Here is a 72,089-nt window from a genome sequence, read left to right on the forward strand (position 1 = left end):
CCATTTGAGGTCCAATGTGATGCTTGTGGTGATTGCCTTGGAGCTGTTTTGCTCCAAGAAGGGCATGCCATAGGCTATGAGAGTCGAAGGTTCGACCCTGTTGAGCAAGCTCTAGGCATATATGAAAAGGAACTCCTTGCAGTTCTACATGCCTTAGACTCATGGAAGCGCTATTTATTGGGGACCCCTTTCATATTTCAAAGGCATCACCAAAGTCTTAAGTACTTCATGACGCAGACCAAGCTCTCCGACAAACAAATGAGGTGGGCAAATTTCCTTTCACAATTTCATTTTCATATTGCTCACATTGCTGGCAAGCATAATCAAGTAGCTGATGCACTCTCAAGACGGCCGAGAGTGAATGCGGTTTCCATAGCAACTCACAATGATCTATCTTCAATGATAGATGAGTACGCTATTGATCCCGATTTTAGAGATGTGATTTCAGCCCTTGCATTAGGGAAGAAAGGAGAACCATTTACCTTACAAGATGGTTATCTTCTCTATGGCAATAGACTATGCGTTACTTACTCACTACATGAGAAAGTAACGTATGAATCTCATGCTCCACCTTATGCGGGGCATAGAGGGAGTCAGTCTACCTTATAGGGAATTGAAACATATTTCTATTGGCCTACCATGAAAGTGAACATACAAGAGTATGTTTCTAAATGTGTGGTATGCCAAAAGACAAAATTTGATAGAGGGAAGCAACTTGGATTGCTTCAACCTTTGCCAATCCCTAATTCACCATGGGAGAGCATATCCATGGACTTTATCTTTGGGTTGCCTAAGTCTATCCATGGGAATACGTGAATATGGACGATAGTAGACAGGTTCAGTAAACAAGCTCATTTTATACCTGTCAAAAAGACTATCAAAGCCCATCAAATGGCAACCCTCTTCATTTCACAAATCTTCAAGTACCATGGCTTGCCAATGCCCATAGTGTCGGATAGAGATCCTAGAATGACCACTAATTTCTCGAAGGGTCTCTTTGAGAATTTAGGGACAAGGCTAAACTTCTGTTTGGCCTATCATCCACAAACGGATGGCCAAAGTGAAATAGCTAACCTAACCATTCTCGATCTACTAAAAGCCTACGTAACGGAAGTAGATCAAAGATCTCGATGGGAGAAGTACTTACCCTTAGTGGAGTATGCTTACAATAACACTGTACATACTTCCACGGGAAAAGCACCTTTCGAGGTAATTGAGGGAAGATCAAAAAGTCCCTTGCTACTTAAAGTACATGGGAAGATCTTCGGTGCAGATGAGTATAGCCGAGACCTACAAGAATCTTTTCAAAAGATTAAGGATGCTATCTCTATCTCACAGCAAAGGCAAAAGGCTATTGCTGACAAGCACAGAAGAGCCCAAGCCTTTAAAGAAAACGATTGGGTCTTGTTAAAGTTTCCCAAGACTCGATTAAGGCACACGACGGGCAAGAATCCTACGGGCCACCAAAAGTACTATGCTAAACTAGCAAAAAGGTACTATGGTCCCTTCCACGTTCTTAGGCCAATCAACAAGATGGCCTATCAACTCAAGTTGCCCAATCATTGGCTCATACACAATGCTTTCCATGTGAGCCTATTAAAGCCTTACAAACGATAGCCACCTCAAGAACCAACTATTGAAGACCCACCGAAGATCGAGGTCCAAGAGGAGGTGCTGCAGCCCAAGTCCATTCTCCAACATGAAGACAAGGTACTAAGAGGCGGTAAGACTATCCGACGATATCTTATTAAGTTTAAGAATTATCCTTTTGAAGATGCTAGATGGATGGAAGGCATAGAATTAAAGGATAACCTAAACCTTGTCAGTGCTTACAATGCTTCTCAAGAGTAAGCAAATGTACAAAATGTACAAAATGAACAAAGTTTTGTCTTATAAGAATCTATTTTTCTTTATTGTGCACAAAAATGAAGTAGTATGCATGCTTAGATCAAGTTTACGGAGACGACGTCTCCCAAACACCAAGTAGAGCTTGTCACTCTACTATGGAAGACTGATAGGACTAATGTGCAGAAATGCTTGCGGCAGCCTCAGGCTCTCAAGTGCCAAATGGACTAGTCATCCATTATGGAATGATGTCGTAGGGTAACATAGGGATCCCCTACCTGTTAAGAAAAGGACTCATGAACATGCTTTATCTTCTCTACACCATAGTCAAGGACGACTATGATTTCAAGAGAGAGGTAATGTCATAATAATCAATATCTAATTCTCCTAAATTATTTTCTCATATTTAAATGATCATTTAATGTGAGGAAGTGCCAGGGGAGAAAAAGCTAGAATATTGGCTAAGCTAGCAGACTGGCCACAGTAGGGATCCAAAGGAGGGAAAATAGGGATCCAAAGGGGGGGCCATCTGCAAAAGAGCCATGTGCAACAATGGGCTAAAAAGACCCTAAGGTTCAACCCATTAAGACTTCCAAAATGCTAAGGTTCCAAAATGCAAAAGTTGTGTCCAAAGGTCAACCCTAGGGAAAATTGGATACTTTGTGTGTGCCCTAAAAGTATTTGCACATCCCTACATGGGAGGGGGCAAGCCCTTCTTCTAGAGGATGAGAGAGAAAGCCACACACACACACACAGGCTCCCTTTACACAAAGGGAATGAGGGACACATGTCAGCTTCCTAGCCCAGATGCCCAGAAGGTGTGCCAATTTCTATTGGATGACCCTTGAAATGGACCAATGAGAATTAAGCTAGAGTAAATCTAGTTTAATTAATTTAAAAACATTCAATAACAGAAACCAATGAGAATTAAGTCTCCTAGAAGAGTATTGGGCAATCTCCCAAGTGGTCCAATGAGCATTCAGGAGCCCCATGGTTTGCCTGATTCCTATTGTCCAGGAGGCAAAGGGGTCCAATGAGAGTTTAGTTTAATTATTTAACTACCTAAAGCTCTCACAAAAGGGGAAAGGGGGACACATGTTAGAAGGCTATCACTTATGCTGCTTAATTGTGATTGGCTTGACTTGGGGAGGGCCAATGAGGCTGCAGGAAGAGCAAATAGCAAGGGGGCTCGCCCAAGAGAGAGAGGGGGGCTAATTTTTGCAAGGAATTATCACACACACACTCACACACTGTCTATGTGTGAAGCAAAGAAGACTATCTCTTCCCAAGCTTTAATGGAAAGCTCATCACCTACTCCAAGCTTGTGAGATAGAAGCCTACATCAACACTCTCTTGGCATGTGGATGCAAATCCAACCAAGATCCAAGCCTTAATGGATGCTCATCTCCTCTACCAAGCTAATTACTAAGCTAAAGCTATGCTAATATGAGTGATTATGTGAGGAGATGTACATCTTTCTCGTAAGATACTCCTTCTTCCTCTCAATCTACTCTCTTTTGAAAGTATTGTAGATTCTATCTAACTAGGTGTTATGATTTTTGTTGCTCTCTCCACCCAAGCACTCTTGTAATTCTCATTAGGAATCGATTCTAATAAAATTCCCACTATGTTCATGCTAATTTCCGCTACATACAAGTTATTAGGCCATTAAATGTTACATCTTAGTCACCAGAGAAAGGTGGTTTTTTAGTGTGTGCATATGAGTGTGATCTAAGTGTTAAAAAAGAAATGGAATGAGATAGATTTTGTCCCCTAAAATGATTGGAAGGGGGTTTATTTTTTATGGAAAATAAATTCAAATAATAAGGGCAGAGCTTGTTCCCTTCAATGATTGGAAAGCTTTTGACATAAAATCTAATATATGTAACCAACGCAAATTATTTTCTCATTATATTTGTTGCTTTTCATGGTGGTTAGGTCTCTCAAATGAAAACACATTACAATCTACACTTCTACTCATTTGCAATTCAGCATGTATTTTTGCAAAATTATGTGCTTCTAAACTTTTCATGTTACTTAGTATACATAAAATAGTAGGTCATTTCATTTTGTACAAAATCCACATGAGGGGGGATGGCTCATTGCGAGAATGTCTATATCTGTCCATATGTAGGGGGATAGGTTATCATGTAAGATATCATATATAGGGGGGTTTCTCTAATTTGGATGCACGCAGATGACCTCCCCCCATTACTTATAGTGAATCCCCCGAGAGAGTGACAAGATGATGAGTGGTGCTATGGAATTGATGATGTCCTTTTGTATGCTTACCATTCTCTTCATCCCAATCACTGAATTTTATCTCCATTATGCACCCAAACAACTTTTCCATAAGAGACCCAATCATTATAGTCCGGTAGTTATTGCATTCTTTACATCCCCTCCTTTATGCAAAGGCTTAGCCCAATTAGTACTAAATAATAAGGCATACCATGTTGAAGTGCAAGGTGAACATATCACACATCCACTTGTGTAGAATCTCCCATCCATTTAATCATTTTGGCTTGATACCTTGAAGATCTCCCACTTTGTGAGTGACCAACTTTTTGAGCCCACTGCATACATCCTCAATAGTAAAAAAAGAGGGCATACATGAGAGTGAACCATAAAATGGCATTTTTCGATCATTTGGTTGCTCATATAGTTTCCTACAATGTGTGTACATATCCACAACACTCTCCCGTTTCTCCAAAATCTTTCACATGCATGTGCCTTTTCTTGGACTTGGAAACAATGATTCTTTACTTTTCATATTCTTATCTTCTTTTGAACCAATACCTTGTATTTATACAAATGACTGCGATAGTTGTCTTTGTCTATAGTTGCATCAAGCTTTATCAAGGACTTTTGAGCATCTTGACATTCATTTTGCGATCTATCTTTGTTGATACCATGGACATGATTTATGGAAAAGCATTCTTCGCCACAAGAACAAATAACTTTCTTGAAGGCTTCCCATTTAGTTTTCGCTGGTGCATCATATTGAAGCTTTGTCATACATAACTTCTACTCAACCATTTCAATATATATATATGACCGTTTGAAATCCATACATAGTGATAACTTCTCTTCCCTTTGGTTGAGATTATCATGCTTAGTTGCTTATCCACATGCAAGGTCAATACAAAATTTCTCATGGTATGATTTTGGGGTTCATTAGCCAAGTGTAAGACTCTTTATGTGATACATGATGGCTTCAACGAGTAACATAGATTCAATCACACTATCCCCATTATGTTTTCTACATGTAGATCCATTGGTTCCACTCAACAAAGATACACCATTGGCAATGAGTATACCCATGCTATTACACATGTAAAAGTAACTTTCCATAGTGCTACAACTCTTTCACATCCATTGAAGTACAATCATACAACTGAACTTACTCTAACCCCCTTGAAATGTATGGCATATCAAAATTTTGAGTGTTATTTTGCAATGTTTATGTGTGAGAATTTATATCCCCAAAGGCATTAATATATCACTTTTGCCTTTAAGATAAGCATTGTCCTCCTCTAAATAAAAAATGGAAGATCTCTGTCCATGCAAGAATATAAGGGGGAATCATGATGAAGAATGTAGCAACCAACTACAAAAATGGGTGCCTTTTTTGCTGTCATAATTTTCAGCCAAACATAACATTTGTGCTTGTCATGTTTCACAATTGATATAAAATCTTCCAATTATTTCTTGACCATGCATGCTACCCCTCTTTTTCCTCTTTGTTGCTCAAGATTCTTTGACCACATCAATGAATGTACATTGTAATCCTACAACACACTAATCCTTTGTGTATCATGCTCACAAACAAGAGGTACAACATCGGCTTTTCTTGTTAGTTCATCAATGCCAACCCCCGCATTCCATGAATATAAATTGCAATTCCAAAATCATACTTTCAATTGTAACTCGGCCTCGTAGGTTGCACATTTCTATTCTCTTGAGAGACTTGCCTTCTCCTTGGGCACATTTTCTTCATGAGAGATCTCCTCGTTTCTCTTATTCCTCTCCTCAAAGAGATAGATAGATAGATTGATTGAATTATCGCCCACCACGGAGGTCATATATGACCCATGGGACCAAACCAAAACATTACAATGGTTACTTCTAAGTGAAGGTGATCATGATACATATCCGTTAGGGACTGAGGGTCCATTCAAGAGAAAAAAAAAAAGGGAAAAGAAAAACCTAATGAGAGTCGGCTCAAAGAAGGGTTGTTTTGGGGGTTCGAAACTCTTGGACGATGGCTTTACCACCTCGGTATATTGCCCATTTACCTTGCCTATGTCCTTCATGCATCTTCTTGAGCTCACTTGCTTCACTCTTGAGTTGATTTGTGGTCAGTTGCTCAACGATCCATAAGCTTTTACCCTTGAGAAGCCCGGATTGGAGTAGCAGCTTCATCCACCCATCTTTGTCCTTGAAAGTGAGAATGGAATGCTTGGGTGGCACATGCCTATGTGTGTCATTGATCCAAGAGACCGTTTCAAGCGTGATGTGGATAGGTTGAAGAATGTCATTGATCTTGTCGATTGCTTCTTTGACAGTGTCCTCGCTAGTGCACCATGGCGGGGTGCAATTTGCCAATCCTGACCTTCAAGCTAAGAGATTCATGTAGTCGGCTTTCTTGTAAGACCGCCTGTATCTTCATGTCAATCTTCTTGTGTGTTGCCTCATGGTTTTTCTTTTGAGCTACCAGAACAGTTTTGGTGAGGGTAGTTGCAAACTCTTGGGCTTTTGCAAGTAGACCTTGGCTCTCTACTTCTCATGCATCTTCAAGCTTGTGTAGACATTACTGCGAGCAAGAAGACGGGATGTTCTGCTTACTGCTTATAGCTTACTGCAGTAGGCATGAGATGAGCTAGGCACCATGGAGGGAGAGAGAGAGAGAGAGAGAGAGAGAGAGAGAGAGAGAGAGAGAGAGAGAAGGGGTTCTACCCTCCTCTGTATTTGGATGCAGCTCACGTGAATCCTTCCTCTATATTTGTTTGTATTTGAGAGCAATACGTAGGATGGGAGATGCTCTATAGCGCGTGTGTAGGGATTCCTTGGGGGGACCTCTTTGTGTTTCACGCTTGTGCAGAGGGGCAAAGCTTGAGTCTCGACGCCGCCCCACAGGGTTGCCATCGCCCAGGGGGGAGACACGCTTGATGCAAAGAGAGAGAGAGAGAGAGAGAGAGAGAGAGAGAGAGAGAGAGAGAGAGAGAGAGAGAGAGAGAGAGAGAGAGAGAGAGAGAGAGAGAGAGAGAGAGAGAGAGAGAGAGAGAGCACTAAAAATGTGTGGCAATGATTCAAAGGAAAAATAAAGCTTAAAACATGATCTTTTAGCCAGAGAAATAATGAATTGAACGCCTGAGTACATGAGGCTAGCAAGAACGGTAATGGCAAGTCTTGGAAGTGCTACTTTATCTTCAAGAAGTTCTCTAAGATTTTGGATAGGGCAATAACCTAAAATTGTTCATTGAAATTAGAAAAATTTGCAAAAGGGGGGGAACGGAAGGGGGGGAAAAGAAGTTCAAAGTGTAGAAGAGGGGGGAAAATTAGGCTCAAAGAAATCGATAAGAGAGGGAAGCTTTTGAGCTTCTCACAACACACATTATCACCATAATGTCAGGTTGAACACAAAGTTGATTGGAAAAGGCGTGCATAAATAAAAGTAGGTGCTTACGCCTACTTTTCTAGACTTTAAAGGTAGAATTTTTCATGATTTGGAGGGTGCCCTCCTTCTAGGAGTGTCTTTGTCTCCCGGCCTCTTGTCAAAGCTATTGAGAGAGGCATAGAATGCTTATATTCACCTCAGGGGGTGCAGTATGTATTCATGTTAATGTATAAAGTGAGTTAAAAATGAGGGGTTTTAAAATGAAAATTTTTAAGGCAATTTAACAGAGATACATTAAAATAATGGGTTTTTATATTCAATTTTGGAAAAACATCCTAAAATAAGGGGTCATTTTATTCATTGAGACATGTTAAGAGAGGAGTTTTTAAAATACCCTGCAAACGCACGTTATATAGAGGGGGTATTAAATGGTGAACCCCCCAAGATATTCACCAAGAAACTCCCTTTGAGCGCTCTCTCTCTCTCTCCCCCCCCCCCCCCCCCCCCCCCCCCCCCCCCCCCCCTCCACACACACACACACACACCCCTTTCCCCACCAAGTTGATGATCTATTTGATTACCAATCCCAAAAAATTGACTCTTTTGCTATTGGCTTATCTTTGCCCAAAGTCCCACTTCCTGTCCTTAACACTAGAATGGTAACAGGAAACTTTTATGTCCTCAGACACTTTTATGTCCTCGGACACTTTTGTGTTATGTTAAGTGACCATTTTGCTTGAATTATTTGAAGAGTATGAAAATGAATTTCTAGGTGCTATATATCCACAAAGTTGCCTTATGAGCTGAAAAAAACTTAGCATTTTTTTTTTAGTATCAATCTCACCATTAACCTTACTCTTGCACAACATTTTAAAACCTAAACTGTGTGAAAAAACGGGTCCTGTTTTTTGGCTTTTTTTTCAATTTTTGGCAACTATATCACTCTAAAATTCATGTTTGTGAGGTTTAGATGGCTAGAGGTTAGGACTTCATAGTTCTCAACATGTTTTGATGCTTGTGGGGAGAGCTAAGTGTTAAATTGAAAGTTATGACCAATTTACAAGAATTGCATAATCTTGTTTTTTTGGTCAAAATTAGCACTTTTATGATTTTTTTGGTGGCTATCTTGATATTAAAATTCAATTTTGATTGTGTAAGTGTAATGTATAACATAAAGATAATCTTCCTTGAGTTTTGGGGGACCTAATATGCTATATAGCATAGTATATGATGATGGTTGAGTTTTTTGATTGCTGAAGAATACGATTCATTTTAGAGTAGCAAGTATAACTTTCTCAATATTGCTAGTTTCTTAGGCCAATTGTGTGTATTTTGTAGGTAGTAACCATATCTAATCATAGACTACAAACTTGGCTACATATTGAGTAATTTCTATGGGTTTCTAGAGGTCATAATGCTAAACCCAGTTTTTTCATGTTTGCTGTATTTAGCACTTTATCATTTCCCCCAAGGTTCCAATTATAAGAGATCCATTATCCTTTTGACATGCTCCATGGCTCCTTTTGAATCCAGAGGCCCAAAGGGAACTAAGAAAACATGTATATAGTATCTGTATTGAGCGTGACTATAGAAACGTTGATGATAGGTCCGCAGAATGGCAAAAATGCAACTTTTTTGTACCTATTTTTTTTGCCCAAAAAAAAATTAGTGAGGTAAAAGCAACTATATGTTTTGGTCACCAACCCATTGAAGTTAGCGGGGCATTTTATCTCATGTCCTACAAAAATCTCCACTCTTATTTATATGCAATCAACCGTAAGAAATTGTTGTTTTGGGCAAAATGCACCGGTCCATCAACTTTGGAGGCTTGTAGTGACCAAGGGATGAGAAAACTTGATCTACTATGGTTTTGGAATTTTTTCCAAAACCCTAAAAGGACACTTTTATGTCCTGGTAGGTTACCATTCTAGTGTTAAGGCTACTTACCTATGTGATTTGAGACTTTAAGATGGAGAAGTGCAATAATGGTTTGGTTTCGAGCTGCTTTCTGATGCTAAAAATGTTAGGTTTGTTTACCAAACCTCATTGTTGAGCGTGCCTTCTTCTTTTTTGTCTTTTGTCTTTCGCCCTCATTCATATCCAATGCTTCTCTTTATTGAACTATATTTAATTATAGTTAACTGTGCTTATACAATTTTAGACTTGTTAGCAGTAAAGCTAAATTGGCTTATAATTTCATTAAAAATTTTCATAATACTAAACGAGCATCATGTTTTTTTCTTCATTCCAAGTATGGAATGGATGCTAGGATACACCATAAATGGTAAAATCCACAAATTAAGTAGAAAATGAAGGATAGGGAATTGTTATTGATGTTCTATGGAATGAATTTATATTGAAGAAGCTATCACATCAACACACCCTGTCATGCATGTTAGGATGTAGAATGTGCTATTTAGCACTCCGATTTGTTTTCATGAACATGCCGGATGTCCTAGGTAAAAAATTGTATATTCTTGTTTGGATTTATTTATCCTAGTAAACATACTGATCAAATATGGATATTGTGGGTTGAGCCCTTTCATAGATTCAAAGAAAAACATCCAGATTGCAAGATTGGCATGAGAATGTTTGAGAAGTTGAAGCCAATTTTTTGCAGGTGGCTAAAGGATAGATACACATGGTTTTGCGAATACCATGTGCAGATGTCCTTTTTAAAGAAAACCACATGTGCTCTCATGTCTTTGGGTTGCATGATGCGGGATGCAACTACCCATGCAATGTTTATGCCACATGCAAGAACATTAGCAAGGGTTTCTTGGCTTCACATCACACATTCAGAGGCGTCACAAACATACGGGAGTTGGTTTTGTGTCCAAAGCTAGCATATGCCGTTTTCCATAGAAGAGAATGCCCGATGGGAGACTATAATATATATGAAGTCAAGAGGTTAGAATTATATTGCTTGGAGAAAACAAAGCCAGGTAAGACTATTGTAAAAGTTCTTTCATATTTAGAAGCAAAAGACAAGAATGGAAACAATAAAAAAAGAAAAGATCTTTTGCATAAAGAAATGCATGTTGGAAGTTTCCGCAACTCTTGAAGATCAAGTTGAAGCTCTTCATCACTCATAACTATAGATCGATGGCAAAGACAACGATTCAAGGATTTTCTAATTTGGTTTTTGGATGATGATGTTATCTTAGTTGCTTTTTGCCGAGGACTACGTCTTGAATGAGAAAAGTGAGATTCAGTCAATGCATTGGCACTCTAGTCAGACAACCATTTTTGTACACATAACGTACTACCCCAAGGAAGAGGAGTTAGTCAAAAAGATGCACTCCTTCATATCATATGTAAGGTCCCTCCCTAAACCCTAGATCCATTCAAAACTTTTTTTAGCCTAGAAAATAATTTAGAAAAAGCAAGACCGACAAAGAAGTCATGCGGACAACGAGACTTTACTTCAAAATGGAAAGACAAGGATATTTTGGATAAGAAATTATGTCATCTCTATACTTTTTCAAAAAGATTAAGATTACTTTTATACTTCTTCGTGAAGATCCGCGTGGGAACTGATCTAGATCGGTAACTGGGAGAAAAAGGGACTAACTTGATTGAAAGATAAAGTTAAGAGATAAGAACTAAGAAGAAAATTGGGGTCCAATACGAATTAAGAAGAGAATTGGGGTCCAATAGCATTTGAGAAGAGAAATGGGGTCCAATAGCAATTGAGAGGAGAATTGGGGTCCAATAGGATTGAGAAGAGAATTGGGATCCAATAGGAATTGAGAAAAGAATACCCACCATTTCCTATATAAGCACCCCCTCTCCTTTGTAATTTTACACACACATATTTCTAAGCTACTTGCATACTTGCCATGCTCAAGATTATGCTTAAGTAAATAAAGGTTTCCATTAAACCTTGCTCTTGCTCTCTCCCTCTCTTGAAGGCCAAACCCTTGAGGGTTTTGTGAAGAAGCTCCTCTCTCCTTCCTCTTCATCTTAAATCCCTTTCCTTCCTCCTGGAGCCTCACATCTCTTCAAGAAGGACTTCAACCCCACTTCCCTCTTGTTTAGGGGAGGTAATCTTCAATTCTAGTAGGATTAATAAATCCATGTGTTTTAATATTAGGAAGGTTTATGTGCATCATTTTAGATTTAAGCTTTAATGGAAACCTTGCAATTAGGGTCAAGTGATAAGAGTATCTATGCATCATTAAGATAAGCTTCCAAGGTAGATTTTTCACTCTAAAGGTAAGCTTTAATGGTAACTTTGCACTTAGGTGTAAGCTTTAGTGACTACCTTGTATTTTGGGTTTAAGCTTTAATGGAAACCTTGCAATTAGGGTCAAGTGATAAAAGTATCTTTGCATCATAAAGTTAAGCTTCAAAGGTATATTTGCACTTGTAAGCTAAGCTTTACTGGTAACTTTGCACTTAGGTGTTAGCTTTAGTGACTACCTTGTATTTTTAGGTTTAAGCTTTAATGGAAACCTCGCAATTAGGGTTAAGTGATAAGAGTATCTATGCATCATAAAGTTAAGCTTCAAAGTTATATTTACACTCGTAAGCTAAGCTTTAATGGTAACTTTGCACTTAGGTGTAAGCTTTACTGACTACCTTGCATTGTTAGGTTTAAGCTTTAATGGAAACCTTGCAATTAGGGTCAAGTGATAAGAGTATCTATGCATCATAAATTTAAGCTTCAAAGGTAGATTTGCTCTCGTAAGCTAAGCTTTAACGGTAACTTTTCACTTAGGTGTAAGCTTTAGTGACTACCTTGTATTTTAGGTTTAAGCTTTAATGGAAACCTCAAAAACTCATAAATTATAGGATGACCTTCTAGCTTCTTAAATGGAAAGATAGGCACCATAAGAAAAGAGTAGTTGTCTAAGCTCGATAGAAGTAGTTCAATTTTTTGTATTGAAGAGTATTTCTAAAGTTTTCAATTTCAAGTTTATTTGCAAATACGGGATGGGGGAGATAGGGGATAACTTCGCGGAATTGATCTCCGTGTTGTTTGAACCGAAAACTCTACAAGCTTCCATGGAGATGCGCTATGGATGGCAAAGTATTGCAAAAACTTAGGAATCGTACAAAATGAGAATTGAACTTAAAAAGTTGGCATTTTCGAAGAGACATTAACCATCAAGTGCCTATGGCAAAAACTCGCTTGCATTTTCTAATAAACTTGGCTGGTAGATAATTAATGAAAGTAAGAATTAATGTTGATAAATGAATGAACCTTGAAATTACCAACTAGGAGTTAAAAGAAATTTCGAGAGGTGATAGGGATAGCCCATAGCAAAACATATATTTATCTAGGAGTTTTGAAGATTTTCTGGAAATGACTGGAAACCAAGATGGATCTTCTTGGGGTCAATTTGATTGAAAGGCCGGCCCATTGAGAGGATTCTCTTGGGAAACTTGACGAAGATTAGCCCTTTTTGGTTAGGGCAACGTAACCGGCAAGTTGTTATACCTAGGTCATTCATGCCCGAGGGATAAGGGATGAATGGGTTTGTTTTATTTTTGCCCGACCGGGTGAAGTACCCGCGGTATCTTATTGAAAATCGGCCATAATCCGGGTATGGCCTGATGCCAATAGTTGGATGAGAAGGTCATACTCAGGGAGGATGATGTGAATTTAATTAAGGAAATTTGCTCGCCCTGGTTGCTTAAAAAGGAACTGGAAAGGCTAGGAATATAGGGGCTATCCTGTGCATCTGTCACCAGATGGTGCTATACCTCTCGAAATAAAATGCTTAGGAAAGAATGATTAAATTACTTGATAAGCCTTTCCCAAACACTTAATTCTAAGAAATATTATGAAGGTGTTGCCATTTTGATGGCTTGTAGCCGATTATCTTGGCCTGAATGGGGAGGCAAGATGAATTGGTTGAAACTAAATGTGTTGCATGATTAGGTAGGAAACTAGTTACAAGCTAATTATAGCAAATAAAGGAAAGGAAATGAATTAAAATTTTCTAAATAAAGATCTGGTGGGAGCAACCATATGAATTTGAATGAGGGTATGCAACAGATTGCATGTTGCTTGTTGTTTGATGATGTCTGATAGACTGCAGTCTTCCTAATTTTGTAGTAGCTAAGTACTACCTCGGGAAGGAATTTTCATGAAATGGTTCCGTGGGTGGGCGGATCCGGAGGGTCAGATGGCCGAATGTTGATTTAAAAATTTTATGTCAATGCTAGGACTACGTGGGATAAAAATGGGTAATCGGGGATGAGCGAGACCAGGTAGGATTGCAAGATTCCTCTTCTTAGGGAAAGTGATAATTGTCGTGCCTGCTTGTCAGGAAAAAGGGGTTATCGCCATGAACCAAGGGAGAACAAGAAAGCAAAAGCAGATCCTCAAGTTAAAGATCAAGAGAATCAAGACTAAGGACCACGATTTTGGGTGCAGAAAACTATCAAGGATAGATTGATTATGAGAAGCGGATAGAATCATTGAATGAAGGGAAGTACCCCCTTGGGTTGGCATTCAAGATAGACCGGATTCCTGTCTAAGTGTCGGTCCCAAGTGGGAGGGATACTTGCAGATAGATCTACGTCATTGTCTGGAACGGTCTGGAAGACTAAGGGAGGTGAGTAGGGTTGAGTCTGGGTATGGCCCTCACATCATATGACAAGGTGCGTGACACATTGCTGTGCAACATTGCTTCATGCTACATCGTGACTGGTTACAACAAGAGGATGTCACTCCTATGCAACATTGGGTGCAGTACAATGGTGTGGTATTGTAGTTGAAGGGAGATATGGTGGACTCATAGGTATAGGGATGAGATGGCTCTTTTTTGGATTAGGAAACGGCAAGGGCAAGAATGATGGTGCAGAAGATATTGTGAAAAGAACTTTGACCCATGAGTAGCTAAAACTGCATGGAGCTATTTTGTGGTGTTCAAGAGATATGGTTGCTTATTGCTAAGCCGGGAGTACCTACAACATATCTTTTAAAAGAAAGGAAATGCACCCATGTGTTCTTGGAGGTTAAAGAGGGGGATGTGAATAGGGAAGTCAAGTGGAATTGTGTCACTGTGAGAAAATCTTTCTCTCTGCATGCTTTTCATGGTCACAGCCCGCATGATCCAAGTGACCTTGCAACAAGAAACTTGGCATGCTTCTATGATGCATGCATTAGGGAAGGTGGAATCGCTGCATCAATAATGCTCACGTGTAGGCTTGGTATCATCATATTCTGTTTAAATTATGTGAAGGTGGAATTGCTGCATAATAAAGCTCACGTGTAGACTTGGGATTATCATATTTTGTTGCCATTACTTGATGAGGTTTTGGCAGATTCTGAGATAACACTTGAAGTTTTGACAGAGAAAGTCATTGACTATGATGGCTTCACATACAAAGGTCATCATGATGTGTTGAGTAGTGCTCTATGTGTTGGCAAAACTTTTGTTGTAAATCCAAATGCTTCAACCAATGCCGAGGATGTGGATTTCTACCTCTTCAAGTGTGTTGCAGCAAAGGAGAAGGTGGAGAAGGGGTACATCGATGAATGGAGCAATGTAATTTGATAGAGGCTCATATGTTGTGCAAGGACTGTATTACAGGAAATTGGATGCATACACCTTCAAGCTAGACCACAAGCAACCCATTGGTCACCTACTTTCACTTCTAGTGTGATGTATCAAAATACCTATGGAGCACATTCCAAGGAGAAGGCAGGTGTACACAATCACCCCAAAAGGCCATGAAGCAATCTATAATAGCATGCACTTTAGATTTTGAGTTGTAACCACTGGATTTTCAATATACTTCTTGTTCCAAATAATGCAATTTTATCATAATGTTGGTTGTGTGTCTCTTGTGTGCACTGTATATACATGGCTTTGGTGTTTATAGCAACCAGTAATTGGGCATGCTAACTAGCATACAGACTATGCTAAGAAGCATACATAGAATAACTAGCATGTATGCTAACAAGCATAACTGTGTATAGTAACTAGGTTAACTGGGTATGCTGGTCACCATAGACACACTATGCTAACTAGTATACATAGCATGTTTGGTAGCTAGCATACACAATAACATTTATGCTAACCAACATAAGTAGTTATGCTAAATAGAATAAGTGGGTATGCTAATTAAACACAATATGCTAGCCACCATACTCCCTATGCTAACTAGCATACAAACTCTCCTGACTAGCATACAAACTCTACTAACTAGCATAAACATTCTACTAGCTAGCATACATAGTGTAACTAGCATGTATGCTGACTAGCATACACATAAGCATGTCTACAAACTAGCATAAACGGTTCTGCTAACTAGCATACAAAGTACCATTCATGGTGGTAACAACTATCTATACTATCAGCAAACTAGGTAAGTTAACTAGATTATTACTTAGGGTTACTAGATTACTAAGTGTGAAAAGAAGCACTCACTATGCTACCATTGCATTCATAATGTTAACAAGACCAAAAAGTATTCCAACATAGCACAAGGTATGGCCCCAAAAAATACAATAATGTAAATTTTGTAAACATTACTATCTGCGATGAAATTTAGAATAGGTATGAACATTGAAAAGGAAATCTCATCATGATATTACAACTTTCCATCATAGTACAAAATCGTACAAGTATGGAAAGGGTCTCCTACTCTTCAAAATGCTTGTGCTGTCTAGGGAGCTTATACATGTAGTTCCCATTGTGCTTGTGCTCCTCAATTTGATGAGCCTTTGGCTCTTGCATAGGCCTTTCTACTTCAAATGTTTGTTACTTCTCTGATCTTTCCCTCTTCATCCTTTCCCTCTCATGCCTTTCAGCTTCTTTGTCAGCCTCCCTTTGTCTCCGAAGGATCTTTGCCCTCCACTCACCCTCGTGGCTTTCTTGTAGATCTACTTGCAGATTGGCAAGGACTGCATCAAAAAACACATTTGGGCCAGTATCAAACCCATTATTGGTTGTATATGCTGCATAGTTCTCCAATTGCAGCCACACAAAAATAGCAAAGGAGACAAAGTGTCTACCAGAAACTGTTGCCGTTGTACAATAGTTTGGTCCCCTAACTTGGGAGTAATAAGCCAACTTCCTTCATGGTTTTGGCACACTTTGTACTTATTTTCATCAATGATAAGTGTTTTTGGGCCCAAACAATGTTAAACCCATCCAAAACATACTAAAGCTCTTGAAGAAAACATGCTTATTACATATTAGCCAAGGCACCTTACCACACTTCTCCTATGCAAAAACACATGCCATCCTTGTCCGCTACAATTTGAATAATATATCTAATATTGCATTTACTTTACATTGCATGCTGGTGCTCTATATGTACACATGGAAAAATTGGAGGCACCAATCCAAAATTGGTGGCTGTCTTTGCAATAAAATACATACCGCCTATCTTGCACATAGTACTTTATTGTTTCCCCTGCATATTCAAGGGGAGCTTCATCATGCTTTGACTCTACAAATTTAACCGGCTGGCCATTCAAATCAATAATCAGAGTCGCTTCTTGTCAGCCAACAGCTTGGGTACCCATGTTGGGTCCGATGATGGACACCATTCGGCAAAAATAACTTCCCCGAAGGGATGAATAATATTCAAGTACTCTCATCAAATATCCTACAGTGTTTAAGGTAGCGGTTCTAACGCTTCTCAATCTCATATTTTTCTTTTCTCAGTTGTCTGCTCTTTATGATACACATTTTTTGTATATTTTTCAATGCAATAGAAACATTCATACCATGCAAGGTAGTTAGTTGTAGTTTCTCTTTCCCTGTGACATAGTAAAGGTTTTGAATGAAGACATCAAAAAGGACAAGAAAAACCTATTGAATTGTTGCACAAAGATGTAATTATGCCAACAATATTTTATCCATTATAAATATTGAGAGAGATACATGCCATAAGATGTGTATCTTGCTTGCACTACAAAATTTGGGCACAGCAGGGAATAGGTTCAGCATAGTTTCTTGCAAGCGTGTGAACGAGTGGCTTTCTTTTCACCTTTGGTAAGGTCAGCTATGTCATCCTGGGTGCTCTTTGGGGCAACACAAGCATCTTCTAGATTCTGTTCAAGGCCACCTTTCCTCTTCAGATTCACTCTGTTTGCAAAACCGAGGAGGGGGCTGCCATCATGGACATCTTGCACATTCTACCCATTGTTATTCCTCATAGCTTCCTCTTGCACACTACTCCTAATGACTATTTCCTCTGGAGGACTTATTCATCAGCTTTGACGGGCCTGAGTTTGACATAAGTAATCATGATGAATTCATTATTTTCATCCATTTCTTTACTATCTACAACACCCCCAGACGATTTTTCTTGTTGCAGTGTCACATTTACCCCTCCATGCATTCTATCTAGCTCATCCAAGTCATCATTACAGTGCTTCTCTTCTTCAATCCTTTCCTTGGAATTCTTCTTGTCATGCACGCTTCCCACATCATTGTTTCCTGTGTATTCCTTTCAAACATTAATTATCATATCCAAATTGCTAGTTAAAATGTAAAGTTGGATTATTGTTAACACAACAATTAGCATACTGAAAATGCTGTTAAGAATGGGATGTGTTGTAGTTAACATAATGACTGTGTACATATATACATTATTCTAGGTATCATATCATTATGATTTCTTGTATACCTAGTATGCCAATAAGAATTCAATTTTTTGCATTCTATGTACTTGGAATGATAATTAGCATAACTGGGTATGCTAACTAGCATAATGTGTCTGCTAGCCACCATACCCACTATGCTAAATTAAAATATAGACTAAGCTAACTAGCAAAAAAATCATGCTTTCAGTCTCTCATAGTATGCCAACAAGCATACAGAAAACAACTAGCATGTATGCTAGCTAGCATATAGACTATGCAAACTAGCATAATAAGCATGTATGGTGAGTACTATGTATGTTGACTAGCGTACACAGTAGAATAGATGCTAACAAGCATAATTGTGTATGCTAACTAGCATGCATGCTATGCTAAATAGCATTTACAATAGCATCTATGCTAAGTAGTATAACTAAGTGCGCTAGCTAGCATATAGAGTACCATGTATGCTAACTAGCATGTCAAGAGATAGACAAGGAGAGAGGTTGAGCTCTTGGAAACACGCAACACACACACACACACACACACACACACATAAAGATGGAGGAAAAATAATGTACTTCTTCTTCTTCACTTACTCAAGGTAAGAAGTCTACAAAACATAAGGGAAAATACAACTTAAAAGGGAAACTAGTACGACGGTCTAGTATGAACCGTTAGTGAGTTAGGTGAGTAGGTAAGTGTTTCATCACTCCGGTAGGTAGACCATCTCAGTGTAGTAAAACTACAGTATCACTGGTGAAGATATGTGTATCCACCAAGGCGCACCAATGATGATGGTTGTCGGTGGTAGTCATCCAGGAGTCATACATGTTGAGCTTGACATCTCAAAACTCTCCCTCAAGATTAGTGCCATCTCTCATATGCCAAGAATTTCTCAAAATTGTCGTAGCTTTGCCACTCCAAGGGCCTTTGTGAATATAATTGGAACTTGCTCATCCGCCTCCGTGTACTCAAGATGGATGTTGCCTGCTAAGACTCTCTCTTTGATGAAGTGGTAGTGCACCTTAGTGTGATTTTCTTTGGCATGAAACACTACGTTTTGTTCCAGCTGTATTCTTCTGAGGTTGTCACAATAGATGAGAACCGAAATCTATACCTGTAGTCCAAAGTTGTTAAGTAGAAATCCTAGCCATGATACCTCACATGCCACCAATGCACCACCCTTATACTCTACCTCTATACTCAAAAGAGTAATAGTAGGTTGCTTCTTGCTACTCCATGTGATAGATGCACTCCCAAGTGAGAAAATGAATCCATTGGTAGACCTGCAATCACATGTACTACCAGACCAATCCGCATTTGTGTATCCATAGAGCTGCATATCCACATCATCCCTATAATAGAGTGCATAATCCAAAGTAACACTCACTTAGCACAAATTGCACCTCACTTCATCCAAGTGTGGTTTCCTAGGAAATTGCATAGACTAACTCACCAATCTAATTGTGTAGCTCAACTCTGGACGTGAGATAGTCAAGTAGATCAAGCTACCCACAATGTTCCTACACATGGTAGCATTGTCAAGCACTTGACTTGCATCATTCACCAACTTCAAATTTGAATCTAAGGGAATTGCAATTGGCTTACAATCATCCATACCATATTTTTTTTATAATATCAAAAGCATATTGCCTTTGTGATAGCCATACACCTTCTTCTATGCAAATAATTTAAATGCCCAAGAAATATTTCAAGTCTTTCATGTCAAGCCCTTGCATAAGTAGAGCCTGCACGTTCTCTACTTAAGCCACATTATCATCTCCAACATTCAAATCATCCACATAGATGCATATTAGCATAACTCCTTCCTCATTCTTTGGCACATACAATGAATGGTTTGCATCAGACATCTCAAAACCCAATGAAATCAGGAATGCCAAAATCCTCTCATACCAAGCTCTAGGTGCTTGCTTTAGCCCATACAATGATGTATTTAACTTGTATACAAGGTGACGTAGCCTCATATTAGCTTAACCTTGTGGCTTCTTCATATATAGAGTTTTCTCCAAGTCTCCATTCAAAAATACATTCTTTAGATCCATTTGTTTCAACATCCATTTTTATGCAACAGTCACACTGTAATAAAAATCTAAATGGTACAAATATTAGCTGTGGGACTAAGTGTCTCCTCATAATCAATCCCATAAGTTTGTGCATATGTTATGAGACTGGGCACCCTCTTGTTGTAGTGGTTAGCTGCAATTGGGATAGCTAGGTGTAATGGTTAATTATGTGCTGTCAATTTATTTTACTAATTGAGTTGATGATGATTTTGTAGAGTGGAATGCGGGGAGTTGATGGAGAGGCGACGGCAATTACTCTTGGCCATTTTATATTTGCACAGTATCTTAGAACATCATTTCAATAAGCCACTATGGCTTTGTAAATAGTTGTAGTGGGAACTCCCCTTATGGGTCATACAAGAACTAATGAGCTTCACTCATTTGCAAAATTAAAGTGGTTGTAAAAGAGGGGCCTCAATTTTTGGCACCTTAAACTCAAAGTAATATATTAAATACCAAATCCACAAGGAGGTTCCGTGGAGTTTGGGCTAGATTTAGGCCTTTCTCTTGAAGATTTTCTTCTCTACTCTCTTAAGCTATGGTTATTTTGCTGTGTACTCTCTAATCTAGTCTCCATCTCTTACACATCTCTTACACTCTCTTACAAGATTGTCTATGTCAATTCTATGTTTACTGTGTGTGTGTGTGTGTGTGTGTCATAGTCTAGGTGAGTGTGTGTGCTTGGAAATTCGAAGAAGAGGTGGACAGTTGATGGTGATTGCTTGAAAGCTTATGTTGAATATTTGAAGTGGTCGATCTTCCCCTCTTCTCCCAATAGCATAACCTTTGGCCATAAGTCTAGCCTTGTACCTGATCACACTTCCATCAGTATTATGCTTTATTTTGTAAATCCACTTACATACAATTTCCTTCTTTTCCTTTGACAATAGCATCAATTTCCATGTTTTATTTTCATCAAGTGAAACTATCTCTTCATCCATAGCTTGACGCTATTTTTAATCCTTGATAGCATCCTCAAAACATGTGGATTCTACTTCCTCTGTAATCTTCTTTATAAATGCACAACGGCGAGCCACATAACTATCATAAGTCAATCTCTTCACATGATTTCATTCTCTTTCTGACTTGCGTAGTCCAGGATCACTTCCAGGTGCCTTGTTCCCTGCTTGCATCCTTCTTGCACCGGGAGTCTTCACAGAGGGTATGCCAAACTCCTCATCCAAACTCTGCTTAGAACCACTGCTATTGCCATCATCATAACCAATTGTTAAGGCGGTTACGCCGCTAGCGGAAGCTAAATAGCGAGAACTCAACCAACAACAGAATTTGTCAGACGAGGACGAAGCTTGACCCGCAGGCGCATGGAAACAACTAGGTGGGTGTCACATCACCTACTCGACCTTCTAATGACAATCACTACTAAGGAAATCAAATCTAAGTTCCTAAATACGCAAGTGACTGAAATCCGTACTACGAACGAATGCTATACGAAACAGGATCTAGAATCATTGAATCGATCTCAAACTCAAGGGGAAGTCTATACGCTAGGTAAGAACAACACCCTAAAGACTTGAACTGCTAAATCAACCTATAACCACTCCGTGCGGTAAACGCGTATGAAGACAGGCCGAAAAATACAGGTGACCGAAACTTGACCCCGATGGTACAAATGCGTAGCTCTACTCATTGTGGTTCTATTGATATGCTACACGCTCTATTCCGACACACGAGTTGGAAGAAAACTCACACCGAAGCTCGTAGGAACTTACCACACGTAGAAGCCGATAGCGCGCACTCTTGGTATCTGTGCGTAGCTCTCACCGTTGCTAACACAATGGCGGTGTCGCTTCTCCAATGGCGGCCCCGTAGCTCGCGTAGCAAGAAGATAAGACTCTCTCTCTCTCTCTCTCTCTCTCTCAGGCACAGTCACGACGCTCAAAAACTCACTTTGATTAATAAATGAATCTCTCCTCCTTTAGGTTATAAAACTTTGGCTTATATACCTCAGCCTTGGAGGTGAGAACATCTCTAATTATTTACATCAGCAGGTGAAATTAAGTCGGGATTACAGGCTGGAAACTCAATTGAGTCCCGTTACTTAATGAATGGCTCAAATCAAAATTAATGTCGGAAAGACATTTATTACAATCAATGGTTACAAAATGATGGGTGTGAGCAAAAATGCGGGTGTGATCCTCTGCTGGCTCAACACTCCCCCCCTCCGCGTTCATGTCGTCCCTGACATGACTGTTAGGCTTGGTCAATAGAGTCCTGTCGTCTTGAGCATCTGCAAATGTGATTCGTAGCGTAGGTTGCCGATGGTCAAGGTTGGGCCGAATATTTTGCTTTCGTGAGTGAAAAAGCCGGTGTAGAAAGCTTCTTCGAATGTTTGCATGTGGAAGCTAGGCAAAAACATAATTCTTTGGTACAAGAGATGTAACACCTTTGGTGATGGCTGCAATGAAAGATCATACATCATATCCGTCACTGTGTCGGCCGTTGATAGTAGACTTGAGGTCGTGGCTTTGTCTGGCGCGAACACTTCAATGCATGCTAAGAGAGTCCTGCAGATTTTCTTTAGCATCTGACACGAAAGGTCAGGAGAGCCAGTAAAGAGTTTGATGGTGCCCGTTAGGGTTTTCACCATGTAGGCTTTACCTATTATCTCTCCTGCCTTTGGTCCTGGCATCCTGGGATAATTAAGCCAATTTGGCTTCTTTTCTGCTATCCTGCCATGCTCTTTCCAGCTTCTGACTCTTGGCGCCGGGCAGAAGGTTGCATCCTCCCGAATCTCCTTTGGAGCCTCTACCAAGTAGATGAGGTAGGCTGGGTATTTGTTCAGCCAACCTTTCCTCCATCTAGGTTGAGAATCTACAATCTTCTTTGATTGTTCATCCTTTGTGATGTCGCCTTCGTAAAGAGCGACATACTACTCCTCCTCTATTCTCTTTTTCGTCTTTATCACTTCAAATTTCATCAGAGGGAAAGGCAGGCTGGGTTGCATCCACTCTTCATGGAGCACTTTTGTGTCTAAACCTTGAAGTCTAATGGAGATGAGGAGTCTCCTTTCCCATTCCATTTCCGCCTTGGCACTTTCCTCTGTCGACTTTTCTATTTGGTCCTGGAGCCTTTGTTCTTCTTCTTCAGAGATTCTTGAAGTTGAGGCCACTTCTTGAACTGGGGCTGGATCTTCAATTGTGGTTGCCTCTCCAGTTTCTGGTAGCTCTATAGCTGCTCCTCCTGCTTCTTCTTGTGGTGGCTCTGTTTCTCTTCTTTGTTGCTCTTGGAGGTCTTGGAGCTGTTTGCGGAGGGCCTCATTTTCTGTCCTTAGTGTTTGGTTTTCTGATGTGAGCCTCTCCTCTACAGCCAATGATCCCTCTGCCATGTGCAATCTTTGCACTTGCTCTAACCTTAGCTCTCTTTGTAAACTTCTGACCTGATCTTCCAGAGCTGGTACGAGGGCTCCCTCCTATTCTGTTCCTGCTCTGCTAGCTCTAGGGGTGGTCCTGAGTCTCATGATTGTCCTTTCTTGAAGTTCGACTCTTTCCCTTAGCTCAATGAGCTCATCCTTGGATGCCTCCAGCTCATCTTCTATTCGCTCCTTTGCTTCCTGTGAACTTGTTACCTCTCTTGAAGCTTCGGCTAGTTGGAGTATCAAGCCGTCTCTCTCGTTTTCTGCGTCGTAGAGTGATGCTTTATGACTTTCAGATTCAGTCATAGCATTCTCTAACTTCTTCTGCAACTCTGCTTCCTTTTGTTTTGCTGTCTCAAGTGCTACTTCCTTTGCTCTGGATCTTTCTTTAATCTTGCTGAGCAGTTCATGCACTATGTGCATGTCTTTTTCATCTTCATCTGTCAACTTGACAGCTCTTTCTGCCACCACCTCCAATGGCTTTGGCTCGTCCATTTTCTCTTTACTCTCCATTGTACCCTTTGTCTTTTCCTTCGTCCCTTTCCGATCATCTTGTTTCCGTAGGGATATCCCATAAACTGCCTCTAGGGCCTCTTCTTCACTGTATCCGATCGCTACCAGATCCTCATAATCATCTTTCTTTTGCTGAACTGGATCTATCTCCTTTTCCTTGGTCCCGGCCTCCGGCTTTTCCATAATTTCTGTTTCTATTTCTATTGTGGTTTCCTCCACAATAATTTCCATCTTCTTCAGGCTTGGTACAACAGTAAAAGAGGGCTGATTGTCCTCAGTCATCTTGGCTTTCCCTTTGTTTGCTTGCCCGTCTTTCTCTTGAGGTTTAGTAGACTCATCTACTTTCTTCTTCCCCTTGTCGTCCTTTTGCAGCTCAGCTTTTAAAAGCTATACTTCTTCTTCAGTATAAGGCTCGACAGGTTGCTGCTCCAGTATGGCCTCCGACTCCTCATAAGCTCTAATATATTGATCATATTGATCAACATGTGGCCTGGCTGAGCTGGTTCCGACTTTAGTGGGGTCTGGCACCCACATTTCTTCAAAGTCCCCCTTTAGAGCTCTTTCCGCTCTAAACTGCTCTACCAGCCTTTCCATTCTTGCGGCTTTTTGACTTTTGGTTTGCTTGGGATCGGCCTTCTTCTTCACTTTCTTCTTGAGCGGCTCGTCCACGGCCTCTTCAGGTTCTGAAACTATTTCTAGTTTTCGGCGTGCTCTTGTGGACGCCCTCTTGGATACTTCAGGCTGTTCTTCCTCCTCATCGGCTTCTCTAAGCCACTCATTCTGGGAGGGAACCCGTGGCCCTTGATCTCTAGCTCCAATAGCTTCATAAGCTATTCTTGTCAGGATTTCTCCTCCTCCTATGTACTTTGGCTTCTGGTTGTGCATGGCGATTACTTGCTCGTGGATGTATTGAGCATAATTCACCTCTTTTGGCTTGCTCGTCAGTGCCCATGTGATGGTTGTCGCAATGGCATGGGGTGGTGTAGTATACTTCTGCGGTCTTTTACTGCACACATGGAAAAATTGGTTGTATAATCGGCAAAGGGTTGCCGCTCGTTGATCTGCCATATCTCCGTAGGTTGTATTTTGTTTCTTTGATCCATAGACCTCTATGGCCTCCCTTCTTTCTCTGACAGAACTCCCTTTGTTGTGCAGCTTCAATGCATCTGCAATGAGCTGTGGAGTGATCTGTACTTCAACTGTTTCTCCATCCATGGCTGTCAACGTGGCTTTTCCATCCTTCTGAATGGATGTTGCCAACTCATACACTCTTCTTGTGTCTACACCTGTGTCTTTTGTGTCAAAATGGTGCTTTTTGGTTCCAGATAGCTTGTAGATGTGTTAATCAACAATCCTACAAAGTTTCAATGAGTTTGGAGTTATTTTGACAAAATTAGGACCAAAAATCAATTTTTTGGCCTACTTTGCGTCTTTTTGGCTTTCCTTGGGTTTTCTAACTCCAATTCTCATGATACTTGGTTCATAGGATGTGATTAATATGTGGAATGAGGCTATGCACTCAAATGTTGAAATGGATGTGAAAATCATGCTGTGAGACATCATATGCGTATGATGTCTTTTCTTGAAATGTTGGTCTTTTTGTGCAAAGAATGCTTTGTGCTAGTGCCCTAAGCCCTGCTAACTAGTTTTCAACTTAAAAAGTCATCAGTTTAGCTAAAAAGCCCCCTTATAGGCATTTCAGTCTCCGAAGTCGTCTATTTGCCTTGGAGTTGAATTTCTTCAACTTTTCTTCTCGAGAGTTGCATTTCCAGCTCATTGGATATGTTGTGAAGCCATCCAGTTGGTTGGACTTGACTTTGGCTCCCCGTTCTCCATCTTTCTCCATTTGGTTGCCCGAAAGCGTCTTTTTCACCATCGGTAAGTGAATCAGCTTTCTTTTGGGTTTTGCTTGCAAACATAAGTCATCCATGTATAGTTGAAACTGCTCGTGAAGTTTCATCTCATTCGGTCGTCAATTTTAGCCATTATGCCAAAATGACGCTTTGTGTGTCCGCCGCCGAATCGGTTGTTCCGACCTACTTTTGGTGATCCAAACCCGGAGATACTCCATGGTTGCATTGCCCTCGATGTTGTTAAGCTTCCTGAGAAGTTTTGTGTCGTTCCGACAACTTTTTTTCTGTTGGCCTCTTGCAGGCTCTGTTGACCTAGGGTTTTTCCAGTCGTTCTTTCTCGAGCTTTGAGTGCTAGAAACTCATCTCCTATACTAGGGTAACCCACCTCTAAGTTCTTGCAAGGTTTGGTTAGGCGGTTGTGCCCCATTCCCCGTCTGCTCTTGTTTCTTGGTTTTGGTGAGTTTTCGCGACAAAAGTTAACGATAAGCATCAAAAGCTTATGGCAACGAGTCTACCTCTCATGTCTGGTGTCCTCTGAGCTCTCGTAGCAGTCGTAGAAGGCGGTAGAAGGTCGGATGCTCCTGTGTGCTCTTTGCTCTCTCCAAGAAGGTAATAGTGGAAATGAGCTTGATAGTGAAGTGAAAAATACTTAACTTCGGGCTTCCCGGATCACTTGTTACCAAATTTGACATGTGCTCCTATCTCGTCGTGAAATGCACTTTAGGATTTGAAATTTCTCAATTTGGACTCCGTTTGACCTGTTTCTGAGAAATCTGTCCACTTTGCCAAAATTCTGTCATTTCGGGCTTTCCGCAACTTTTTCAGAATTGTACCCAATTTTTATCCTGGGTTGCCCTTGTCATGAGGATCATCACCATCTATTCTTTTCTTTTTTCCGATCTCATTTCACCTGCTTTTTTATTTTTCTTTTATTTTTATTAAGAAAATCATAAAAAATAAAGAAAAATAGCAAATTGAAGCCAAAAAATTCCAAACACACACGATAAATAGCTGGTAACCCTGTGTATATGAATATACACTTCTTTGTGATTTCTGGACTTGGATTACCACTTTTTTTCCACTTTTTAGCTCCAAAAACACTCTTATTTAGTGATATTTACACATCTAGAGACCCAAATTCATCATTTGATCTCTTCTTGTTGCAAAACAAGGTATATAAGGGCATAAATATTATCAATATCCGCAATCAAACATAAAAAATTGCAAAATCATGTAAGACACTGCCCTTGTAATATAATTTTTGTTTTTTTTGTTTTTTTTGTTTTTTTTTTGTTTTTTCCGCTTGTAGCTGCTTTGTAGCTCCTGTATACCTCCCCCCCTCCTAGTCTGAGTCCTCCCGGACGACTATGAAGTGTCTGTGGGTGAAGCATTGTAGTTGTTTTGGTCATCAGTTCCCAATGCAATTGTAGAGCGATGATACAACAATCTTTCCAATAAAGCTGCTCTTTGTTTGATTGAAGGATTGGTGGTCGGGTTTTGGGTTGGTTTTGGCACTTCGGTAGTAGAATCAGTAGATGGATTCTTCGTTATCTTGTTGTCTTTTTTTACAATCCAAATCCTCTTCCGCTTTGCTTGTGCTTGCCACAAACTCTTTGCGACCCAAACCTGCTTTGTTCTGTGTGTTGATTTCCTCACCTTGAAATACCTACGAGTTTCCGTTGATTGTATCGAAGGGAGTTCCTGTTTACAAATCTTTGGGATCCAAATTTGCTTGCTGTAGCTTTGTGCCGTCATGAACTTCTTTGGAATCCAGATCTGTTTCACTGTCCTTGATTGTCGGGGATCACTCTGTTGTTTGGTATTGAAGACTCTGTTTTCCACCTTTGTGTTCTCTGGCACAGCCTTTTTTGGTCTCCATACCAACTTTGACTCCGTTTTTTTTCAAGGTTGAGCTGTTATATTATTGCTTGTCTTCCTTATCCCCTGTTGAGAATTCCTCGTCGAAGAGTAATCCGGTTGTATAGAAACTTTTGGTTGCCATATCTTCTTCTTTTTCTCTGGTTGTTGTTTATCTTTGTCTTTGGATTCGTCCTTTGGAGTTAGCTCTTCTCCTTTGGTGAACTTAACTGATTGACTTTCACCTTCGTATTTGATAAGCACTGATTTAGAACTCCAGTCAATCATTGCATTGTATTGCTTCTGCCATGGTTGTCCTAGCAATAATGGATGTTGTGTAGCTTGGTCTTCAACCACGTAAAACATATGAGGATACACATATTGGTTAATCTGTATATGTAAAACTGTGCATGCGACAGTTTTGATTGAATTCTCAGAGTAACTCTTTAACTCTTGTTTGGAAGTTTGTAGTTTAGTGTCATTTGTCAATTGTCTATACAAACTGAGTGAAAGTAGGTTAGCTTGAGCTCCTGAATCCAATAGTGCTCTGGCTTTGATTTGGTTGGTCCCTACTTTGCATTCAATGATGGGTTCTTCTTTGTCATTCCCCATTTCTGTTATACTGAATGCGTTTATTCGTATTGCTCCTTCATTGCGCTGTTTTTGACGCAGTAGTCTTCTTTTCTCCATTCTTTCCTTCGCCTCGGCTTGCGCTTCCTCCTCAATCTTTTTCTTTTTTTGGACACGCAGCTTTTCTTGATGTATTTTGAGAAGCATGTCTTGTGTTAGCGGCAACAGATACTTTTTCACTCTGCATCCACTAATCCAATTGGGCATTTCTTCTCCGTCTAATGTAGCAAGCTTGAGGGATCCACTTGGTGATAGATCTTTAATCACCAGAGGTCCCATCCCTCGCTTTTTAAGCTTCTTAGCATGCTGTTTCAGAGTGTAAACTAGGACATAGTCCCCAACTTTAAACTCTTTAGTCCGCACATGCCTATCAAAAAATTCCTTTTGTCGCCTTTTTTGAGCGTAGATGGAAGCTACTGCTTTTAGGCGAAGCTCATCTAGCTTTTCCAGGTCATCTATTCTATCAGAGAGCTCGTTCCCTGTCCACTCTAGATCCTTAGCCACCCTTAAGGTTGAAATCAAGAATTCTATTGGCAAGATAGCATTTAGCCCAAAAACCATGTTATATGGGGTCGTTCCTATGGATGTTTTATACGCCACCCTATATGCCCATAATGTTGAATGTAACTTTTGGTCCCAGTCAGTTCTCGACTCAGATACAATCTTCGTGAGGACCGTACATATGGTTTTGTTTGTTGCTTCAGCTTGTCCGTTTGCTTGTGGATGATACGAGGCTGATTTCCTATGGATTACCATGAATTCATCTAGAAGGATCTTTATCACTTCATTTATGAAATGTGTGCCTCGATCACTCACAATTTCTATTGGCAATCCATATCGTACAAAGACGTATTCATACAGAAATTGTGCCGTGGTCCTGGCATCTGCTTTTTGAGTTGCCTTTGCTTCGACCCACTTTGTTAGATAGTCTGTAGCCACAATGATGTATTGTGTATGAGTCTTATATGCAGGAGGTGAAATGGGTCCAACATAATCAATCCCCCATTTTGCAAAAGCTCTTGCCCCCATCATTGGTCTAAGCGGCATATCATCTCTTTTAAGTGGTACTTTGGTCCGCTGACAGTCATCACACCGTTTAACGTATTCCTCAGCGTCCATATGTAATGTTGGCCACCATATTCCTACGGCTAAGACAAGTTTTGCTGTCTTATCACCTGATAAATGGCCTCCACCTACTCCTCCATGAGCTTGCTCCAGGATTATCACATACTCAGACTCTGATGCGCAAATCCTAAGCTGGTTGTCTTTACCTCTCTTATAGAGTTGATCTCCTATTAAAGCGTAATCTCTAGCTTCTGTCTCTACAGATTTCTGACGAGCTTTTGACGTTCCTTCTGGGAAAGTTCTATTTGTGAGATATTCAACAATATACTGACTCCATTCTAGAGCGATCATTATCTGATATAATGTCGAATACTCGGCTGGCGGTTTTGATGAACATACAATACATACAGTGACATATTCATGTACGCTTTCTTTCATTCCTGGCCAATAGACTCCCAATTGTAACAAATTCCTATATGTGTTCCTTCTTGAACAATGAAATGCACATTCTTGAACATGTGCTTTGCACAGATATATACTATATTCCTCAGGATTGATGCATAGTCGTAAAACATGATCATTTCCCAATTGATACAACCGTCCTGCAACCAATTGAAGATTCTTGGATTGCTGAATAGCAATATGTTTCAGGTTGTATTCTCTTCTATCAAACTCTCATCCATAGGTTAATAGGTTAACGACATTTTGAGACAACCTCGATATCATTTCTATGTTGAACAAGTACGCGTCTGGCATGTCATCATCTACTCCTATAGGGTCTTCTCCATTCGTGAATCGCGAAAGATGATCAGCTCTAAGATGTGTTTTTCCTTTCTTTACTACTACCGTGAAGTCGAATTCCAGTAAGATAATGAACCATCTCACTATTCTCCCGGTATTGCATGGTTTATTCACTAGGTAGAGCAAGGCTTGGTGATCCGTAAAAAACACAAACTTGTTGGATAGAAGATAATGCCGAAATTTCTTCACAGCATAGATCATTCCTAATCCTTCTCGCTCTGTTGTGGTGTAATTCTTCTCAGCATGGTTGAGCTGTCGACTGGCGTAACAGATAGGAAAATCCATGTTTCCTTCTTCTGGCTGAGCCAGAATGCATCCTATTGCATATGCAGAAGCATCTATGTGCACATGGAATATCTTCTCCCAATCTGGTGATTTCAAGACTGGAGCAGTAATGAGTGCCTCTTTCAATTTCTTGAACAATTCCTCACACTCCTCTGTCCATTCAAAGTTCACTATTAGCCTGTAAAGTGGTTGGCCTATTATAGCGTACATGTAAATGAATCGTCTATAATATCCACAATGTCCCATAAAGCTCTGTACTTGTTTCGCATTGGTTGGTCTAGGCATATCCACTATAACTTTTATCTTCTCTAAATCCGTGGATATTCCGTTTTGTGAGACAATATGTCCCAGAATTCTGCCCTGTCGGACCATAAAAACACATTTCTCAGGATTGAGACAAATGCGATATGTCCTACATTTCTCAAATACTTTTCTTAGGTGTTCTAGATGCTCATCTCTCAGTAGAGAATGTACACATAAGTCATCCATGTATATTTCGAGAAACAACCGTAAGTATTCTTTGAAAGCATGCGTCATCAGCCTCTGGAAGGTTGCGGGAGCATTGGTTAGACCAAAAGGCATAACCCGATAAGCATAAATTCCCCACTCCGTTGCAAAAGTTGTTTTATGTTGATCTTCCAGTGCTATGGCTAGCTGGTTATATCCTGAAAAACCATCAAGAAAGGAGTATGTTGTTTTCCCTGATACACGCTCTAGAACATGATCAGTTATCGGCAGGGGATAATTGTCCCTGATTGTTGCAGCATTCACTTTCTTTAAGTTGACACACACTCGGAGTTTTCCGTTCTTCTTAGGTACTACCACAATCGGAGATACCCAATCGGTGTGTTCAATCTCGTATATGAATTCAGCTTCCATTAGCTTATCTATCTCTTCCTTGATTTGCTTAGCAAAAGTATCATTATATGTGTATGGTCTCTGTCTGCTAGGCTTTGCGTCTTGTTTCAGTGGGATTGAGTGTTGGCATATCGATGGGTCAACTCCCTTTAAGTCCTTATAAGACCATGCAAACACATCCCTGTACTCTCTGAGAAGACTCAAAAGTCTCTCTTCCTCGCTTGGAGACAAATCTGTGGCTATGTACACCGGTCTAGGCGTCTCACCTGGAGCTGCTAAATCAACTTTTTTTGCATCCTCCGGTCCGTCATAAGATTCGTTCTCCTTCCTCTCTCGAATAGGTGGGGTTAATATCACCTTCCTATCCTCTATTGTGAATTTCCTATAGTGAGAGGGAACATCCATGTTTTCCTTGATTTTGGCGTTTTTGTCCTCTCCACTCTCAATTTCTGTCGTCCAAACTTCCTTCAGAGTTTTCTTGAGCTCTCTGTACTTGTTTCTACGTTCTAACTTGGACTCCGTGTATTCTCTGTTGCGCTTGTTCTTTTCTGATTTTTCTGTTTCAGTTTTCGTTCCATTCTTTTGAACTTGATTTCTTGAGCCTCTTTCGTCTTTTCGTAAGCTCTTTTGATCACTGCCTCTCATTCGGGCTTGTGCAGTCTCGATCATTCTCTGGCACATTTCAAGTCTCTGCTTTTCCAATTCCGCGTTTGGGTATGTCATCCACCTCTGTTCTTGTGTTTGGTTGTTCTTTAACCTAGCTTCGTAAGCTCTCATCAGTGCGTCCAATGGTTCGTGTACTTTGTCGACTAGCACTGATCCCCCTGAGCTTAAGCTCGTTGTTTCTTTGATACTCTTTTGTTTCGTTCTTTCCGGGCTCATCTCTCGTTTCCCGTTTTGACTCTCAAGTTTTTCTAATCTAGCTTTAGTTTGCTTTAGTTCCTCAGCTAGAATAGCGTCTTCACGTTCTTTTCTCAACTTCATGCGTGCTTTTCTAGCTTTCCATGTGTTTTTCTGACTCCGCGGTCCTTGACTAACCACTTCAGTCGCTAACTTTCCATTCTCAGGTTCTCTAGTGGTTTTCTTAGCTTGAGCTCTAGTAACAACTTGCGTTGGTATCAGAGTTTCATTTTCAGATCCACTGTTGGTAGGAATAGTTTCTAGCATATTCAATGTCGTCTTTTGCACTTTGTTTGGATTCTTTGAACAATCCTCAATGAAGTGAGTAACCCCACACTCAGTGCAATAAGCGTTAATTCTAATGATTTCCGTATGTGGACAAACATTCATCAGATGGTCACCCCCACACTTGTAACAGGGTCCTAGTGCTGGTCTTGGTCCCATTTGATTCGTCCTTTGTGGATAGGATGGTCTCTGTCCTGTTAACCCTCCATGAGCTATGAACATCAATGTTCTTGCGTCCAAATTGTATCTCTCTTCATCAGAAGCACTTGTAACTGTTGGTGTTCCAACATTCCCAATCATGCCCCATGGTTCTGGTTGTTTTGGTTCTTCTGGTGGGTAATACACTGTCGGAAACATGTGTGCACCCGATTCTTCGTAATAGGCTTGAACAGGCACTAAGGCTTGTTCTTCCTGATTCTCTAAGGTTGGTGCATATCTAATGCCCACTGGTCTTGCTCCTGGTAAAGGTGGTTGTTGTCCCAATACCGGTTGCGGTCTTTCTATCCCCATAGGTCCTGGTACATTTCCCGTTGGGTATCGAGGTACTGGATGTATCTGAGGTGGTGCTAATTGAGCAGGAGGTGCATACTGGCGCTCCCTTACATACCCTCTCCTCTGTTGGATGATTTGTCCATTTTTGTTCAATAGCACACCATTTCAGTGTTTTTGGCAATGGTTTTTGGTATGGTGCCATCCTTTTTAGAGCATCTTCTATCATTTGCTCTACATTTGGCATGGTTGTTGTTTGAACATTCTTTTTAGTGGTAGTCTCGCTCGCTATGGAGGAGGAGCTACTGGATGCAAAATTTGTATCCGCTGACACTTCTCCATAAACCGTACAGTTATCCACTAAGTACAATGCCTCTCTCGTTACTTGCTCGAAACGTGTACAAACTTTCAAGTGCAAGTCCTTCTTGAGAGTGTCGTTCCTCAGTCCCTCAATAAAGAGAAAAAATAGTCTGTCATCTTGTGGTCATTCACGTACTGGACATCTCTCAATGTATTGTTTGAAGCGAAGTGAAGCTTCCTTCACTTTTTCGTGTTCTCTCTGTTTAAAAGCATATATTTGTGAGACCGTATTGTGCTTTATCCCTCGTTTTGAGAATTCCTCAGCAAACTCTCTTAGCAAATGGTCAATGTCATGGAATCCCCCTATGTTCATTGGAAACCATGTCAATGCAGTACCTTCTAGAGTAAGACCAAATCCCTCGTATTGTGTATGGAAATCTGTTATCTGCTCAGCTCTTAAGACTTGCTTAAAGAGTGACACATGTGCATACGGATCTCCTGAACCACCATACTTCTTTGGCATACACTTGGCTACTTGAGATGGTCTCATACGTCTATGATCTGCTACTAATCTCATTGCTCCTGTGTCTCGGCTAAAGCTTTCTCTAGCATCATGGACTTCATGGGTTACCCTTGTCGGTTCCTCCGCCCTGAATCTACTACTAGTAGGTAAATGCGATGGTTTCGCTTCAAACCTTGGACCTGGCGTGGTATAGGTGGGGATTGGAACTGCACTACCTCGATTCGTCTCCATTGACTCTCTGGAATGTAATGATCCCATTGGTCCGAGCTTCGAGTCCCAAGGTTGACTGAAAGAGTCAGCAACCTGAGTTCTTTGTCCTCCTGTTGTCATTGAGTTTTGCACTCCAGTTGTTGGTGCTGGTCTATGTGAGCTAGAAGTAACATAATACTCATGTAGTGGTCCCACAAAGTATGTATATCCTTCTAATTCTTTCTTGCCCATTGTTGAGTATTGCCTGCCATACTTATCGTAAGCGGCAATTTTCACTTCCGATCCCTCTGTGTAGGTAAAGACATAGAGTCTTTCTTTGTCTGTCAACTCTCCGGTGTAGGGTTCTTCACATCTATAATAGAGATCTTGCTCCCCATTATTATATTTGTACAGCCCCACATAGATGTTATCAGTGTTGATCCTTGTAGTTTCATTCTCTCTTCTTAACCTCGCATTAGGGAAGTTCATTATTGGTGCTTTCTCCTCGAGTTCTTCATCTATTTTGGCTTTGGTGCCCATCAATCCCCACTTGTCCACAATGCTAGGGTTTAGGACTACCAAGTACATGGTACCCTCGTCATCTAGATATCTATCTCCGCTATAGCTCACAGGCACTAAGTCCTTGAACTCACTAGGTCTTTCTTCTATCTTTACACAATAGCGGTCCATTCCATCTTTGTAGATCTTTGCACCTTGCTCATTGTCGTACTGGTATTTTATGAACAATAGCTTCATTGTGGCGGAAGGGTTTGATGATCCTGCTGCCATATTTTCTCTGTTGTTTCTGTTCGAGTGTTCGGTGAAAATCTCGTAAGACCTCTCCGAAGAAGTATCAGAAACACTTCCTTCAAAGATCGGCTCTAATGGTTGCACCCAACTTTGGTTTACACTCCCCTCGGTTGATATGACACTTGCTGGTTCCCCTTCTTTTGGTTGATTATTCCGGAGATTCCTGCCCGATCTCAAATTCATCAATTCCCCTAAAGGACTGTAACTTTTCCGTCTCGGCAATTTGTTTCCCCCAAGTTTTTGTGGTCAGAATTGATCCAAACTGACTGATACTTGGTCAATTGTTTAATCTTGCCAGTTGGACAACTTCTGTTTCATCAGGTGAGAATTTTGTTACTGTTATGCTGAAAAAGACATTATACGCGTATGATGTCTTTTTTTCACAGATTTTGACTATTTTGGTTATGCTCACTCTCAGTGACCCCTTTATGCTCTGTTCACTCACAAAATTCAGTTTGAACTCTGTTTGAGCTAGTTATGGCTAATTCAGGCTTTTCTTGGCAATTTTCCGCTTTTGACTTGTTTTTTGGGTCAATTGTGATCCAAATGGGATGAAACTTGAAATATAACCTCTAGACAGCTATTACAATGGATCTGTGTTAGCAAAGTATCAAAATATGTCCAAAATTAGGTCAAAGACATCATACGCGTATGATGTCTTTTTCATCAATTTGGGTCCAAACTTGATATTTATGCTTCCAACAGTGCCTGTAACAATCTTGTCAGGTCAGATATCAAAAATAAGCAGTGGATGTGCCAAAAGACATTATACGCGTATGATGTCTTTTGTCCCAGATTTTGACTATTTTTGGTTTTAAGCCTTCTCCAATGTTTATAATTGAGTTTCAAGTGTTTTTGTCAGGTTTGAATGTAAAAACAAGATTTGAATCCAAAATTTCCTATTCTTTGCGTTTCTTGGACTCCGACTTGTCTTTTTTGGGTTTCTTTGAGTGTTAATGCTCTTGTTTTAAGTTGATCTTAGGGTAAAACCCCCCTTCTAAACACTCTGGCAATGTCAAATTTTCAATTTTAGTCTCTGTTTAGGTCCTAAGACATCATACGCGTATGATGTCTAAAGTTGCAGTTTTCCAGTTTTTCAGCACAGAACTCTTCCAATAGCTCTTTTAAGTGCTAAGCAACAATCAGTTACACAGAAAATTTTTCTGAACTTTTTTATTGCATATTTCACTACCAAAGCGACTTTTTCAGTGATCTAACATGCAATCAAACACATCAAGCAAATAGAACACCAATTGATAGCTCTAGATCAGGATCAAATCAGGCCCTACCTAAGCTACTTCTAATCATAAAATGGATTTTTTGCAATTGAAAATATAAAGAGATTTACTACCTCACAAGGAGTAGCAAATGCTTTTTATGTCAACAACCACTTAAACACCATCAAAAACAATCTAATCTAAGCTAACTAAAAATACTGTCAACACGGAAGACCTAGGAATACCCCACTTCCTAGTATCTCTCGAGACCTTCGGAGTCCACCACTCCTAGATCTTTTCTAACTAAAGTATACAAAGTAGTTTATACGACTCACCTCGTAGGATTAGTCTAAGGTCACCTACTTAGGGCTCTCGTCCCCGGCAACGGCGCCAAATGTTAAGGCGGTTACGCCGCTAGCGGAAGCTAAATAGCGAGAACTCAACCAACAACATAATTTGTCAGACGAGGACGAAGCTTGACCCGCAGACGCATGGAAACAACTAGGTGGGTGTCACATCACCTACTCGACCTTCTAATGACAATCACTACTAAGGAAATCAAATCTAAGTTCCTAAATACGCAAGTGACTGAAATCCGTACTACGAACGAATGCTATACGAAACAGGATCTAGAATCATTGAATCGATCTCAAACTCAAGGGGAAGTCTATACGCTAGGTAAGAACAACACCCTAAAGACTTGAACTGCTAAATCAACCTATAACCACTCCGTGCGGTAAACGCGTATGAAGACAGGCCGAAAAATACAGGTGACCGAAACTTGACCCCGATGGTACTAATGCGTAGCTCTACTCATTGTGGTTCTATTGATATGCTGCACGCTCTATTCCGACACACGAGTTGGAAGAAAACTCACACCGAAGCTCATAGGAACTTACCACACGTAGAAGCCGATAGCGCGCACTCTTGGTATCTGTGCGTAGCTCTCACCGTTGCTAACACAATGGCGGTGTCGCTTCTCCAATGGCGGCCCCGTAGCTCGCGTAGCAAGAAGATAAGACTCTCTCTCTCTCTCTCTCTCTCTCTCTCTCTCTCTCTCTCTCTCTCTCTCTCTCTCTCTCTCTCTCTCTCTCTCAGACACAGTCACGGCGCTCAAAAACTCACTTTGATTAATAAATGAATCTCTCCTCCTTTAGGTTACAAAACTTTGGCTTATATACCTCAGCCTTGGAGGTGAGAACATCTCTAATTATTTACATCAGCAGGTGAAATTAAGTCGGGATTACAGGCTGGAAACTCAATTGAGTCCCGTTACTTAATGAATGGCTCAAATCAAAATTAATGTCGGAAAGACATTTATTACAATCAATGGTTACAAAATGATGGGTGTGAGAAAAAATGCGGGTGTGATCCTCTGCTGGCTCAACACCAATGCACAAATTTGTCAACTTAGGGACATCATAAACTTATTGCTTTCCTTTCCTTGCCATATATTTGAAGGGTAAGGAGGACTCACTTTTTCATGTAACTTGCCACTCCATGGACTCTTACCATGACTTGCATTAAAGGATCCTTGTGGCCCACTGAAAACTTGTGACTGCACACCTGTATTTTTTGTAGCCACATTCTCTCTTACATCAGCCTCTAAATCATCTCTTACATCAGCATACCGACTTTCCACTTCATCATAAACAACATCCTTGCTCACACTCACGTTAATCATGACAAGATTGTAACACTTGTGCCCTTTTTGCTCAAGGGAATAGCCAAAGAACACGCCCTTTTCAGCTTTTAGATCAAGCTTACTTATTATCTCATCTGGCACATTCACATAAGCAATACATCCAAACACTTTAAAATCTAATACATCCGGTTTTTCACCAGTGAAATTCTCTTCAAGTGTCATATCATGTACTGTAGAAGTAGGGGTCCTGTTCATAATGTAGACACTCGTAGCAACAACCTCAACCCAATAACAATGAGGCATGTTCTTCTCATTCATCAATGCTCTAGCCACTTCTACAATGTGCTTGCTATTTTTCTCAACAACACCATTTTGTTGTGGAGTATACTTGTAGAAAAATTGCCTTTGAATTCCATGCTTTTTCAAAAAACCATTGAATTCATTGGAGAAGTATTCTCCCCCTCCATCTGACCTCAGGCACTTTACATGTTTCCCAGTCTATTTTCCAACCATAAATTTGAAATTCTAAAAATTCGTAAACACCTCACTTTTTTGCTTCATGAAGTAGATCCATACCTTCCTCGTATGGTCATCAATGAAATTCACATATATCTACATCCACCCATAGATGCAGTCTTTGCCGGACCCCATATATCTATATGCACTAAATCCAATGCATTCCAACTTACATGCTTATCATGAGGCTGAAAGCATGGCTTGGTGGTACAATATGCACTGTCAAGTCCACTACTTTTTTTGGTAGAAAATTAGACTTTTTTGGGGAAGTCTTTTTTATCCACTTTATTGAGAAATTCGTTTTTATCTTTTTTTGGGGAATTATTTTATGTCAAAAAAATGTTTGGTTTGTAACAGCATAGTTCTATGTAATGATTATAGACGAGTCATGGTCTCTCTCTCTCTCTCTCTCTCTCTTCCTGTGTTTCTTCCTTGTTCACGACATAGACTATTATGTAGTTGTAGCTCTTTACCACTCTACACTACCCACACTCTTGCTAGCATGGAATTCACAGATTGACCAGAGAATACAGCTGGTTATCCTAGCATGGAGAATATACAAGGCTGCATAAACATGGATAATCCTCAAGGCATGGAAATCACAACTACTTCTCCTAGAATGGTGAATGAGCAAGGCTGTCCAAACAGGGATTGGACTATTGTGCAAGGCTGCCTAAACAAGGATTGGACTATGGAGAGTAATGAAAGTGTTCACATCATGGACAACGCTTCTATGCTTTAGTATTGGGCTGTTCAGAAACAAGAATAGAGACAGAAAGAGAAAGAAAGTAGAAGGTTGCAAGATCCATCTGTAATGGATGAAGCCAAATCAAGGAAGAAGATTTGTTCAGCTATGGCAAAGTTTTGGCGCACGCAGACACTAGGTCTTATAAGAAGTATCCAAAAAGAGTTATTTCAATAACTCTTGCTTCATCCTACTTTTGAGGATATGAAAACATCAACATCAGCTAATGTTGAAAGTACTCTTCTGTCTAACATTTGTAATACTCTCAACCAGCTCAAGGTGCCCCGCTCAACAGATGAGCTCTTTTTTAAGAGATCTTCTTTGAGGATGGTAATGAATAATATTGATGGCAGAACACAAATGAACCGTACAAGGATAGAAGGTATTTTGGGTGTTCATCAGAGAAACATTGTTGCAGCCAGTTATCGTCTTGAGATTAAAGATGGTGAGTAAGTTTTGCCATTGAGTGCATGTCAAAGACAACTGTCTCAAGGTAACATTATCACAAGTGAAGTAAGAGATCTAGTTTATGTCTTTGGAGCTTAGATACTTGAGATTCACCCATCACAAAGGACATATGTCGGAAGAGGACTGGAAGAAAAAGTGTTGTCAAACATCCAGTGCATCTTCTCAATGATTGTCAGGTAAATTCAAACCGTTGCTACTGTCTTTTGTGACTCTCTATTTTCTCAGGTGTAATGTACTCTACTTATATTACTTAAAGGTATTCCATTTGTTTTACCTCATACAGTACCTCTAGTAACTTGCTGAAGTTATATCATTTGGTACATGTAGCAACCTAAGTTGTAATAGTAGCTTTATTAATATAAAGGTACTCCATTGTTATACCTTATAATGCCCTATGCTTCCACGCTAGGTACTCAATATCACTTTTCATGTGATTGGAGTACCCTATAATAATTTTCATAGGTCCTTCATCTACCCTATACTACCATATAAGGTGCACCATAGTATATTCCATCTGATTGGAGTACTCTATAGAACCTTGTGATGTAGGCCAAAGTACATTTATCTACCATATAGTAGCATTTTATATAGAGCACCCTAAAATGACTAAAGAGTACCCTATAATTCCATGTTATGTACTACATAATATCCACATCCACCCTATTGCATTACTCAAGGTACTCTATAGTACATTTCCTAGTACAAAACAAAAATGTGAAGATCTTCACAGATGTTTCAACTGGGTAAGTTGATGCAGGTGGGTCTGAGAAGAAAAGAAAGGACTTGGTAGTGCAAGGAATAAGAAGCTTTAATTTTATTGACCTATTCTTATCTCATATTAAGATCTTCATCATGCATAACTACATTTTTTGGTGGCAGGCACAACAATTCAAAGAGTGCTTACTCAAGTTTCCATTAGATGTTGTTGTTTTGGTCATTGACTTTGCCAAGGATTATCTATTTAAAATACAAAATGAGATACAGTCCATGCACTGGTGGTCTAATCAGGTCACGATACTTGTTCACATTACTTATGTGAGAAACACAGGAGGTGGTGTTGAAAAGACACTCCATTTTTACATATCTAATGATATGTTTCATGACTTCTCTATTTGCACAACATTGTTTTCTTCTTCATGACAAGTGGTTGAAACAAAAGGGCCATTATTTATGACGTCATTGGGTGTGGTCAAATGGTGCACTGTCTCAGTTTAAAGCACGCAGGCCTTTCTACTTTGTGTCTAGGTATTATTGGTTGACAGGTCTGCAGATGATGTATAACTTTTCAACATCACAACATGGAAAAGGCAAGCACAATGGAGCAAGCGAAGTCATAAAGAGAACCCTCACTCACGAGGAGTTGAAACCAGATGGCTGGCCTATGAAGTATGCAGCCAATGTAGTCAATTATCTAAATGAAACATTTTAGCATAGATCAAGTACACAAAGAGTTTTTTGGTTAGTTTCCAAGGATGATGTGCGATGCAATGTCCAATGAGATTGTCAGTGTATTACAGACTCACGATCATTTCATTGCATTGATGGATATTCACAGGATAATCCATGCGCTCTATTATATCAGACACTCTCATGTTTTTGTGATTCATGTATCTGTAGGCAATGGAGAAGATGTAAGAATGTACAATACATAGAAGAATGGAAAATTTTGATATTCCAACCATTACTAGAATCAGACGATCCTTGAAGTGATGAAGACGATGATGCCAAAAAAAATAACAGTGTTGATTTCAATTTGCCGATGCATAATGTCTCTAACCTCCCCATTTATGAAGGGAACCCAGACTGTTTGTGTGAATTGTTGTCAATTGGTGACAGCTTTGCACTCAAAGCAGCAGAGAAAGGACATGATTTCTATCTGATCAAATGTACCAAAGAGATGTACCAGATAGTGAAGGCAAAAAATGATGCATGGCACAACAAAATTGTTAGAGGGGGGAAAGTAGTTGATAGCTTGTACTATGGCCAAGTTGAAGGCAGTTTTGATTCATTAGGAAGGGAATGGGATCGAAGGGGGCCTCTTTATTTTCCATGGGATTAAAAAGCAGATTACGGAAGGGGCAAATGGGTGGATTCCATGTGGACTAAAATGGTGGGTATGGCAGGGCCTAAAAGTAAGTGGTCAAACTTGTGCTCTCTTATAAATCATAAAGAGAAAATCTCTTTTAAATTCAAAAAAATAAAATCTTCTAAAAATAGGTGAGTAAAAACCAATCTTTTCTCTCTCTATTGGCTATCGTTTTCTCCCCCCCCCCCTCTCTCCTAAAAGGGGGTCCCTCCAAACTTGTTGATCATTCCCTCCCTCTCTCTCTACTGTACCATCTCTCACTTCTATTCACTTCACCTTGTTTCTCTTTCCTTCCTTTTAGTTTTCCATCCCAAAAGCTCAGCTGTAGAATTTTGAAGCTCCTTTCCCTCCTCAAACTTACTACATTCTTGAGGACTGTATTCTCCTCAAGCTAAAGTTCTCCATTTCTCCATGGACTGCACTAAACACCTCTAGCTAAAGCTGAAGTCTACAACATAGCCTTCTGCTAGATCATTCCTCTTTCTTTCCTCAAGAGGTCTCCTGGTCCTTCTCCGTTAATCTCTTCAGAGAGGATATACTTCCCTCTCAAGATTTGCAACATTATCTTTCACATTACGCCAACAAGCAGGTAGAGTAGTATACCAGTAAGTGGCATCCTTCACCTTTGTATACCATCAAGAATCTTGCTCTTTATACAGTTGAGAATATGGATGTGAAATTTCTAATCATAAGTGTCTGTGTGCAGGTTGTCCCGAGCACACCGTCGGTCCCGTCCACGCTATCGGGGCCGTCGTCCCATGCCATCCAGGTACTCGAGGACCTAGGAGTGTCATTGACTCCATTTCATGCAACAATGTACAAGACAACAATGGATATTGGGATGTGGGTGATAATGTAGCACATCTCAAGAGATGCACACAAGGTCTCAAGGACACACATGGCTTCTTGAGCACACCATTGGAAGGGAAGAATCATGGAGTTCAAGCAAACACAAGATGGCAAGAGGCTTGTGAAGGTGCAGCATGTGTATGTTGCTTCACAAAACTGAAGCTAGAGACAACATTGGCTCCATCAAGGTTTCCTGCAAATTGTAATTTTTACTCCCATTTCAAGTTTTTTAGTTATCTATTTAGTATTTTTTCCTTGTATGTTGCTTTTGATGACTGTAAGATTTTAATTGCTGTTTGTTCATGTTTACAGATGTTTTTTCATCTGATTTTGTAGAGTGGGAGCCAATAGAGTCCTTCATAGGAACTTTTGAGGCCATCCACACTGAGCTTGGAAAGTTGCTCTTATGCTAGCTGTCACTCCTCTGAGCTTGCCTCAAATGACATTTTTTTTATAATCATACTTATGTCACACCTAGGCAAAATGGATATGGTAATCTGTCTCTGGTTCACTCACCAACCTTGGAGAGTTTGGATTGGCCTAAGCCAGATAGTTCCTTGATCATAGCAACCAAAAGGAGAATCAAAGTGGATGTGCAAGCATCAATGAAGTGCACCTATGGTTCCCATAAATCCACGGTAACATGGTTTATGTCTCTTTATGTGTTTGTGTTTATATTTTGACTTCAGAGTGTTCACGGGACGCCAACAATGTGGACTTGCAAAGGGAGAAGCGTGATCAACAGGTTTCTTGTAGTTGGATGGGAAACTAAGGTGGTCAACCACCAAGGAGATAGAATCAAGTGCTTTGTAGTTGCTGACAATGTGGTGTTCAGATACCATATTGCGAAGCAAAGCTTGTCTATGGTCTTTCCCTATAGAAGATGGAAGCTGACGATGGGAGAATGGGAGACACTAAACTCTAAGGTTGCTGCTAGAGAATCAATTGACCTACAAATACGTCTCCCCGACAATGTAGTGCACCACATTACAGTGAACAATGACTGGCATCTCAGTCACCTTTGCGAGTATCTTAATCTCAAAAATACCTTGCCCAAGCAATATCTCTTTGTAATCAATGAAAAGATTGTTCGCTCCAAAAAAGACGAGCTTTTTGTGTGAGAGCGTTTCGTTTCCGCAATGTATTTTTGTAAAAGATTGTAGCTAATAGAGATTTTTTCCACATTAATACATATGGTGTTTTAAATCTTGTTTCTACGCATACTTATTTATTCTCAACTTGTTTAAGTTTTTGATTGAAACGTGCAATTTATTTGATGTGGAGCACAAATGTTTTCAATGTTGGTGTCTTTCAATGCTTTGTCGCATGATTTTGTTTGAAATTAAAGTTTTAAGTTATTTTGACATTAATCTAAGTGCTTTTTAAAAAGTGACTTTGGGTATATAAATGACTTTCTAGTTTTTAAACTTCATTTCTCACATTCACAAAACTCTAGCTCTAAGCACTCTTCTCATCTTCTTCACGAAAAAACCCATGGCAACATCTACTGATACACTTCTCACACAATTAGAAAAGGTAGGACTTGCATATCGAGCACATGAACTACTCAGTGTGTTCAAGGGGATAATTGACATGCACGCTACTACCAACCTTCATGCAGAGGCATTCAGAAGTTTTAATTTCTTGACTACATGGCGTAGATGGAAGAATATGCCATAATCTTTGAGGGATCTGACACGTGTGGTTGCCATTGTATTTCTTGAAGCATCGCTATGCGGCTGACAAAAAATTCCGGTTTTTCTTGTTGAGGTTTATTAAAGGCCTCATGGAACAACACTATAGGATAGAGGAGAATGAGGATGATCTCATGGATTTGGGCATGGGGTGCATAGGCACCCAATTTATTTCATGGGACATAGCTTTGGAATTACTTGCGCTTGAGAGCATGGATAAGCGAATATCAAAGGAAAAGGTCAACCAAAGACCTCCTGTGACCATTGTGGAGGAATCAAATGAAGTTATCGAAGAGATTGATGAGCAGATCGAACCATCTATGGCACTCATACTCTTCCAAGATCCCAGCTCCACTGAGGAGGAAGATCGAATGATAGAGGGAGATGAGGTGCTGGAAGAGGTCCCGGACCTCCAAATTCTCACTTTGCCTCTAGTGGTGGTGGATCATCGTCATTTTTTGTTCCTTGACGACATTGCCAAAACATTACGACTCAAAGAAGATGAGTCCCTCATAGTGCTTGTTATCTATGTGGGCATGAAGGATCCCAGTGGAAAGGAAGAGAAAGTCCATTTTCAAATTGATTTCAAAGACCAAGATCTCTTAGCAAGCCTCTCTTTCCTCCCCAATGAAAACAAACAACAATTGGTGCAAACAGTAGCAAGTACACTAGTGGAAATAAAATCATGTGCCTCTTTCTACAAAGCATATTGGGTAGCACGTTTCATCCACACAAACCACTGATGGCGATTGGTATAGATGATCGATCTAGCATCAATCTTACAAAGAAAAATCTTGAAGAGAAGGATGATGAAACTAAGGTAAACAAATCTTAACCTGGTAGAATTTCTATTATTCCTTGCTACAAGTGTTAAAATCAATTAAAATTCTTTGTAGATGGCATTTCATGTTGATAAGTTCACAATGCATACTAGCGGTTCGTGCAACGTCTCCATGGGTAGGGTTGGTTGGCTTTTGCACTACTTGAGCCACCTGGGGACATCTATTCTTAGAGTTGCTCACACAAAGTTCTCCAAGAATGGTTTTGCATAGTTGCTAAAGTGTTGATCGGAGCCTATCACAAATTTTTGTTTACTATATTTTGTTGGTTTTCCTTGCTTCTAGAGGTTTACAATAAAAGAAAGAGTGAGAACAACCTCTTGGAAAAATTCAAAAAATGATTTGATGGGAATTTTTCGTTGACTAGTTCACCGGAGGTGAAAGGGAGAACCTAGTGGTAAAGGGAAGGGAAAATATGTAAATGTGAAAAGAAAAGATATGATGTGGTTGTGGAGCCATGCACCCATGATTCAAGGGTCATGAGTGGCTCATATCATCATGGCTTTGGAGCCATATGATGATTCAAACAGATGGGACCCAGGTGGAAGACTTGGTAAAGGAAGGAAACAGACACATGATTTTGCTGGATTTTTAAAAAATACTTTCACTCCGATCCAAGAAAAGTTGTCTTCATCAAAGTTGTAGCTGATGACCTGGAAATTTTGACCATATTTTTTTTATAATTTTTGCATCTACGGTCTAGGAGATATAAGCAAAATAACGGACGCCAGTTTTTTCAATTGTGGTGGAGACCACCCCCTCTACCTTTACACACACACCCTTCCTTTTCCACATTGAGTCCTTCTCTAAAATCAGCCATTAGTCTTCTCACCCTCCCCTTCTTCCTCCTCTCTCTCAAGCTCAAAAAAACCATCACAAATTCCTCTTCTAATCACCTCTCAAATCATGCTTAATCTTGTTGTAATTCATAAGTTCTCATTCAACCCCTTTCTATTATTACTAGATATGCATTGATTTTATGTAGATTCTTTACATTTTAAAATAAGGAAGCTCTTGGACTCAAGCTATGGAGGAAGGAGTGAAGACAACACAAGTGATGATGGAGCCAATTAGTTGCAAATTGGTCAACACATCACTTGGAAGGAGCTTCTTCATTGGTTGAATGTCCCTAATCAAGCTTCATTTGTACAAATTTCACTTGGATCTTAACCTCACTCCTAATCACTCTCTTTCCTATGTAAAGAGCCCCCCCCCCTTTGTAATTTCAAGTCTCCCTCAGCCCCATTGAGTCTTTGTATCACTCATCATGAGCCCATAAAGCTCATTCATTCACTCTATTCTTGCACATTCTAGAGTGCAAGTTGTTTTATGCTAGTAACCTCCCCCCCTCTGACTTGTGTTAATTAAGAGAGATCTTTTATATGTGTGTGAGAGTGCTTGATGTGATTTTGGCTAATTCTTGAGTTGTTGTTTAGTAATCTACATGCTATTTGTGTTGGGAGTGCTTGAAGCTATCCATTCCTTGTACACACACTAAGGTTAATGCTTCATTCATAGTGATAGCTCTCTCTCTCTCTCTCTCTCTCTCTCTCTCTCTCTCTCTCTCTCTCTCTCTCTCTTTGTGTAGCGGTCCTATTCCACGCTTCCAAGACTAGGTGGTGCCCTCATCTCATTTCCCTTGTGGCGCAATGGAGTTTGTTTTGGTGTAGAGGCCGCCATTCCAAATTTGCTTCGTCAATGTAAATCATTAAGTGGCATACTCCCTGAAGATTCTCTCACCCTAAACGCTCACAAATGTATATTGGTGGATCGAGAGGCAGCATTGTATGCCTTTAGAGATAAACACCTAGGCTTGGTCCTATCCCACTGCGCCTTGAGCCTAGGCAAGGGTTGACAAACCCAGATAAAATTGTAAAATCCCTCGGCACCGAGTCAGCCATTCGCTCCATACCCACAGATGTAATTCATAGAAAAATTAATTGACCATGGTGTAATATCCAAATCAGTAAATGAATAATTTTTTTTTTCAAACAATGATTTTTTTCACCATTCAGTACTTGTTTTTTTATTCATATTGTTCAATAATTTTCATTTGTGCACCCAATGCACACACATGCATAGAACCTCGAACATGCATCCACAAGGCGGACGGAGGGGCACGCGTCTCAGTGAGCGAATAGGGGGGCATACAAGGTCAACAAGACGAGGTAACACATCAGCCGCGCCTTTCAAGGTCAGAGGGGGCAAAAAATCCCCCTATGTGCCACGGCACTCAACAAGCAATTCTGACAGTGTCCAACTCCGTCGAGTGCCGTCAATGTGTTACTTGGCCTTGTTGACCCCGTACGCCCCCCCATTTGCCCCGTTTTGCAAAAGACTCACCGAGACGCACCCCCAAGCCGCCCGGTGGCTGCATGACTGAGGTTTTGTACATGTGTGTACATCGTCGGACGAGCCGAGGGCGGTGGTGGTTAACTTAAATTTTACATATCCAGCAACTCAAATACTTATTAAAAAACAATGTACAAATTAAAATTGAACATTTGCACGAAATGGTAGAAAACCACCATTTGATATTATAGAGAAAGATTACAAATCTCATGAAGAGAGAGTACAGGGGATAAACTACATTTGATGAAGGCATCCTTCATTTCTTAAATTGATTGCTAAGGATAAATCCGTATTTTTTAATGTTACACGCTTTGCATGCGCCATACAGGGGAGCCATCCTGAAAAAAGTTGCACCAAAATATCTTTGGCAGCCTCCTATAGGGCCAATAGAGCTACGCATTGTATTCTTGTAATGGAGTCGCTATATTCATTTATCATCTCTCTCACCACCCAAGAAAAGGCCGCATTGGGTATGATTGGCTCAGTGCTCTTTTGATATTTTTTGATCTCATGCAGAGCCACTGTGCCTGGCCTCCATCTCCGCTTTTTTTGTGTTGTTGGTGATGGTGGAGGAGGCGCTTGCTTGGCCCATTAAGGAGGATCATCTTTATATTTTTTCCTCCTCTTCTCTTGGGTTTTTTGCTCTTTAGGTGTCACCTTGTCCCTTTTTCTCTTTGCACATTGCTTGGCTCTCTGAGGGATTTTTGAAGGCATTGAGCTCCTAGCCTTTGCTTGTTGGGTGGATTGAGCTCTATCTTGTGCCGCTTTTCTCTCTGCCTCTTCTCATGCTTGTAAGTTTTCCAAATGAGCCCTCTCAGCCTCAGCTCCCTACCTTTCCTCTTGCTCTCTTTGTCTTCTCTACTCTTCTTGTACTCCCAACACTTCCTTCTCAACTGCCTCTTTCTTTTCCTTCTCCCTTTGCCTTTTTCTCCTCTTGGCCTCTCGTGCTTTAGAAATCGGGTCACCTGGTATAACCTTAATTACTCTTTCTTTGATTTGGGGTGGAAAATTTTGCGGCATAGTATTTGCGGTGGCCTGAGCACCAGTGGTTGTGACAGCAGGCAAGGGTGGCAGATTTTCAAGCAAACCTCGGTATTCTTCTTATGTTTTTTTTAGTTTCTTGCGTTGCTCTCTAAAGAGTTGAAGTTGGTGGGGGATCTGGCAAAGGTGTGTGATTGGCATGGGTTATATCGCCAAGTTCTCCAAAAAATATGTCGCATGTTGCTTAGATCATCTGGATTTGATTGTTGGGGAGACTCTTGGGTGTTTGGAGCGGGCTGGGACACTGGGTTATCCACTAAGCACTTGTGGTTGGGGATGTGGATTTGAAGCCATATATTCTGCATAGGGTTTGGACTGCACATTTTTTGCGGTGTCAGTGGCCGTGGTGGTATTGTTGTGCGTAGTGCCAATCTGCTCGTGTGAATCATCCATGTGGTGCAAGATGTGAGTGCGTGTGCGTTTGTGCTCGAATGAATCTTCTAGAATGTGCAAACAAGAAATGAACTTCAAGTTGTGAATTTTAACTTATAAAGTACTAATTTTTAAGAAAATTTAAAAGCTCAATTATACCATTAAAAATAAAAAATAACTCCAAAATTGTTGAAATTTGTTACATGGAACCATTGGTTGGGGCGTCAACAAATCATGTGGCATTATAATGTATGCTTAATATGGAAATGGTCAGTGTCAAAATTTTATTGGTTTTCCACCCAACGCCTACCATTTCATCGCCTTGTCGCCAACCACCATCAGAATCGATCTTTTGCATTAGAAGCATGATATAATTGTGATTGCCTCACGCTAATCACTTTCTCTATTATGCATTTCAAGATTCTTTGCACTCTAGTATTCTTCCTTTCTCTCACCGCTAAAACTTTGTAGAACCAATTGAACATTTCGTGTAGGGAATTGCTCTTTTTTCTCCCACCTCCATGTATTTTTAAATACACAGCTTTTTCTTGATAGTGTGAGTGCTCCATTCCTCGGCTTCTCCAGATGCCCAATGAACCGAATGTGTCCAGAAAAAATGAGGCATGAGCAAAAAGAATGTGCTATAAAAATATAAAACTTTGGTTCAAACACTAATGTTTTTTTACTGCAAAGAGAAAGTGTTCAACCCACCATGTAATGTGTTATGTGCGTCTCCCCCCAGGCATCCACCATTTGCGTTGCGAAACTATTGATTACAAAATTTAAAGTGGATATCTCAACAGAAGTTAGATTTTCCTTTTCAAGCGAACATTTAATATCATCTACAGAATACCACACACAAGCACGCTTAATTCCTAGGGCTGCTTTGTTACCTCTGTAGGTGGTAATGTCACACACCTTTTTCCACAATTGAAACTCATTGGGACTTTGGAAGTCAGAATAGTCTGAAATCATGTGCCTAGCTTTACTACCACCCATACATATTTTATTAGGACGATCCTCTGTACTTCCAGATGCCTTCTTGTTCTTTGATAACTCTACTGGAGCCCCATGCAGGCTAACGCTTAACAGAATACATTCGAGTTCTCTGATACACTCTTCCCTTCTTTCTGTAGGCTCCTTATTCCAAGCATAATTAATATGGAGCATAAGCAACTTGTCAACAATTTGTAGATGGGCATGAAGAGTGCACACATGCACATTTATCAGAGGAATTGGTAGAATACGATCCCAATTTGGATCGTCTATGTCTCAATTAGGGGATACACTCTGGTTACAACTAAGGATACCTTGAAACCATTGTTGTAGTGCTTTTATCCACTGTTTGTGTAGTGGTCACACCTTTTGCAGAATTGACTGCAAGTTTGCTACCCTTAACCTTACCCTTATCCTTACTTTTACCCTTACCCTTACCCTTACCCTTACCTTTTGCAGAGTTGACTCCAGCTTTGCCACCCTTACCCTTACCCTTGTCCTCAGTTCCTAATGAGACTTTATCGTGGTAGCAATAAATGCATGGAAAGAGGGTCATTGCTCCTTGCTTGCATCCTAACATACACTTGAGATTTTTCAAGTCTCCTCCCAAATGCCACTCCACTTGGAACGTACCCAGACCTGAAACCTGCAATCATTGTCCTTCTTGTTGTTGTCAAATGACGTCAATGATTGGGGTGTAATTAAAAATACCATTTGAGGACTCATGTGTCTCATGTCGGAGATGAAAAGCTACCAGCCACCAAATATTCCTCTCGGATTGAACACCTAAACAGGTGTTTCCTCCTTTAATGATTTCTAAGTGAGAGAGAGTGTTTTATATCTTAGAGAGAGAAGAGGGATGGGAAAAGGACATTTTAAAATTCATTTACCCACCTCTTTTTCGGATTACTAAATAGACTATTTTCAAATTCAAAATGTGAAAATGGTTTTTTTTTAAATCTCAGCATAGGCCTTTTTGCCCTCTCTTTTAGGATTGGTCAAACTTGGCTTAAGCTTTAACACTAGGTTGGTAATGGGACACTTTTATGTCCTGGGACACTTTTATGTCCTGTTACGTGACCATTTTCCTTGAGTTATATCAAGAGTTTCAAAATGGATTTTGAGGTGCTATCTATCTAGAAAGTTGTCTCATGAGTTGAAAAAAACTTGACATTTTTTTGGAATATCAATTCCATCTTTAACCTTGTCCTTGCACAACATTTCACAACCTAAACTGTGTAAAAAAACGGGTCCTGTTTTTGTCTATTTTCTGCTTTTTGCAACTATACCACTCTAGAATTCATGTTTGTGAGGTCTATAATGCTAGAAAACTATCTTTAGTAGTCTTCAACATGTCCTGATGCTTCTAGGGAGAAATAAATGTTAAAGTTGTAAGTTATGACCAAATTACAAAAATTGTCAAATCCTGTTTTTTAGCTTTTAGCTCTTCTATGATTTTTTTGGTGGCTTTCATGATATCCAAATGCAGTTTTGATTTTCTATGTCAAATATTGTAACATAAAGCTAATATTCCTTGAGTTTTGGGGCACCTAATATCCTATTTTGCATAGTAGACAACGATGGTTGATTTTTTCAATTACAGAAGAAAATGAAACATTCTAGTATATCAAGTATAGCTTTTTCAATATTATTAGTTTCTTGTGACAACTACATGCATTTTGTAGGTAGTAACCATATCTAGTCATAAGGATCAAATTTGGCTAGATATTGAACAGTTTCTATGGGATTCTATAACTCATAATGTTGAACCTAGTTTTTTCATGTTTGTTGTATTTAGCACTTCATCTTTGTCCCCAAGATTCCCCTTGGTAAGAGATGTATTATTCTTTTGACATGCTCCATGGCTCCTTATGAACCTAACGGACAATAGGGAAGTAAGAAAACATGCATATATTATTTGTATTGAGCGTGGCTATAGAAACTTTGATGATAGTGAGGCGGTCCGGGGCGGGCAACAAGAGAGGCGACCTCTAAACACCCCTCAAGGCTCCCGTGCTGCTCAATTGGGGCTGGGGCAACCACAAGCACAACACAACAACAAACCCACAGCCAAACCAAAACAAGATAGGGGCACCACCTAGTTATGGTATGCGAACTAGGACGCAAGAGAGATTTTGGTACAACCAAGAAGATGCACCACACAACACACACAAACAACCTCACACCAAGACACACATGAAATGGACCAGAGAGAGCTAGAGCAAAGGGAAGAGAGAGAGGGAAGGATCTTGCGTAATACCTTATTTGTGACTTGCAAATGGAGATGGTTCGTTATGATGCTATCGTAGAACTTGTACAAAACTCACTCAATGCTTAGTGATTGCTAATCATTGCCAAAACACACACACACTGTCTTAGGGTGTGGGATACCTCTCACCACAATACCCTCTTACAATGGACACAAAACTGGCAATGGAAAACACACTAAAACACTTTCTAAAATCAAGATCAACCGATAAAACTCAAAATACACAAGTCACCTTGAATTTACCAAACCGTATTGCACAAATGGAAGGACGAAGATTTAAACGTCGAATCACGCCTTTGATGCACCAAACCTCAATTTATTGATGATGAAGGAGCATGTAAAATAGTGGTTTTGAGATTTGTGGAACTCACGCTCTCTCACTTGCAATGTGTAGCTTGAAGGCTTCTCTCACACCAAGAGTGAAGCTCACAAGTGGTTGCTACACCTAAGTCTCTCCTCACGCATAGAGTGTTGGGGTGCTATGTGAGATGTTGGAGGTTGTTTTACAAGAAGGAGAGGGGCCTATTTATAGGTTGGAGACCCCATATTAAGATTATTGGAAATCCTAATTTACAAGCTAATAAATCAGGATTATGATTTTTTTGAATATCAAAACATTGCGGGCCTTCTTTGTCTGCTTGAGTCATGGGTGTGGGCTCAAAAGAGAGCATTATTGATGGTAGGTAAGGTGAAAGTAAGTTTTAAGGAAGGGGAGAGAGAGAGAGAGAGAGAGAGAGAGAGTTACTATACATGTCTTGAGGTGAGGTGTCTTTTATGGTTAGGTCAATGCTATTTTGTGTTAGTATGTTAGTGGTTAGTGTTAGTAATCACTAGAAAGTTAATGTTACATTTACAATGGGTAGAATGAGGTGGATGGTTGAAGTAAGATGGTTGAATGAAGTGAGAAAATCCTTGTGATGGTGAAGCTTGAAGAAGTTTTGGACTTACTTGTGTAGGTTCTCAAAATGACTATCGACCTTCTTCTTCGTCTTCCCTTCTTTACGCCACCGCCACCAAGGTTGATTATCGGGATGAAAATGGTAATTCCGTTGATGATATCTCTTGATTTGCAGAGGTTAATCATGGTACACATGCTGAATTTATGTATATATATAAGGGGTAAGATGGAATTGTACTTTAGAAGTAATAGAGAGAGGCATAGAGATGGTGTATGTACATGGAGAGCTCATATGAGAGCTATGGGAGTAAGTGGGGAGGTTAATGGTGAAGAAGGTGAGAGAAACCATTGAAGGTGCAGGTTTGAGTGAGGGATTGAGAGAAATGTGTGTGTGTGTGTGTGTAGAAGTGTGGAAAGAGGTGAGAGAAGACTATGGGCTACTTGTGAAAAAAGTGGGCAGACTGGGGTCCACTCAAAAAATCATAGCTCATCGCTGGTAGCTCCAAAAATCATGAAAAAATTTGAGGTAATTATTCAAAGCGTGGGCTACATTTTCTCTTTTGACCACTGCTCCAAATTCGGAGTGGAGATAGGTGCCAAAATTCTCACCAAAAAGCCTGTTTTTATGCTTGCAAAAGTCTTTTAGTGGACCCCTCCTTTGTTGAATTTGTACAATGCATCCAAGAGTGAGCCCCTCCTTTGTCATATCATAATACAAAGCATCCAAGTTGCCCTTGACACATGCATGGAGGAGGATTATTGGTGAATAAAGAAATATATACATGGTGGGACTAGTGTATGGACTATTCATGGACTTTAGCTCAATGAGCACATGGTGTTAGAATAATGAGTAAAAATAATAATAAAAATATGGAGGAGTTATGGATATGGAAAGATATTGGAATCATATGATATGATCCCTCCTTGAATTATTTTGGGTGAAAGAGGAAAAGGTATGCAAGTAAATAATATAATAAAAGTAACCAATGAGTAGAAATCAATTTTTTGTTTTCACGAGGGTGAGGGTGAAAATGTGGGAGTGATTTGTATAAAGGAAAAATATGAGGTTAGAGTATGTACATATTGGCAAAAAATATAATTATGGTGTAAGAGGATGAAAGAAGGTGTACATTGGTTTAATAAAACACACACCTAAGTAGAAATATTTAAATAAAATACCAAAATAATTATAAAAAATCCCTATATTTAGGCCATATATACAATGAAATATTTACACACAAAGAGGCCATAATATACTTTTATTTTTTATTTTTTTTATTTTTTTTGGCTCACCTAGCCCAGTGACTAGCTAGCTGAGGGTTTTTTAAGTAAATATAGGAAAAGCCCCCTAACTCACACACGCCTATTTGCAGTGAAATGGTAGGGATAGCCATAGTGTTTGGGTGATTTTGGTAGGGTGGAGTAACTTAGTATAGCAATTATGGAGAGCCGAAAAACGGCTATCATTAGCCCTCCCCCAGGATGATGGTATATTCATGTACCATCATAGAGCATCTTTTCCAAAGAGAGTGCTTTAGAGTCCTTGACGAGATCTTCATTGTTTGGCCCCTCAGAATTTTGGCTGGAGTTACACTCATGCTTCATGTAACAATACTTACATGAGACAGCGGCCTTTGGACAGATCTTTGGTAGATCCTTTGGTAGAAGGCGACTCAAATAGGGCTTCAAGCGATACCCGTTTACCTTCCTGGAGTGCTCTTTACCATTCAAGTCCATAAGCTGATAGTAACTAGAATTGAAAGCCTTCTTGACTATGTATGGCCCTTGCCATCTAGTTTCAAACTTGGCATCAAAACGATTGTCAAGTCGATTGTCATACCTTAGCACAAGCTCTCCTTCCTTGATGCCTTTGTCCTTCAGTTTCTTGTCGTGCGATTCTTTCGCTTGTGTGGCTTTCCTCTTGTAGCACTCGTATGCTGCTTCTCTTTTCCACTCAAGCTCCACTAACGTAAGAAGTCGATCCATCCATACCTCTTGATCATCTTGTGTTCCTTTGCCATGAAGTCGCATTGTTGGAATGTTGAGCTCGATAGGCTGCAAAGCCTCTTGACCATAGACCAAGTGAAATGGTGTGAACTCCGTGGCTTCCCTATATGTGGTTCGATATACCAACAAGGCACCATCCAAGAAGTCATCCCATAATTTTGTCTTGTTTTGCACCATCTTTCTAATGATTCCTGCAATGACACCATTAGCCTTCTCCACCAAACCATTTGACTGTGGGTAGTATGGTGTGCTATGACGATGTAGAATGTGAAGCTCTTCACAAACTTCTGTGAGCAAGCCCTTCCTAAACCCTGGGCCATTATCAGAAACAATCTCCAAAGGTGTGCCAAATCTGCAACAAATGTGAGTGTACACAAACTTGCTAACCGTCCTCTCATTCACTCTTGCCACACTTTGAGCTTCCACCCACCTAGTCATATAGTCTACAGCCACTAGAATGTAGAGTTTACCATTTTTTGTCCTAGGTAGAGGACCCATAGCATCAATGCCCCACTTTTCAAAGGGTCCATTTGCAAGCACTATTTGCCTCGGGCCATGCACCAACCTTCTATTTCCATTTATCTGACAATTGTGACAGCTTTTACACCAATGTTGAACATCCACATGCAAGCTTGGCCAAACATACCCCGCAAGCAAAATCTTCTTCACAGTTGATTCTTGGGCAAAATGACCACCACATGCCTCTTCATGCAAACCTTTTAGAATGGCTGGAATTTCCTCAATAGTTGGTACTCTTCTGCATACTTGATCCTTCCCTTTTTGATAGAGGGAGCCTTCTAGGAAGAGATATACGCTTGCCTTCTTCATGAGTCTCCTCTTCTGAGCTTTTGTGAAGTCTGGTGGAAACTCACCCTCCAAAATGTAGCCAATGATGGGAGCCAATGACTCCAATCCCTGGTACCTCGGTTGCTTCACAGCAGCCGCCACCATGATGACCTGCACTTCTTTCTTTACACATGCAACGGCTTGTTGTGCAAGTAAATCAGCATCTTCATTCTGTTTCCTAGGAATATGATATAGTTGCACTTCTTCAAATTGATTAAACAATCTACGAATGGCATGAACTTTTGTCCGTAAGCTCTCATTCTTGCATGCCCAAATGCCTAAAATCTGTTTAACAATGAGAAGTGCATCTCCCTTTACCATGAGGCGTTGTATCCCTTGGCCAATGCACATCTTCAAACCTTGAAGTAGAGTGTCATATTCTGCTTCATTGTTGCTAGCTGAACTTGGTAGATTGAACTTCTCTTTCATGACCACCTCTCCACTTGGGTTGAGCAACACTAGCCCTCCCCCTGCTTTTCCTGTGGCTCGTCGAAAAGCTCCATCAAAGAACAAGGTAAAAGCATTGGGAATACTTTTTGGTGGTGGCAATGGTAGGGTCTTTACTTGCGGCACCTTAATTTCCTTCTTATGTACCCTATAAGTGAGAATCCCTGCCAATTGTGCACGCACACTATCTTCTACCTTGAAAGAGTATTGGAACTCTTGCAACTCCATAATCCACTTTGAGATCCTAGTACTAAGATTCATTTGAGATGACACCCAAGGGAACAAATTTTCTGCAGTGAGAATTACAAAAGGTTTTGGTAGTAGGTAGGATCTAAACTTTCTCACCGCAAACATGAGAGAAAGCATCATGAGTTCTGCTTCTGTGTAGTCTCTCTCCAAAGCATTCATGACCCTACTAGCAAAGTAGATGGGTCGCATCCTTGTACTGTGGGGATCTTGTTGTAGCAACACAGCACCAATTGTTTCCCTTCCAACACTAGAGCTAACAAAGAATGTGTACTCCCAACAAGGAGGCATGAGTGTTGGTAGCTCTGACAAAATGACTTTAATGTTACAAAAATACTCTTCAAGCTCATCAGACCATGCAAATTCTACTTGTTGTGTCAACTTTTGCAAAGGATGAAGCAACTCCGAGGCTAAGTGAATGAAGCGTGACATATACTTCACCTTCTGAATGAAAGAGATGACCTCCTTAAGACTCTTCGGTGATGGGAGCTCAATAAGAGCCTTTGCCTTTGAAGGATCCACCTCAATGCCTTTATAGGAAACCTTGTGACCAAGCAAGATCACTTCATCCTCAGCTATGTGACACTTGTCGGGGTTGAGTTGACCTCCCATGTCATAGAGCTTCTTTAAACCTTCTTCTACCCTTTGTAGATGCAATGATTTTGAGCTATAAATGCAAAAATCATCAATAAAAACCCTAATGGACTTTCCAAAGAATGCTTGAAACACCATGTTCATGAAGCGTTGGAAAGTTGCAGGAGCATTTGTCAGGCCAAATGGCATGACTCTAAAAGCATAACAACCCCAAGGAGTGATAAAGGTTGTTTTCAATTGATCCTCCAATGCGATACCTATTTGAAAGTAACCCGAGTAGCCATCGCACACAGTGTACTTCTCATGACCAGCTACCTCATTTAGTATCTCATCCTGGAATGGGAGGGGAAAGTGATCTCTTTTTGTTGCCTCATTGAGTGGACAATAATCCACACACACCCTCCACTTGCCGTTCTTCTTAGGAGTGACAACAACAGGAGAGACCCACTCTGAATTCTCCACTGGATAAATGAACCCTGCTGCTAGAAGCTTTCTTACCTCCTTGAGTAAAGCCTGCTCCTTGATGACTCCTAGCCTTCGTAGCTTTTGAGCCTTAGGTGTGGCCTCTGGCTTCAACTCAATTTTGTGTTGAACAGCATCTACTCCACGCACATCGGTGTAGTCTTTAGCAAAAAGCTTAGGAAACTTCCTTAGCACACATTTGAACTCCTCTCTTTTATCCTTTGTAAGTGTTGTTGATAGCATACCTTCCAGCATCCCTTCATCTTGATATTCACCTTCGTTCTCTTGAGGACCTACCTCCTCCAAGCCTTGACAAGAGGTCTCTTGGTTGCTTGGCTTAAACCTTACCCCCATGACTTCGATGGAAGACTCCTCTTCAGTAATGCTGCCGCTACTTTCTTCTTCTGAAGTGCTATCGGTCCAACCTTCTTCCGTCTCACTTTGAGATGATTCTTCATGGAGCTCCTCTTGGCGTTGCTCCTTCATGTCAAAGACAACCTTCTTATGATTGTCATTCCTGCAAATTAATTTCCCACTTTCCCAATCCTGCAAAGCTCGCATTTTCATTAGCCATGGTCTCCCTAGGATAAATGGGTAACCATTTCCTTTGGTAGACATGACATAGAAATCCACTGCCTTCTTAATGCCAAAGGCCTCCACAAAAACATTTTTACAAATGCCTACGCACCTAGCCTTGCTATTGTTTGCCATCTTGACCTTAATTTCCGGTGTCTCATGGATGTGCATGCCTAGTTTTTGCATGAGTCCCTCTGTCATGATGCAAATTTGTGCACCCCCATCCACTAGACCTTTCCTAACCAATCTTCCTTTGATGTAACAATCTAGCACCGGTGTAATGTCCTCATTCATTTCAACTTGTGCAATTTTTACAACAGGCACACTCTCTTTTACCTTTCTCCTAGTGCTAACTGCCCTTGTTAAATCCCTCCTAACTTGTGGACATAATGCAAGAAATTGAGGCCATGAAATATCAGGACCCTTACCTCTCATGTCTTCCAACAAGTTGTACGGAGCCATACCATGTCCAAGAGGGAAGTCTTGGAGGTTGATACGACGTCGAGTCCTCTTGGTTTCCTTGGTTTCCTTTGCCTTCTTGCCTTGTCCATGGTCACTCTGTGATGTGACTCCTTCTTTCTCTTTACCTTTTCGTCGGCCACGCTTAATGCCATTGGCTTCCATGTCAACCTTATTTGAATTTGTCACCTCTACCACATGCACATTTGGATCTGGCAAAGGTGGAACTCCTTCTACCCCTTGTGGAGGTGGTCTTGGTCCATTTGGCCTTTGTAGAAGCCTTGGTTGTTGACCAGCTCCTTCTCCTGCATTTATCACTGGGTAATTCAAGTTAGGTCTCCCTGGCTCTCCACGGGGCCAAGGACAATTATACATCCCATGTCCAGACTCTCCGCAATTCCAACATTGCAAGACTCTCCTAGGTCGTGGGTCTCGCTCTTCAGACTTCTTTGCTTGTCCCTTTGGACCTACGGCTTGTGCAAGGTGAATTGACAGGCTGCTTAAGGATTCATTTAACTTCTCAATCACTTCAACCGTTACCTCAGGAAGCTCCTTAGATGTTGATGCTTGTGACTTACCTTTGGGTCTAAGACCTTCTATTGGAACCTCCCCCCTTAAGCACTTGAGTTTCCTATATTTCTCAGCAGCCCTAGTTTCAGCTGCATCAAAAGTAGCAGGTGCACCCGCCTCAACTTTTACCTTAAGGTCAGGAAAGAGTCCGGCTATGAACCTCTCCTTCTTTAAAAATTCTGCACCATCACCAGGGTTAGTAACATTTCGTATCCATAGAGCCCAAAGACGTAGAAACTCTTGCTTGTACAAGTAGTAGTCATCTAAGTCTTTTTGCTTATGAGAAACAATGTCTTGCCATAGTTTTTGAGTGTTTTAGGGATCAAAGAAGTATCTCTTAAAACGATTCAAAACTTCTGTGTAATTCCCCTTAACTTCCTCAGGCAAAGAGTCAAACCAAGTACTAGCATCTTTCCTAAGGACCACCTCAAACATTTCTACACGTTCTTGATCGGTTACTATCCTCTTGATACGGCAAGACATCTTGAAATTTGCTAAAAATAATTCTGCATCTTCTCCAGGCTCTCCAAAGAAAAGAGGATATCCAGACATTTGGCGTTGGCTCTCCATTGAATTGATTTAGAAGTGACGCGTTTTTGTTTTTTCTTTCTTTAAAAGATTTACACAATAATATTTTCTAAATTGCAATCTATTCTACAACAAAATAAAAATATTCACATCAAATGACCTATGATAATCAATAAGAGGTAGAATGACAGGGTTTGGTGATGCAAGAATTTCTCTTGCTTTTTGGGCACCAAACATGAATACCATACGTTGTTGAAAATGGATTTTTCTACTAATTGCAATGTTTATTCTAATGTGTGGAGTGAAATGGAAGGGGAAAACCTCTATTCCTGGGCCATTATCCATGGTCTATGCATGACCTAATACTCAAAACAAAACAAAAATATAGACGTCCAAACTAAGGTCGTACCTAATCAGAGGCAAAATAAAAGGGTTTACTGAAGCGTTTATCTCGGCCAACCTAAGAGGACCTAAAATCCTACGAATTACTCGCTGAAATTGCAACTTAGTACTAACAATTATGTGTACCTTTTGCCTTGCAATGGGAATGAAAGGATCATACAAATTCTCGTGATTCATGCAACCTACTTGACTATGCTAAAGGTTGAACCTACACAAAAAGATACACAAGTCTTTCCTCAGTGGGGGCACCAAAATTGAGGCGGTCCGGGGCGGGCAACAAGAGAGGCGACCTCTAAACACCCCTCAAGGCTCCCGTGCTGCTCAATTGGGGCTGGGGCAACCACAAGCACAACACAACAACAAACCCACAGCCAAACCAAAACAAGATAGGGGCACCACCTAGTTATGGTATGCGAACTAGGACGCAAGAGAGATTTTGGTACAACCAAGAAGATGCACCACACAACACACACAAACAACCTCACACCAAGACACACATGAAATGGACCAGAGAGAGCTAGAGCAAAGGGAAGAGAGAGAGGGAAGGATCTTGCGTAATACCTTATTTGTGACTTGCAAATGGAGATGGTTCGTTATGATGCTATCGTAGAACTTGTACAAAACTCACTCAATGCTTAGTGATTGCTAATCATTGCCAAAACACACACACACTGTCTTAGGGTGTGGGATACCTCTCACCACAATACCCTCTTACAATGGACACAAAACTGGCAATGGAAAACACACTAAAACACTTTCTAAAATCAAGATCAACCGATAAAACTCAAAATACACAAGTCACCTTGAATTTACCAAACCGTATTGCACAAATGGAAGGACGAAGATTTAAACGTCGAATCACGCCTTTGATGCACCAAACCTCAATTTATTGATGATGAAGGAGCATGTAAAATAGTGGTTTTGAGATTTGTGGAACTCACGCTCTCTCACTTGCAATGTGTAGCTTGAAGGCTTCTCTCACACCAAGAGTGAAGCTCACAAGTGGTTGCTACACCTAAGTCTCTCCTCACGCATAGAGTGTTGGGGTGCTATGTGAGATGTTGGAGGTTGTTTTACAAGAAGGAGAGGGGCCTATTTATAGGTTGGAGACCCCTCATAAAGATTATTGGAAATCCTAATTTACAAGCTAACAAATCAGGATTATGAATTTTTTGAATATCAAAATATTGCGGGCCTTCTTTGTCTGCTTGAGTCATGGGTGTGGGCTCAAAAGAGAGCATTATTGATGGTAAATAAGGTGAAAGTCAGTAAGGAGAGAGAAAGAGAGAGAGAGTGTGTGTGTTACTATACACATGTCTTGAGGTGAGGTGTCTTTTATGGTTAGGTCAATGGCTATTTTGTGTTAGTATGTTAGTGGTTAGTGTTAGTAATCACTAGAAAGTTAATGTTACATTTACAATGGGTAGAATGAGGTGGATGGTTGAAGTAAGATGGTTGAATGAAGTGAGAAAATCCTTGTGATGGTGAAGCTTGAAGAAGTTTTGGACTTACTTGTGTAGGTTCTCAAAATGACTATCGACCTTCTTCTTCGTCTTCCCTTCTTTACGCCACCGCCACCAAGGTTGATTATCGCGATGAAAATGGTAATTCCGTTGATGATATCTCTTGATTTGCAGAGGTTAATCATGGTACACATGCTGAATTTATGTATATATATAAGGGGTAAGATGGAATTGTACTTTGGAAGTAATAGAGAGAGGCATAGAGATGGTGTATGTACATGGAGAGCTCATATGAGAGCTATGGGAGTAAGTGGGGAGGTTAATGGTGAAGAAGGTGAGAGAAACATTGAAGGTGCAGGTTTGAGTGAGGGATTGAGAGAAATGTGTGTGTGTGTGTGTGTAGAAGTGTGGAAAGAGGTGAGAGAAGACTATGGGCTACTTGTGAAAAAAGTGGGCAGACTGGGGTCCACTCAAAAAATCATAGCTCACCGCTGGTAGCTCCAAAAATCATGAAAAAATTTGAGGTGATTATTCAAAGCGTGGGCTACATTTTCTCTTTTGACCACTGCTCCAAATTCGGAGTGGAGATAGGTGCCAAAATTCTCACCAAAAAGCCTTTTTTTATGCTTGCAAAAGTCTTTTAGTGGACCCCTCCTTTGTTGAATTTGTACAATGCATCCAAGAGTGAGCCCCTCCTTTGTCATATCATAATACAAAGCATCCAAGTTGCCCTTGACACATGCATGGAGGAGGATTATTGGTGAATAAAGAAATATATACATGGTGGGACTAGTGTATGGACTATTCATGGACTTTAGCTCAATGAGCACATGGTGTTAGAATAATGAGTAAAAATAATAATAAAAATATGGAGGAGTTATGGATATGGAAAGATATTGGAATCATATGATATGGTCCCCCCTTGAATTATTTTGGGTGAAAGAGGAAAAGGTATGCAAGTAAATAATATAATAAAAGTAACCAATGAGTAGAAATCAATTTTTTGTTTTCACAAGGGTGAGGGTGAAAATGTGGGAGTGATTTGTATAAAGCAAAAATATGAGGTTAGAGTATGTACATATTGGCAAAAAAAATATAATTATGGTGTAAGAGGATGAAAGAAGGTGTACATAGGTTTAATAAAACACACACCTAAGTAGAAATATTTAAATAAAATACCAAAATAATTATAAAAAATCCCTATATTTAGGCCATATATACAATGAAATATTTACACACAAAGAGGCCATAATATACTTTTATTTTTTATTTTATTTTTATTTTTTAGTTTGGCTCACCTAGCCCAGTGACTAGCTAGCTGAGGGTTTTTAAGAAGATATGGGAAAAGTCCCGTAACTCACACACACCTATGTACAATGAAATGGTAGGGATAGCCATAGTGTTTGGGTGAATTTGGTAGGGTGAGGAAGCTTACTATGGCAATTACGGAGAGCCGAAAAACGGCTATCAATAGGTTTGTAGAATGGTAAAAATTCAACTTTTTTGTACCTATTTCTTTTGGCAAAACAAAAAATAGTGAGTGAGAAGCAATCATATGTTCTGATCACCAACCCATTGAAGTTAACTAGGGAATTTATCTCAAGTCCTACAAAAATCCCTAATCTTATTTTTATGCAACAAAACGTAAGAAATGACTGTTTTGATGAAAATGTACTGGTCCATCAACTTTGGAGGCTTGGTGTGACCAAAAGATGAGAAATTTTACAAGTTTTTTATTTTTTCCATGTGTAGTAGGCCTTGAACTATAACCTCATGAAAGGATTTTACAAAATGAGTGGATCTACTATGGTTTTGGAGGTTTTTTTCAAAACCCTGAAAGGACACTTTTATGTCCTGTTAGGTTACCAACCTAGTGTTAAGCATTCCCTTATACTACCAAATAAAGAGGCCCTTCTATACCCCATGCACTTCTCATATAGCCTTCTATATGAAAATGGTTTTTTTTTTTTGATCTCAGCATAGGCCTTTTTGCCCTCTCTTTTAGGCTTGGTCAAACTTGGCTTAAGATTTAAGCATTCCCTTAAACTACAAAATAAAGAGGCCCTCCTATACCCCATGCACTTCTCATATAGCCTTCTAGATCATACACCTCTAGTTATGATCTACTCACACCTTGTAAGAGCAATACGGTTTCCCATGGAGCCTATCCCTGGATGCCAAAATAGATTCAAGTTATCTACTACAATTTATGAAAACATATACAACAGCATGCCATATGATGATGAGAGTGATCAAGATGCACTATTATGTAACAAATAATACCAAATACACAGGCAGAAAGTACCAATAGATCACTTTTACGATCTCTGACAATACTTGGGTTAATTACCAAAAATTCAACCATTTCTTTTGATATCCTAGTGTCTTTTTGTTTCTCTCTTGAGTCTCCTCTCTTTTTGTTCTTGTGTTCTTATAGTAGGTACCAAAGAACCTAATGTTGTAATGCCTAACATGTATAGTATCAAAATAGTACCCAAGAAGACCAAATTTGAAGTTAACAAGTTAAAAAATACACATTGCAAGTAGTTGGAAATAACAAAATTACCATAACGGTAGTAATATTAACAATTGGATACTGAACATTAGTAGCCAATTGGGATACATCATGTATTTGGGGGGTCAAACCAATACGAATAGCCTTCCTTCTCTACAAAATAATTAGCAACCAGTGGGGACAAATCATCTTCAACATCAAACAATGGGTGTTTTCTGCGATAGGCAAGTGGGCAGGGATCTGTGATCCACTCAACTAACCAAGGCTCTACTATATTGGCGAGATATGAGGAACCCTCTGGCTCCACTCCTGGCTCAAAATAACGGATTGGCAAGAAATTGTCGTAACCATTCTTTAAAGACTTGTAGCGGGTGTCTTCAAGAAGGATCGTGTTGCTAGCATTGAATTGTGGGTGTTTTTTCCACATTGTCCACAACTTCTTCAGGGAAATAGGCTTCTTCCAGAATTTCTTGTCAACGTACGGAACACATTAAAACTATCCCGTCAAATCTCACAATCCTCCTGAGAAAATATGTTTTCTCATACAAAAGAAATCATATAAGACTTAATCAAAACAAGGCTACACATTAGCTTATTACTCACTTACTCCAAGTTACATTACCTTTTATGAATTTTGGGTTCTTCATAACTTTTGTGAAGCAAGTATTCAAGATTTTCATCAGCTTAGGATTCTTGCAACAACTCCAAATCATAACGCTTGCTCGAGCTGCCATTACTTCCAAGAAATCTTTGGCACCTGGACTCAACTTACAAAAACATAAATAATTGACACATATTCCTTGTAACACTTGCTTGAGTTCCCATTCATCTTTTGGTAACCTAGACCAAATCTTCAAGACCACCCCATTGACATCAAGAATAATCAGTCCGCCCTTTGATGCAGGAAGATCCTTTGGAGCATTACACTCTATAACAGTAGGCTCATCTAACCACCAAGCTTTGAACCCTAACAAACAATAATAGGCAAAAGAATAGACATATAATTGCTATTAAACACTAGAAAGTAATATATTTGGCTTAGAACAAATGGATAAAATAAGGTCAGTAATACAATGTGGCAAAACACCCGCATTACATCTTGCACGCATGGGTCTTAGGCACATGCACTCAAGAGAGATTCTTTTTTATACAAAATATATCTGCTAGAGGAGTGTTATCATCACCTATTATGTGCTCATTAACATCAACCCCTATAGGGGGATCCTTGTCTCCCAAATATTGGGCTTTGTGCACTGCAACATCAAGAGGTAAGCATTCCTTAAGAAACTCCTTGCTCACACCAATATCATCCACCTTTGGGTCCTCTTTATTTAACACTTTATTCCCACCCGTGTCCACCTTTGGGTCCTCTATAATGGGATCCTTGTCTCCATCCTTCTTCTCCGGTAGCAACTTGTCATCATCTACTTCCTTCTGGTCCTTGCCCCCATCCTGCTGGTCCTTCTCTCCAACCTGCTGGTCCATGTCTATATCTTGTTGGTCCTTGTCTACATCCTGCTGGTCTGGTAGCACCTCATGGTCCGGCTCTTCCTTGCAGTCATTTACTCCCTCATGGGCCCCTGTGGTGGTGTCCTTGTCTTCAGCTAGCTTGTCAAATTGCACTTCATTAGACATGCCTTGAAATGTGCATGTAGCTGCCTCGTGCATTTCCATGTCACAGAACTTACCACCATCTTCCATTTCCTCATCAAGCATATGTGCAACCTTGGAGTTCTTGTCTACAACATGGTTGTCTGTATACTCCTCTTTGACCTCGTATTCTACATAGTTCAACAACAAAAAGACATTTTACGATAAGAAAAACCAGAATTGTGTTCAAAAAAAGAAGCAGGACAGTTGCTTACTCTTTTGAACATGTCCCTTGTGAGCCCAAGTCTTGGCCACTTTGAAGATGCACTCGTTGCATCCAACTTTTGCACAAATGTCTTTTTTCATTAGAGTGATAGCGAAACAGAGAGGGTGGTACTGGTGCCTACAGGCTAGCATGAAAGAACCAACCACATGGGTGGTACTGGTGCCTACAGGCTAGCATGAAAGAATCAACCACATGGGTGGAGCCAAACACTCCCCACAAGAAACACAAAATCCTAAAGCATAGACTGTGTTGTCTTCATCCTTCATATGGGGCCTTGGAAATAATGTGAATCTTCTTCCTTCCTTGATTTTTGGAATCATCATTCTAACAAATTCACTCTGAATCTGAGACTCTTCACACTCATTCTTGAGGACATCACATTCCCTTTGCAAGTCACATATGGAAATGTCATGACAGTGAATATTCCCAAAGTAATGTCCTAGAGAAAAGTGATTAGTAGCAAATGTAAATTCCATGTGACTGTTAGTAGTACTAATTAGCACACAATACCAACTGTAACAAATTCTAAACTATACCAAATGTTCAAAGTACCTAAAGGACCAACTAGTACAAAAGGAAAATAATCTAAGCATTGAATAGTAGCAAATAGTAAACAGTAACCAACATGGTAAGTAGCAAAACTAGCAGACAATACCTAAAGTACCTTTTAAGTATATCATGCTCCTTCCAGAGCACAACAGTCTAGTACACAGTAAAAAGTACCAAATGTTAAGTACCAAACAGTAAATAGTACCAAATAATCAGTATGAAAAGTTTCAAACAATAAAACTGCGAGATGCTAAGTACCCAAAGCACAATAGTTAAAATCTAAAGTACCCAAAAGTTAAAAATGAGGTCTCCAAAGTTCCCAAAAATATTGAAGTACCAAAAGTAAAGTACTTGAGGTCAAAACATGGTACGTAAAGACCTAATATGTACATCACAATTCATAGCACACAGATATACATATGATGTTCCTACAGAAAGTACCAAAAGGACTCCAAAGTACCCAAAAATATTGACTTTCAAGAAGTACCAAATGAAAGTGCTCGTGGTCAAACCAAGGTACTTAAAAGAACCTAATATGTACATCTCAATACACATATATAAATATTATGTTCCAACAGAAAGCACCAAATGTAAAGTACCAAAAGTACCAAATGTTCCTACAAGAAGTACCAAATGCTCCTACACGATGTACCAATGGTACCTAAGAAATATTTACGATGTACCAAAGGACACTTGAAGAACAGTCTATATGCCAAAAGTACCAAAACAGTTCAAATAGTACCCAAGTTTGTTCATGACATTGTACAAAAAATACGAGATATAAACCAGGACATGTAGCAAAAGTTTCGATCAAGAATATGGCACTACATACAAGTGCATACAACTACATGCAAGAATATGGCACTACATAAGAAAGTAAACATTCTACCCACTTTCTTTCCTTCTGCAACCAGACTTCCTTTCTTCTTATGCTCTTTGACAAAGATTCCATCGAAGTTAAATCTGACCCTAAACCCTGCTCAGTCTTTTTTCCAACAAAAACCAGGTTCTTTGCAATGTTGGGTACATGTAGTACATCAGCCGGATACTTCACTTTACCATATGTCATAGACAATGACACATTTCTTGTATTCATATTAGGATGTGCAATATCATCCCTAGTTTCTATATAACGAAGACTTCGTAAAGTTTGTAGTTCCTTAAACCATTCACCATGACTCGTAATGTGATTCAATGCACCAAAAGCCACATACTAGACATTATCACTAGATTTTTCCACATTTGTAGACATAGTATTCAGCATGTGTTGCACCACAAATAGCATTTCAGACTCATCTGTTTTGTTGCCTCCTATCTAGACAGTCATGTTCAAAGTGACCATGTCTTCCAAAGCCCCAACATATTACACTTTCAATGTTGACTTGCATTATTACGTTGTGCATTTCCACGACCTCTTGGACTCTCCCTATCTCAAAAGTTTCCTTCACCACCACCACCTATGTTTTGACCCTGATTTTTGTTTTGTTGTTGTACTTGGTGGCTACCTCTTTCTCGGCCTTGTCCACGACATAAAACATGTCCTCTTCCTCTTCCTCTGTTGGTGAGCCAGGGGAGTTATTGACTTGTTTAGAATTTTTTCCATGTTGCATAGAAGAGTCTTTCTCAAGTTCCTCCTCTTCCACAATCAATTAGGGCACCAAATCTATAAACAAGGGAATGTTCTCTTGAAGATGGATGCTAATTTTAAACTATTTGTACTTAGGACCCATATCTTGTAGAAAGATTTCTACTTTACCATCATCATCCACTGTAAGCCAATCAATGCAAGTAACTCACATATGTTCTTTATCTTCAGCAAATAGTCATTGTTGGACAGGTTTTTCTTCTGCATAGTATTTAGCTCACTCTTCAACTACAACTTCCTTGCCTTTGTGTTGGTCACATCCAATGACAATAAAGTGTCCCAAGACTCCTTAGGAGATTGAGCATCCTGTATAAGCCCAATCATAGTGTCCTATACACTGATAGAAACCCAATGCATAATCTTTCGAGCTCCCTCATTCCAATATTTAAATGTATGAATTTGCACATGTTAGCAGCAAGCTAACATGTATACCATTTCTCGGATTTCTCATTGTAAAACACTTATTACTTTGAAAAATCGGGAATATTGTAGTTCTCCTATTCTCTTGGATAAACTCTATAGTTAATGAGTCAGGGCTACAAGCTTCCAAATTGTATCAACCTGTCATTACCCATCTTTGGTAGAACTCCCAGATTATTAGTTTTGACCACCAAAAACCATGGCTAAGGTATTAAAGCCAAATTTTGTAAGTTATTAAAAGGTTTTTGGATAATGAAATACACAGCGTGAGCTAACGGCGCTCACTCCTCTCCTTCTCGTGCTTCCTACTCCCTCCCTGGTTGTCACATTGCAGTCGTGTTTGTTGCATTGCAACCGTAGGTAAGAGCTGTACGCATTGATGTAAGCACATCACAGTAATTCGTAGATTTTAGTGTCGCTGACCCTGCTACCTAATTTCATCATAACTAGGAATTTACACTTTCAAATCAAAAACTATGGATAGGTGGGATATTGGGACATCATTGCTAAGCATTTAGATGCATTCTAGGTTGAAAACTTCTAGGTCAAAAATCCACTGTTATTAATAATTTTGATTTTGAAACTTGACCTAAAGTGGGGTTTGAGACCATAAGCATGTGTGCTTGGTTCTTATAAACATGTCCTAGAAGTTTTGTTACATTTGGATGTCATTTGATGCTGTAACAGATGTGATTTGTTTTGTCAATGAGCGATTGGCTTTTAGTGATTTTAGTCACTTGAGTGTAGCTTGAGTTAGATGCTAGTTGTTAGTTGTGTTGCAAGATATTGACAACCTCTTGTAGCCTCTATGCACTAGTTGAATCAGCTTCATCCCATGGATTGACAATTTAATCGTGGTTCTCGCTAATACTGTAATAAGATAGGATGGTGAGGTTAGACATGCGTCCCACATTTAGCGCCGCTGCTGGGGATCGAAGAGACCTAAACTAGGAAAAAACACAAGCGTCTTGTGAAGTTATCCTGTAAATTCCTCAATGATTGCCTAGAGTTCAAAACTTTCTTTTAGAAACCGCATAGCCTAAGATTGTCGTCTTTTGTTGTGGAGAGGTAGCTTGGAAGTAATCATACTTGCTAAGTGCCTTTAGGATTGTAGGATTGTAGAAATAGATTAGGATTTTGAGTATGATTGCTAGACAAGACAAGTCTTAAGATCGATGCTCAGAAAACCATAAAAGACAAGAAAACGAGTGTTTGTGAACACTTTCCACAACCCCATTGCATGATAATCTAGGAGTAGCGTAAGGACGATCCGAGGTGGATTTCAGAACATTGCTCTCTCTGAAAGGATCATTGTGAGTTGTTATTGGAAGTTGCAAAATTTTAGGTCTACGGCCAGAAATAGCGCGAAAAGACTCCAAACCACTCAATCTGACGGGAGAGTAAGCTTAAAAGTTGTTTGAACCAATGGGTAATGAGGTAAAAATTTTAAGAGTTGACCAAAACTCAGATTATTTACTTTCTCTTCACATTTAAAGCCAAATTGAGTTTTGACTTGATTCATAGGCTTAAAATAGCTCATAAAATGACTGTCCATTGAAAAATTGCAAAAATTGGTTCATTTCAAGCCTGAAGTTAATAATCACGATTATTAACTTTTAGCTCAGATTTGACTAAGGTTCATACCATTGACTCATTGCATGTGTACAAACCACTTTTGTAAAGGCACAAAAGATTTGGATCATCAAACTAACAAAAAACAGGGTAAAAACTAAAGTTTGTACTGACTTTCTGAATCTTGAGTGTAAATTGGGGAAAAAATTGTCCAAACTTGTTGAAATTTGATTCATAGGCTTATATTGATGTGATAAACATGTGTATATGCTTAGTTGACCAAAAAGATGGAAAAATTTATAGTTTTATCATGTTGTAATAAGCCTACAAACCAAATTTGGTAAGATTTGGATCATTGGATTGAAAATTGTGACCAAATTTGCAAAGTTAGTCTACGGACAAAAAATTGATGACCATTTGACCAAAACTTGTCCAAATTTAATGAAACTTGGCTAGAGACCTTAACTTGAGGTGCTTAATAGATTTGTGTCAAAGTTGGGACAAAAGTTTGCTAGAATATAGATGAAGTAAATAATCGTGATTATTTACATATGCTACAAAAATCAAGTAGACCCCACAAATCAATTTTGGTGAAATTTGGACCACAAAAGGGAGACCTAAGCTAGATTCTTGAAATCAAAGTATACGAACACAAAACAATTGATAAAGTTGATCAGAGTCATTAGGGCCAATTTGGATGAAAAAAGGGTTGTTTAGGGTTTCCCTATTCTTGATCTAAGGGTCAAGGAGGAGCCACATTTCCAAAAGTATGGAACTTTTGTACACGTGTCAAGATCTCCTTCACTTGCTTTTTGAATATTTTGCACTATTGTAGCCATAACTTTTGCATATGAACTCCAAATTTAGTGCTCAAATGGTCCATGGGTGGCGCTTGATGAGCTTTATCCAATGAGTACCCATGTTGAATATTTTTGGTAAGATCTTCATGGTCTTTTTTAGGTTTCCCCTTTTTAGATCCTTACACAACCCTTTTTTCATCCAAATTGGCCCTAATGTTTGTCCAAACTTGTCCAGGGACTTTAACAGGTTGTATACTTGCCAAATCAAGCCAAAAAGTGCAAAAAACTAGCAAAAGTATATAATCACAATTATTTACTACTGTTATATAGGAATACCAGTTTTGACTTCTATACTTGTACAGTGATAGACCAACATAATACAAAGCCACCGAGCAATATTGGATTCAATCGGATCCAAATTGGTACATGTTCACTCAGTTTTCAGGTTGCAAATTAATCCTTTGATTTTTTGCAAAAGTCGAATCTGAAAGTCAATTGCTAACTCCCATAGCTAGATTTGAAGTGATACACATAGACCACTCACGACAGTTAGCAAAAAATATACTGTCTTTATAGAAGAATAGCTAGCTTGATCAAATTTATATAGGAATCAAGTTGCAGACAAGGAATCGGTAGCTTGACAGAAACTTGCAATCGAATCAAGTATAGATTGACAACAAGTCAATCCAAAGGTAAGTACTCTAACTAGGGCTTCATAAGTCTATATGAACCTTGGATCTGGTCGTGTACTAGGAAATCAAAGCATACTCGGAGAAACCTCCAATAGAGTATCCACCGAAAAAAGCGTGAATCAAGGAAATTCCTTGCACACAATTCTTGAAGAAGTCTCAAACACTTTTTTAGATTCAACATCTGAAATGTCTTCTTACTCGACTCACTCGAAAATCAGAACGACAATGCACTATAAGAATATACTCTCTTTTTATAAGACTAATCGCCATGGAGCTCAGGTTTACCTGGATCCTAATGAGGAGTATGCTATTCGCATTGATGATCATGGTATTCAGTTGGGAGAAGAGATTAGGGCAAACAAACAAGGAAAAATGTACATGGACAAAAACGAAACTCAATATGTAGAAGTAAAAAACCCTAACGTGATAGACAAATGGGGGTTAGAAGTAAGAACCATAATCCCAGATATGTCAGCAAAAGAAGGACCACCAACTTTAGAATTCGAGGGATACGGTCAAGTAGATTTGAAGCCTTTGAAACGGCTTAGTACGGATAATTCTAGGATCGGAGTCTATTGTTAGGAGGATAGAAACG

This window comes from Adiantum capillus-veneris, chromosome 11 (genome assembly GCF_014529385.1).
Source record: "Adiantum capillus-veneris isolate H3 chromosome 11, ASM1452938v2, whole genome shotgun sequence".
Lineage (NCBI taxonomy): Eukaryota > Viridiplantae > Streptophyta > Polypodiopsida > Polypodiales > Pteridaceae > Adiantum > Adiantum capillus-veneris.